Consider the following 56,307-nt stretch of genomic DNA (forward strand, 5'->3'; position numbering starts at 1 on the left):
CCATAGTGCTTTGAGAGGGTGTTTAGGGAGAATCGAAGATCCACTAGCTATCAAACCGTTGCCGGTGTGTGCTCAACTGTTCATGTGAAGTCTATCTTAGGGGTTGGCCCTAAGGTAAAGGAATCCATCAAAAACCCCTTCAGGTGGAAGATCTGGTTGAGAAGCGTTCACGATGGGCTTCGTGTTAGAGTTAAAGATATGATTACTGCATAGGGTTATGTGAGTATGAGTGTCTTGTAACTAGCTTTGTTTTTGGATAGTAGATTTCCTGGTTTTGGCTGCCCCGGAGTGGTTTTTCTCTTCACAGAGTTTTCACTTCGCAACAAATATCTTGTCTTATTTAAATTTCACATTTAAGATATTTGGTTGCACACAAACACACACACACTTGGTTGAATTAGAAGTCAATATTTAAATTAACAACCATCTCAGGAGTATATCACACATTGGTGTTCGCAATGAGCCATTATTTTGTTCCTACCTTACGTTTACAGTAACAGCTACCAATAACATAATACTTTTGTTTTGAAAATGTTCCGTAGCTGATAGAGAACACACAAGCATTTCACAACTAGAATAATCTCACTACAATGTACACACACACACACACACACACATATCAAGTGACTCAGCTATACATGTATACAAGTATTCCATATCTCGGGATAACTCAAGCATACATGTATTTCTAAGCATGCAAATCAATGACATCAACACATCATTTCCAAATCATAACATACATCATTATGTAATGCATGCTTGAAAATAAATAGACTTCTAATTTAAATGTGTGTGTAATCAATTTGTGTAACAAAATATCTAAATGCGGAATTAAAAGAAAATAGATATTTTGTTAACGAAGTGAAAATTCAATTAAGAGAAAAATCACTTCAGGGAAGCCAAACCCAGAAAATCCACTATTCAGAAGACAAAGCTAGTTACAAGGCATTAATACTCACATAACCCGATGCAGTAGTCATACCTCTAACTCTGATACGTACCTATACGTGAACGCCTCCCAACCAGGTCTCCTACCTGAAGGGGTCATCAATGGACTCCTGGGCTCCTCCCTAAGCTAGACTTCAAAGGGTTGATCAAATCACACAATAACACCTTAAGAGAGCTAGAACATATCCCAATCTTTGACTAAACACCCTCTCTTAGTACAAAGGAATTCAATATCGAATTCTGTAAATAATACAAGCATAAAGACATCTATTTATAGGCTTTAGAAGACCTATTACAACATTGATTTGGAGTTCTCTGGGCGGCGTCTGGACTAAGAGAGTAGGAGTTTGAACTGCAAGCAACAATCCATTTCGATAATGCGCTTCACGCGTTTCTTCATTAAACTCCAGTCTTTCCCGTCCGGACAATGTTGCCCTAGAGTCCTGATGGTTGCATGCTGTCTTCATCAACAGTGTCTGCTGAGCTGTTCAGAATCTTCTCGAACATTGATGGGCGTCTGGACTACAACTAGAGAACCGACTTTACTGAGTTGTAAACTGCGCAGAATCTTCTTGGACTCTGAAAATTGCCTTCTAGATGCTTGTGACACTGATACTTGTCATATTAAGGCATTTCCATAGTTGAGAAAATATGCTCTGAATATTTTGCAAGACTGAATAATTATGGCGTCCCTGTTTCAGCAGTACACTAATATGGCAGTGATTTTGTCAACAGACTGTAGCCAATAAAACTAACAAACTCCCTCTTTGGCCATTTTGGGACAAAATTCACTTGACAGGTTAAAAATACAATCTTGGTCCAAAAATTAAAAATACTCCCCCTTTTTGTCTCAAAAGGACAAAAGGTAAACCTAGTTTTAAAACCACAGTAATTACAGTACTAATATCCAAAATAACAAGGATAATAGTAAAGTGTCTCAATAGTAGCTCAAATAACCATAGGAAGAAAGAAAATCCTCAAGGCACCAAGTCAAGTTAAGCTGGTCCTCTGCTATCAAGCTGAGCCACTTCGACTTCTAGCTCCAGAAGCCAAGTATGCATAGACTGAACACCTTCAGTCACTTGAGTCTCCAAAGCCTGAAATTGATCATCCATAGATTGAAATCCTCTAGTCAATTGGTCTGCAAGACGAGTGAGAAGCTTCACCACTGAACCTCTAACTAGTGCAGATCTGAAGAAATATGGTATGGAAGGCTCTGCATGAACTGGGGGAATAAGCTCATCTAAATCCTAAGACCTTTGGAATTTGGGCATATGACTTCAACATCCTGTTTTCCAAAGGATCCATCTGTCGGATACAGTGTTGGGAGATGCTGGATGACATATTCCTAAAAAAAAATTTAAACAGAAATATTTTCAAAAATACAACCACAAAGAAAGATTAGATCACAATAATTCCAAAACAATTGTGGTATTATGACGACTGTCAATTGGATGCAAAAACAAATTACAAAAATAAACATAGCAATCCAAATGACATAGATATATCAATATCAACCCAACACATAGACAGAATAGGATTTTCATTCATAATATCTCCAGAAAATATTCCAGTTATTAAAATATTCCATTAGTCTAAAAATGATAACAACTTAAAATAACAAAGGAAAACAAAGAGAAACAAGGAATGAGAGGAGATGTGCAGAGAATACCAAAATCTTGGAAGAAATTCGCGAGAAAACGCACACAACATGACATGATAAATCAACAAAAAAAGGCACTGTTGTGCTGTTGGCCGAGAAAGCAATGGGCTTGCGTCCGGACGTGTTACTCACTTGTTTGGACGGCACACTGCCAGATCATCGATCGACAGAGTCGTGCGTGTCTGGACCAAAGAACAGGTTCGTCAGGACGTTTCACACTAGAAGCTGAAATCAGAGGAAAATTTTTAGAAAAATAATTTTTCCTAAAGTTAGCTTCAGAATAAGCATGTATAACTAACTAATAAGACAGTCAAATAGCAATTCAAAAATATGTAAAGATATAATTGAGAGTTAAGTATTCAATAAGCACAAATTTTCCTACAGATAGAAATTTTAAATAGATGAGTTAACTCATGCTATGCGTGTGTGTGTGAAAGCTTTCTCAATAAGGTATGATGTTTGCTCATATAATTTAGAATAACTAAATTTTCTAAACAAGAGAGAAATATTCAATGTTAGATCAATCAAAAGTCAAACCTTATCTTACTAAGGCCTAATCACCCTCATCTGATACACTTCCCCTAAGAAGCAACATTTTTTTTTTCTTTCACTTAGTCCATTAGTAACCATCTATTTTTGCAATGAATTGGTCACTAACTATTTCTATAATGACAAGTTCAAGAATATATTTTTAAGCACATTTAGCAGTGGATCTTTTGAATCGAATTTTTTTGATTTTTAATGCTTTATTTATTTCTTGTGCTGCAACCTAGAGTGTTAGTTTATTAGCTTCATTCTGTTGACAAAAATACTTTATTGTATTGTTGCCTTTCAAAATAGGGTTACCGTATTATTCAGAATCTCCAGTTTGTTAGAGTTTATTTCTTTAAGATAGAAAGAGCCTTATTCTGACAAGTTCAATGTCACAAGCATCAAGAAGGCAATTTTAGAAGTTCCAGGAAGATTCTGCGCAGTTGACAACTTAGCAAAAGTCGGATCCCTTATTTCCGTTTGGACGTCTTAGTGATGCGTTTGGACGCCCTCCAGTGTCTAGAAGATTCTGACAAGCTCAGCGTTGCATCCGACCAGACGTCAAGGCAACACGTCTGGATGCTTTTCAGTGTTCGAGAAGAATCTAGTTTTTCATTGCAGACACAGGTCGGGAAAGACAACTTGCAACCGTTCCGACGAGGCCTTAATATGGAAACGCGTGAAGTGCGTTATGAAAAGGTAGTTGCACAGTTCACCATCCGAACCCTCTTTGACTTTGTCTGGACGCCGCCTAGAGAAATTCGAATCAGTGGCGATTTAGGTCTTCTAAGCCTATAAATAGAGGTCTATAGGCATGTATTATTTATAGAATTCAGTATTGAATTCCTTTGTACTTAGAGAGGGTGTTTAAGTAGATATTGTGAGATTAGCTAGCTCTCTGAGGTTTGTTGTGTGATTGATCAGTTTTGAAGTCTAGCTTAGGGAGGTGCCATAAACTAAAGGATTCCATTGAAGACCCCTTCAAGTAGGAGACCTGGTTGAGAAGCGTTCACGTATTGGTACGTGTCAGAATGCAAGGTACGATCGCTGCATTGGGGTATGTGATATTGCTTTGTTACTAACTTTGTTTTTTGAATAGTGGATATCCTGGGTTTGGCTTTCCCGGAGTGGTTTTTCTCTTAATTGAGTTTTTACTTCGTTAACAAAATATTTGTCTTCTTGAAATTCCGCATTTAGATATTTTGTTACAAATTGATCACACACACACGGTAAATTAGGAGTCTTTTATTTTTCAATTGGTATTAGAGCAGGTACACTCATATTTGGATTAAATTCCTGAGTGTGATCCATATTTTTATTGACTTCGTCTATCATGAATTCTTCTCAGCTATCTGAAGAGATTTCTGATAATGAGCTCTTGAGGATTTTCTTAAATTGAGTAAAATTTCTAAAAATTCCAATAAAAAGCTCAAAAAGGTTGAGCAAGAAATTGAGTCTTTGATCATTAAACTGTCTGAATCACATGCTTTGATTGACTCTTTGAAATCTAAGAATACCATGCTGTTTAACATTATTGATACACTTGAGAATAAATTAAAAGAATCTTAAGATCTCTTGAAAAAAAATCTCTAGTGATAATTTAAAAAGCATGCTTTGTATTCATACAGATATTTCTAATAAGCCTGACTTGATTATTGATGATTTGATTGCTTCTACTTCACATACTTCTGATTTTGAATTAGATTCTATTGTTATTAAGCCTGTGATAGTAGATATAGCTTGTTTAGATAATTCTGAAAATTCTTGCTTAAATAATGGTGAGAAGCTTAGCGTCCAAGGAATCAAGAACACAAGGTAAGTTTGTTCTTACTTGTCATAATTGTGGGAAGATTGGTCATGTTAGACCAAATTGTTATTTGTTAAAATCCCACTGGGCTTGGAATAAGCAAGTTGCTCCTAAAAAGGGTAATATTGTGAAACCTTCTTTTGATAAATATGTCCGCCCCATAGGAGACCAAGAAGGTAAGAACTTTGTTCTGTGTAAGAATGCTAACCCTAAAATTGCAGAGCCAAGCATTTCAGCAAACAAAGACAACCTACCTGCCATCACTATGGTGTCACAGGACACATCAGGCCACACTATCATCAGATCCAGCATCAGAAGCCTTGGATCAAAGGGCCTCTCCCTCATGCCGTCACTGTGGTAAGGATGGCCACACCAAGGCCAAATGCTTCAGAGTAAAGCCTCACAAGCCCAAGAAGAATCAGATTTATGAAGGTCTTGTCAACATGATGAAGAGTGTCCTAGTCAGACTGAATTTGGACATGGCTTAGAACCATGCCTCTTAGGTAAATAAGGTATGGGTAAGGAAGGATGAGACTATTCACCCCTTGAGGGGGAGTGGACTCACCTAGTAGAGATGACTTGAAAATTAAATAGACTTCTAATTTTAACAAGTGTGTGCAATAGTGTGCAACAAAATATCAAAATGCGAAATTAAAAGAGAAATATTTTGTTGACGAAGTGGAAACTCAGTTAAGAGAAAAACCACTCAGGGGCAGCCAAACCCAGGATATCCACTATTCAGAAGACAAGACTAGTTACAAGGCAGTAGCACTTACATAACCTTATTCAGTGGTCGTACCTTGAACTCTGACATGCAACCCAACACGAATGCCTCCCAACCAAGTCACCTACTTGAAGGGGTCTTCAATGGAATCCTTTACCTTAGGGCCAACCCCTAAGATAGACTTCAATTCAGTACAGTAACAACACTTGGCAAGGCTTGAGAGAGACTAACTCAGCACAATAATTCTAAAATATAACTCTCTAAGCACTACGGAATTCAATACCGAATTCATCCAATTCTCAAGCCCTAGTGGCCTCTCTTTATTGGCTACAGGTTCAAATGAGCGTCTGGCTTGAAATAGCTAGGTGCCGTCCAGACGGTAGACATAAGGCGTCCGGACGGACAACTGTGCGATCAGCTTTCCAAATTTCGCTGAAATTCTTTCCTGAATTGAGCCATGTCCGGACGGTGTTGCCATAGCGTCCAGACGGTCGCACTTTAGCTGCACGCAATTTCCATATCAAGGCTTAGCGCGTCCAGAGCATAAAATCTGTCGTTCGGATGGTTGATCTAATGCACGCAATTTTCATATATGAAGCTTGAGCGTCCGGACCATGAAGACTGTCGTCAAGATGTCTGAAATTTGAATGCTCGACTTGCCTTATGAATGAGCTCGTTCGGACGGTTACAGCTGACTTCCCATATTTGTGTTTTGGAAATAAATGCAATAGCTTATCGAACACTGAGTGGCGTTCGGACGTGCTGCTGAGACGTTCGGACGGATGCAAGTTGGAACAGTTCGAAGCTTCTCGATACAGAAGAAGGCCCGAACGAAAAGTTCTCGTCGTTCGGATTGATGATGCTTGGACAGTTGAGCGTCCGGACGGAATATCTCGTCGTCCGGATGATTGCAAGGGAACAGAATTTAACTGCTTTGAAATCTGCACACAGTCTTCTTTGAAGAACAAAACAGAATTGTAGACTCTGGAAAAAGCAGCTTCCCTGTATAAAATCATCATTACATAAAAGTGATTTTGTCCAGCAGAATGTAGCCAATTATACACCAACAAACTCCCGATTTGGCCATTCTGGGACAAAAATCACTTGACCGGTTAAAAATACAATCCCGATCCAAATCAAAAAACACTCCCCCTTTTTGTCACTGAAAAATAAATAAATTGACTTCTAATATAAATCAAGTGTGTGTGTGTGCACAAGGTATTAACAAAATAAGATCAATGCGGAATATAAAAGACACAAGAATTTTGTTAATGAAGTGGAAACTCAATAAGAGAAAAACCACTCCGGAGCAGCCGAACCCAGGATATCCACTATTCAGAAGACAAGACTAGTTACAAAGTAGTAGCACTCACATACCCCTGATGCAGTGGTTGTACCTTGCACTCTAACGTGTAACCCAACACGAACGCCTCCCAACCAGGTCTCCTACCTGAAGGGGTCTTTAATGGAATCCTTTACCTTAGGGCCAACCCTTAAGATAGACTTCAGATTAGCGCAGCAATAGCACACACAGCACCTGCTTAAGAGAGACTAACTCAGCACAATAACTCTATAATATAACTCTCTAAGCATTGAGGAATTCAATGCCTAATTCTTTGCGGTTCTCAAGCCTAGGGACCTCTATTTATAGGCTGCAGGTTCAAATGAGCGTCTAGCTTGATAAACCTAGGCGTTATCCAGACGGTAGACATAAGGCGTCCGGACGGACAACTGTGCGATCCGCTTTCCAAAATTCACAAAAATGCTTTCCTGATTTGAGCTGTGTCTTGACGGTGGTGCCCTGTTGTCCAGACGGTCGCACTTCAGCTGCACGTAATTTCCATATTAAGGCTTTGCGTGTTCGGAACCAAGGGAATGGTCGTCCGGATGGTTGATCTGATACACGTAATTTCCATATAAGTAACTCGCGCGTCCGGACCATAAAGGCTGACATCCAGACGTCTGAATTTTGAATGCGCAACTTACATTATGGATGAGCGTGCCCGGACGGGAATCTACATCGTCTGGACGGTTGCAGCGATCTTCCCATATCTGTGTTTTGGAAAGAAATCCTACAGTTGGTCGAACACTGAATGTCGTCCGAACGTGCTGCTGAAACGTCTGGACGGATGCAAGTAAGAACAGTTCGAAGCTTCTTGACATAGAGGAAGGTCCGGACGGAAAGTTCTCATCGTCCAGACAGATGATGCTTTGGACAGTTGGGCGTCCGGACGGTATATCATGTCGTCCGGACGGCTGCAAGGGATCCGATTTTTCTGACTTGTAGATCGTGCAGAATCTTCTAGAAGACCACTGAATAGCAGAATCCCTGTTTAAAGTATCATTACATAGAAGTGATTTTGTCCAACAGAATGAGGCTAATTACAAACTAACAGTCACAAAAGGACAAAGGGTAAAACAGAGTAAGGAGAAGAACCATATAAAAATTACTCCCCCTAAATGTCTCAGAAGGACAAGGGTAAACAGAGTAATAATATCCAAGAGTTATAATGTTTTAACAAATAATCCACAAAAAGAAAGATAAATTGTCTCAAAACAACTAAAAACCAGGCACACAAAAAAAAAAAAAAAAAAATCAAGATGCCTTAGCCATAGGCACATCGTCCTCATCATTACTGCTGGACGGATGATGATGCCTGAGACACTCCTGGATGTCCAGCTGACTCTGCTCCACACGGAGGTTAATAGAGTGAATCTCTTGCTGCATAGAAGAAATTGCCAGCTGCATAGAGCTCATGCCTCCCTGAAGTGTAGCCAAAGCCTCCAATATCTGAGCATAGTCGGCATCCTGCTGTGTCGGTGGTGGAGCAGTCTGAGATGAAGAAGCAATGTCCGGTATCTCAACATGAACAGGATCCGGCTGAGGGTCTTCATCTTGATCGTCATGCCTCAGCTGGGCGTTTGACTTCATCAATGTCTGCTTGCTGATGGGATCCTGGATCTTCATCTCCGGCTCTCCATCTATAGAAATGCCTGACTGCAGAATGATCTGAGTAAGCAAGCAGCTGAAGGGGAGGCCAGTATTGTTCTCATCTTTGGCCTCCAAAATAATACCCATAATATGCTTGCACAGACAAAAAGGCAAGTGCAAATAGATGGCGTAAATGAACTGTGCCCTCTTTAGAATTAGATTGCTCTGCCTAATGTTGTGAGTTTTAAATGTACTCGCAAGTGCACGAATTGTTTGCAATATAGCGTTATGCAAGTGCGAGGTCGAATCCACAGGGAAATGGTCAAAAATTAGTGTCTTGTTTAATCAACCTCATTCTAACCTAGTTCCAAGAGTTTGAGGGTTAAACATGCACCAAAAATGCTAAGTTAAAGAGGAAGAAATGCAAAATGTAAAAAGGGACTAAGGCTAAGGAATTCACCAAACCAAATCCAACAATTCACACTCTTGGTTTCCACTTGAACACCCAAAGAACATTATGCTTAGGGTGTCATTCAAGTTTCTCAACCATAAACCTTAGAACCATTAAATGAATCCAACGAAAAGATAAATCACAAAGAGTACCCATTTGAAATCAAATCATCCATTGTATCCATTCAAAGAATAAATCACAATGAATATCATCTTTCAAACCGATAAAACAATGTATCCATCGGTTGAAACACATCAAATGTCCTATTTCTACCACCAACTACATTCATTGCAAAAGATAAAGCATTAAATGAATGGAACTTGAACAACATAATGATATAGCATTAAATGTGCAAGTAGTACTACAAGAATGTGAGTGTCATCAATGGAGAGGTTTCATCCTCAACCTTAGTTGAGAGTTCTAGCCTCCCATGACTAAGAACACAACAAAAAATTGAAGAACAAACATGAAAATAGAAGAAAAGCTTTACAAAGACAAATGTCTAAAGAAAAGAGCTACTGAAATAAACTACAAAATGCACGAAATTAAACCTAGCTACTGCTCTAAGAACTCTGGCCAACAAGGAGGCATGGCTATGGCTTTATAGAAGGAAATTAGGGTTAGAAACCCATGTAAAATGACTCCTCTAACCCCCTCTAGGGTTCCTCTCTTGCTAGAGAAACAAAGGTCACGACACCAGCGTGTTTTGCTGCGAAAATCAGAGGGAGAACTGCTTTTATCATGGAGACGCTCCTGATTAGGCGTTCTGGCCCGCTTCTGCAATAGTCAGTTCTGGGAAAAATTGATCGATCGAATTATATTCGATCGATCGACTTCGGGAAAAATTTGATCGATCGACTTTTGAGTTCGATCGATCGACTTTCCAGGACTTCCAAATTTCCACATGAAATTTTGCCATTCCTCTCTTATTGACCTATAAAACACAAAAACACAAAAACTAACAAAAACATCAGAAAATAGCATGGCTAAAGGTCTAACTAATGTGAATCAAGGGTGTTAGTATTTTGGCCTTATTCTGTGTTTGGACAAAATCACTTATGTGTAATGATGCGGTAAATAGGGATTCCACTTTCAGAGTGATGTCAGAAGATTCTGCCTGCGAGTCAGAAGAATTTCAAGTTCCTTGTCAGCCATTCGGACGATGTGTCATCCCGTCCAGACGCCCATCTGTCCACTGTTCCATCCGTCCGGACGACGTGTCATTCCGTTCGGACATCAGACAGACAATCATCATCTGTGCGGACGACATGCTTCTTCCGTCCGGACACCTACATCGTATCGAGAAGCTTTTGTACTAGCTTTCTCCGTCCGGATGCCTATCAGTTCTCGAATGGTTCACTGATTCTTTCCAAGTTTCAAGACAGGGAAGATCAATCAACCATCAGGACGATTTAGTATCCCGTCCGGACGCGTATCTCCGTAAGGCAAGAATCGCAGTTCAAAATGGACTGTCAGGACGTCTGACAGCTGTGGTCTGGATGCTAGTGCATCGTATATGGTAACTGCCGATTCGACTTCAACCGTCCGGACGTCTCCCCCTCATTGTCCAGACGCACGTGCATCAAATATGGAAATTGCGTGTTGAAGTTTAGCCGTCCGGACGCTCCTGCCCCATGGTCTGGACGCACGAAGCCTGTTATGGAAATTACTTGCAGTGGATGTGCGTCCGTCCGGACGATCGAGCCATCCCATCCGGACGATGTTCTTATACAGGAAAGATTTCTCCGTGAAAATTTCAGAAAATCCTGTCACACAGTTGTCCGTCCGGACGGCCATGGTTCACCGTCCGGACGGCCCCCAGGCATATTTTGCCTGACACCCATTCTGACCCCTAGCCTATAAATAAAGGCCCCTGGGCACTTAGAGCTGCAAGAATTCGGTGTGAATTCCATTAGAGCTCAGAGACGTGATATCTCCTCTGAAGCCGTTTTTCAAGTGTGCTATGCTGTAAACTGAAGTCTATCTTAGAGGTCGGCTCTAAGGTAAGGAGTTCCATTGAAGACCCCTTCAGGTAGGTGAACCTGGTTGGGAAGCGTTCGTGTTGGGTTACACGTCAGAGATCAAGGTACGACCACTGCATCGGTACATGTGAGTGTTACTGTCTTGTATCTAGCTTTGTCTTCTAAATAGTGGAATTCCTGGGTTTGGCTGCCCCAGAGTGGTTTTTCTCTTAACTGAGTTTCCACTTCTTCAACAAAATTCTTTGTGTCATTTACTTTCCGCTGTGCTTTAATTTTTGTTGACACATGTTGCACACACTTTACTTTTAGAAGTCATTTCAATTTTTCAATTGGTATCAGAGCTTGGTACACTATGAGAAGATTAAATTTCTTGAGTGTTTTTGACTTCTACTATGTCTATATTGAGTATGGATTAAATTGTTTCTATTTCACATGATATGTCTGTTCATAAGACCATGTTCATTAAACCTATCATGACTCTCAGTGATGAGTCCGAAGAAGATGCTCCAGAGTCTGACAAATTTCTGGCTTTTGTGGCCCCTTATATTGAAGAAGAAGACTCATATTATTCGGAGCATAGTGAGAATGAGGTAGAGCTCAAGGAAGCATACAAAACTCTCTACAAAGAGTTTGAGAAGCTGAGGGAAGGCCGAAAGCAGCAAGTTAATGATCTGAACAGTCTACATATTGAGAAGAGTTCATTGCTGCTTAAGATACAAGAGCTCGAGGAAAAGCTACTTGAGACACAACTCCAGCTAGAGAGAGTCACTGATGAGAAGTTGACTCGTATGCTGTCCATCCAGAAGAGCCGACATGACAAGACTGGTCTCGGGTATGCAGCTTCCTCTTCTGATATTCCTTCTTCCTCAAAGACTGTGTTTGTGCCTCCTACAGTCCCAGAGCTTCCTCCAGTTATTGAAGATAAACAGAAGGAAAAGGCCAATGATCATGTTCTAGGCACTCAGCAGCCTCATTCCATCAGAAGACCTCCTATTTGCCATCACTGCGGTCTCAGTGGGCATATACATCCTCAGTGCTCCCTCTTGAAAGCACAAAAGGCCAAAGCCAAGAAAGAAGTGCCTAGACAAGCTCAGTATGGCACTGTACCTACAGCTCAGCATCAGACTCCTTGGCATCAGGCATCCTATCAAGCACCATTGGGACAAGCACCAAGACTTCAGTTCCAAGCCCCTTGGTTTCATGCTCCTCAACGTCAGTGGCCTCAACAGCGGTTTGTACCAGCCAATCAGAGTGGCACTTACAAGTGCAAACCCATGCAATTGAGAAGGCAATTGAGAAGGCCCCAAAAACACGCAATTTCCATATCTGATGCACGTGCGTCTGGAAAATGAGGGGGAGACGTCCGGACGGTTGAAGTCGAATCGGCAGTTAACATATATGATGCACCAGCGTCCGGACCACAGCTATCAGACGTCTGGACGGTCCATTTTGAACTGCGATTCTTGCCTTATGGAGATACGTGTCCGGACGGGATACCACATCGTCTGGATGGTTGATTGATCTTCCCTTTCTTGAAACTTGGAAAGAATCAGTGAACCGTTCGAGAACTGATAGGCATCCGGACGTGCTGCTGAAACGTCCGGACGGAGAAAGCTGGCACAGAAGCTTCTCGATACGATGTAGGTGTCCAGACGGAAGAAGCACGTCGTCCGGACAGATGATGCTTGTCTGTCTGATGTCCAGATGGAATGACACGTCGTCCGGATGGATGGAAAAGTAGACAGATGGGCGTCCAGACGGGATGACACATCGTCCGGACGGCTGACAGGGAACTTGAAATTCTTCTGACTCGCAGGCAAAATCTTCTGACATCACTCTGAAAGTGGAATCCCTGTTTACCGCATCATTACACATAAGTGATTTTGTCCAAACACAGAATAAGGCCAAAATACTAACAAACTCCCCCTTTGGCCATTCTGGAACAAAAATCACTTGATCGGTTTGGAAATACATTCCCGGTCCAAAATAAAAAAGGGGTCCAAATATACAATATTTGGTACTCATCACCTAACAATAGGCCAGAGATTGTGCTGGACGATCTTTGCTAGCATGCGGTGCGAGGGAGACAAAGCACCGATCTTGATGGCAGTAGATCACTCCTCACCCTGGGCAATATGAAAGAATTCCCTAAGCTCATCCACGGAAGGTGGCAAAACAACTTCATTGTAAGGGCTGGTAAAAATCTGGAAAACTGGCACTTCAATGATCTGGCTGATAACCTGAGGATCAACCATAATAATATGCCCGTCAATGGTAGACTGTAAGACAATGCCATTGTCATCATTTTGCACAACCTCAAGATTGGTATAAAAAAGTCAAACCAATCTGGTGAGGACTACACAGGCGCAGTTGTGGAGGTAGCCCCAATGATATGTCTGGATGAGCTCATTAATGCTATCCAGTGGAGCAACCAAGAGATCAGTACGAATGACATTCCTTTTTGGAATGACTGCTTTGTTCAGAATTCTAGCTCTAAAAGCTGCCACATCCTCTTCGGTTCTTTGTCGGACTCTCTATTGTGGACTGTCAGCAGACATGATTCTACAAAAGTAATTACCAACAAGGTATGCCAAAAATATTCTTAAAAATATTAGACACTTAATAAAAATCCAGCATTATAATGGCAGAAAAATGGACTTTCCAAAAGTTACAAACATTAAATATTTCAATACAGTCCAAGAGATTGCCAAAATAGATAGTCCCAACACAGCATATATCACAGATATGCAGTTTTATTCTCAAAACACATTCCCCAAAAGATTTAATATTTGAATAGTGAATAAAACAATGAAAAGAATAGAAAGAACAGAAAAGTACCTAGAATGGAGAGAAATAAGCACAAAAAGACAAAGAATGCCGAGAATATGCACTAACCATGATAAAATCACTCAAACGGACAAAAAAGCAAGAGAAAAACGAGTGGGGAAAAGAGTGATGCGGCAACTAGGGTTTGAGCATCGATTTATAACTTGTGGGGTCCCCATCCGAACGGATCATTAACTCGTTCGGACGCGCGTTGCCACATAAACATGTGACAGGTCGCGCCCGTCTGGACGTATTACCTGACCATCCTGACACCTGAGCTGCATTTGTTCGGACGCAAGGAGAGGTTGTCCGGACACTTCACATTGAAAAATAGAAATTGAAGGAAAAATTGCAAAAAAAATATTTTTCCTAATGTCAGCTTCAGAACACGCATGTATAATCAGCTGATAAAACAATCAAATAGCATCTCAAAACTATGCAGATCTATAAAAGAGAGTTCAGATTTCAATCAGCACAAAATTTTCCTGTAGACAGAAAATTTAAATAGATTACTCAACTCATACAATGCATATGTGTGTGTGTGTGTGAAGACTTTCTCAAAAGGTATGGATTTCACTGACATGACAAAAAACAACCAGATTTTCTCGACAAAAGAGAAAAATTAATGAAAGATTAGTGAAAAGTCAAACCTTATCATTTACTAAGGCCTAGCAACCCTCGTTTGATAAACTCCCCCTAAGATGCAGCACCTAATTGTTTTACTTGTACCATGAAGGATAAGACAAAATTTTACTTGCACCATGAAGGACAAGATAAAAAGCTAATTCAGTACAAAAGCAGTGAATATAAGCATATAATACATAAATCAAAAGAATTACTGCTTGTTTCTTGTTGGTGCTGCAACTTAGAGAGAATGCTAGAATTTTTAGGCTCTAGGTTCAACTAGCATGTTGGTCAATTTGACCATCTTATCAAAAACATCTCTCTTATTTAGAATTTCCAGAAGCAAGAAGTCAGAGAGGAAAAAATGTACCTTAGGGGAGCCTTGGATAGTGCGCATTTTCATCGCATGAGGAAAGTAACTATCTGAAAAGTGAAATTGACTTCTTAAATAAATAGCAAGTGTGTGTACAAAGTGTCAACAAAAATAAGCACAGCGGAAAGTAAATGACACAGAGATTTTTGTTGACGAAGTGGAAACTCAATCAAGAGAAAAACCACTCCGGGATTGCCAAACCCAGGAATTCCACTATTTAGAAGACAAAACTAGATACAAGATAGTAACACTCAGATATACCCGATGTAGTGGTCGTACCTTGCTCTCTAACGTGTAACCCAACACGAACGCTTCCCAACTAGGTCTCCTACCTGAAGAGGTCTTCAATGGAATCCTTTACCTTAGGGCCAACCCCTAAGATAGACTTCAGATGTAGCGCAGCAATAATAAACTTGCAATGGCTTCAGAGGAAAAATAACGTCTCTGAGTAGTTGTGGAATTCAATACCAAATTCTTGCAGTTCTCAATGCCCAGGGGCCTCTATTTATAGGCTGGGGACTCAAATGAACGTCTGGCAAAATATAGCTGGGCGCCGTCCGGACGGTGGTCATGGCCGTCCGGACAGACAACTGTGAGACAAGATTTTCTGAAAATTTCGCTGAGAAATCTTTCCTGTTTAAGAGCTGCGTCCGGATGGGATGGCTCATCGTCCAGACGGTCGTACGTCCGCTGCAAGTAATTTCCTTATAAGGCTTCGCGCGTCCGGACCAAGGGGGATGAGCGTCCGGACGGCTGAACTACAACACGCAATTTCCATATCTGCTATGCGGGTGTCCGGACCATGAGAGGTAGTCGTCCGGACTGTTGAAGTCGAATCGACAATTTCCATATTAGTTGCACGAGTGTCCGGACCAAGGCTGACTGACATCCGGACGGTGATATTTGAATTGCGATTCTTGCCTTAAGGAGACGTGCGTCCGGACGGTTAAATCAGTCTTCCCATATTTGTACTTGGAAAGAATCTGAACCTGGTTGAGTACTGATAGGCGTCCGGACGTGCTGCTGAGTTGTCCGGACAGATGCAAGCTGGATTGAAACTTCTCGACACAATGTAGGGTCCGGATGGAAATGCACGTCGTTCGGACGGATGATGCTTGGTCTGACTGGCATCCGGACGGTATGGCACGTTGTCCGGATAGATAGAACAGTGGTCAGATAGGCGTCTGGACGGGATGGCTTGATCGTCCGGACGGCTGACAGGGAATCGAAATATTCGATCTTTCACGTAGTACAAAGTCTTCTGAGAGTGCTCTGAATAGCGGAATCCCTGTTTACTGCATCTTTACACACACAAGTGATTTTGTCCAGAATGAGACCAAAATACTAACAAACTCCCCCTTTGGCCATTCTGGGACAAAAATCACTTGACCGGTTTGAAAATACATTCCCAGTCCAAACACAAAAATGTCTCCCCTTTTTTGTCACAAAGGGACAAATTGTAAAACAGAGTAATAAAAACCAACTGTAATAACAATTACTCCCCCTAACGGTCTCAGAAGGACCCAGGAAATAGAGTAATATAAGTCAAAATGTTTAATATAAGTCAAATATCTGAAATAGAAAGACAACAAAACGAAACAAGAGGGAATCAAAATCAAACATCCTCAAGTAGGGGTACAGTCCTATCTGCATCATCCTTATCATCACTACTGCTAGGATGATGAAATTTTAGGCACTCCTGAAGGTCCAGCTGGTTTTGCTTGACATGGAGGTTGATGGAGTGTATCTCCTGCTGCATGGAGGACATAGTCACCTGCATAGCGCTCATCCCCCCTGAATGGCAGTAAGAGCCTCCATGATCTGTGAATAGTTGACCTCCGGCTCAGATGACGGGACGGTCTGCGAGGATGAAGCCATATCTTGAAAACCAACAGGCATGGTAGCAGCTATGGGCATCTCATCATTGAGCTGCGCATTGGACTTCATCAATGTCTGCTTGCTAAGGGGCTGCTGGATCTTCATCTTCAGTTCGCCAGTGACATTGAATCCCGACTGAAGGATAATCTGAGTGAGTAGGCAGCCAAACGGGGGAGACCTACATTTCCCTCATCACGGGCCTCCAACATAACACCCAGAATATGCTTGCACAGGCAGAAGGGCAAGCGAAGGTGAACTGCATAGACAAACTAGGCCCGTTTCAGGATCAGATCATTGCGCCGAGCAATAGGCCAGATGTTCTGCTGAATGATCTTGGCCAGCATGATAATGCACCAATCCTGATGGAGGTAGAACGCTCTTCGCCTTGGGGAATAGCATGGAAGAATTCCCTGAGATCATCTAGGGAAGGAGGAAGCACCATCTCATTGTATGGGCTGGCAGAAATCTCGAGCACTGGGACTCGGATGATGTGACTAATGACCTGAGGATCAACAGTGATATTATGGCCTGAACGGTGGACTGAAGCACCAATCCACGATCATCATTCTGCACCACTTCCAGGTTGGCGTAGAAAAGTTTTACCAGTCTGGTGTACACCACACAGGCACAACTGTGTAGATATCCCCAATTGTACGTCTGGATAATGGCATGGATGCTATCCAGAGGCGGCACCATGATATCAGAACGGATGATATTCCGCTCAGCAATGACTATGCGGTCCATAGTTTTGGCCTGGAGTGTAGCCCTATCTTCCACAGTCTTCTGGCGGACCCTGCGCTGTGGACTACCTGCAGACATGATTCTGTACAAGAAACCAACAAGATTTGCAGCAAAAATCCAAAAATAGTCTTGTTAGGTCATGAAATACATTAGGCAGAATAACAGCAGTAAAAATGACTTTTGCAAAAATATAGGCAGAATTTATCACAATTTTAGTCCTAAAAACATAATCCCAATATAGCAGATATGCATCACATAATTTCAACCTCATTCCAAAATTAAATCTCTAACAGCCTACTTCTGAACTTGGAGCTGTGGACATTTGGGTCAGATGTGACCGGTGATGCCGCAGTGATGAAGTGTGGGGCAAGCTTCTTTTGTTTGGATGCTTTTTGATAGTCTCTACAGAATTAAGGTTAGCATTCTTACAAATAACACTATCCTTACCTTTTATATGTCTCCTATGCGGAGTGATGAGTGCCAAATATTGTATATTTGGACTCATTAATTTGCATTTGTTAAACCTTTAGCTTTGTTATTTTCTGATTTCTTGGATAGTTTTGGTGTTTTAGTGTTTTGCAGGACTTTGAGATAAAATGCAGTATTACTGTGGGACTTGCAAAGAAACAGGAGAAGAAGTCGTTAGAGCCATTCAGAGCACGGGTGTTAGGACTGACGTGGAAGCATCTTTGGAGAATCAAGCACCTGGAAGGTGCACAAGGGCTCAAGTATAATGTCGATCGAGCGACCCAGATAGTCGATCAAGCGCAATATTGCTCGATCGACCAAGATAGTCGATCGAGCAACAATTAGGGCTGACGTGGCATGCATGAATTTCAATGCTCTGACAACTGTTGACACTCCTATTAGGGTTTTCTAGGGGTAGATGCGCCATTTTGAAAATATGGCCCTAAACCCTAGCGTTCTTTTCTCCTATTAGGATTTAGAGGGGTAGATGTACCATTTTGTAAAAGTTGGGTTTAACATAATTTCTGCTATAAATACCCCATGCTAGGCACCACTTAGAGCATCAATTTTCTTTCTTCAGAGCATTTGTTTTAGCTCTTGCCTTGTTCTTTTCTTTTGTAAGTTGATATTTCGTTCATATTTCTTTTAATTTAAAGTTATTTAATTTTCCGTTCTTCTTTCTTCTCTTCTTCATTTTAATTTATTGCTTTAATTTATTTACCGTTATTTAGTTTCCATTCTTCCTTCTTTTCTTCGTTATTTTAATTTATCGCTTTCCTTTTATTTAAAGTTATTTAATTTATGTTCTTCTTTCTTTTCTTCGTTTTTTTTTTTAATCACTACATGTTTTCATTTCAAGATTGTTAGGTGTTTTTAGTCATGAGAGGCTAAAATCCTCAACAAAGGTTGAGGATGAAACCTCATCAATGATAACACCAACACTCTTGTCATGATATTCATAGATTCGATGTTTTTATGTTATATTCAAGTTCCATTTCAATTTATTGAATTATTTCTTTAGATTGATAATTTTTATTGGATGTTTGTTGTAATTCAACCGATGGATACATCGATTGATTTCTTTGAGATTGTGATATCTATTGTGATTTCCTGATACAATTGATGATTTCTACTCTAAGGGATAATCATTGTGATTTGCTTGAGTTGGATTCATCAAATGTTTTCACGCTTTGTTATTTAAGAACTTGAATATTGAGTTCCTTGAATCTAATTTATGAATAAAATGCAAGAGTAGGATGTTTGATTTGATTTGGTGAATTTCGATACCTTAGTGTTTTTCTTCTTTGAGTTATTTACTCATTTTTTTTTTAATTTCTTTGTCCTTAAAAGAAATCCAAAATCGCGGCTTTAGGTTAAAGCAAAATTAATTTAAATAGAAATTGATTTTCTTTTCTTTACACACACTTCCCTGTGGATATGATCTCGCACTTGCATGTACTATGCTACATATGACTTGTGCGCTTGCGAGTAAAATTTGCACATCACGAAGGGACATATTTAGATGAGGAAGGTTTTTCAAATTTACCTTTCCTTGGAGCATCATGCTTAATCCCAGATCTGTGGGTTTTTAACAGAAAACAATTTGGTCTAATATGACCAACCTTCCCACAATTATGACAAGTAGGAAAAAACTTACCATGAGCTTGTGTTCCTGAATCTTTGGACTTAGGCTTCACATAATTATTTAAGCAAAAAATTTCAGAGCTATCTAAACAAGCTGTATCTACTATCACATTTGAGACCTATCACTTAAAAACGTGACCTTTCGATCCTATTCGAACGTGAAATCAAAAAATTTGTGGAAAGCAGTGTAAAAAATTTGAAAAACGACAATGTTTTCCATAAATTTTATGGCATAAAATAATTTCTCCCCCTACATGATATATCAAAATATTTTTTCACGCCGTGGAATACATCACAAGACATTTGATACTTAATGAAATTAAATTATGTAGGAGATCAAATTTTGTTTCAAATGCAATACAGTTTCAAAAGTTTGATGGATTTCAATTCACACAAGTGCAATCATAGTATTTAACAACTAAATAATGCTTGCATGACATGTGCGGGCAATTTCCAACATGAACTTAAATTTAAGAGGAGGTTGGAAATTGCTAATAAATTTATGAGCAATCTCCCCTAACTCCACCAAGCACTATAAATGGTCATCCTAGTCCATTTTAATTGTTTGACTTTTTTCACAATAAATTAACATTGACTATTTCTATAACGACATGAGGATTTGAATCTTTGGCATGCAATGTTCACCTTTTAGTGCTTTTTTTCCCCACCTTTTGGTTCTTTCTATATTGCATGTGTACTGATGAGTGTCAAATATTGCATATGTGGACCCCTTAATTTGTATTTACTAAACCTTTAATTTTGTTATTTTCTAATGTTTTTGGTTAGTTTTGGTATTTTAGTATTTTGCAGGTCATTGAGAGAAAACAATAGCTTTAAAGTGAAAGAAAGCACACTTTGAGAAGACCTAGAGGATGTGGGTATGTTCAACCAAATCAAGGAGAGGATTAAATCGGAATTTCTCTAATTGGAGTCAAAATCGGATTAGAATTTAGATTATGCACATGTCATAGTATTTTAGCCATAACTTTCAACTCAGATATTCGATTAAGGTGAATCAAGTGGCGTTAGAAAGCTAACTCAATTTTCTACAAATCATTGTGAAATATGATTTTTCTAATTCGGACGTCTGCTATGCCAAAAGTTTCTCGCAATAAAAGACCGCAAATTTGGACGGATTTGGAGTCCTTTTCCTTCTTGGATTGAGTTTTGAGTCTCCTACTCAAACTAGGAGACTAACCTCCGATTTTTTTAGGAATTCTAGGGCTTCTAGGATTTGTTTTCTCCCTATAAATAGACCTCTAAGTCTCAAGATAAAAAGGGAAGAAGCTAGAGACCAAATATATTCTTTTCTTTTTAGTTTAGTTTTTCTTTAGTTTAGGATTTATTTTTCATAGCCATGTGTAGCTAATTTTTCAACTAAGGTTGAGGATGAAGCCTCACCATTGAAGATTAACAATATTTTCATGTAAGTTTATACTATCCGATTTTATTTGGTTTAATTTTTCCTATGTTTTACTTCTTTTCAATTTGTGGAATGATTCTTGGATATCTATTGTGATTCAAGGATACATTTGATGATTTGAGATAATTTCACATAATTGATTGCTTGGGTTTTTATTTATCAAAACGTTGGATATTCATTGTGTTTCGTTCTACGGATACATTTGATGATTTGGTTAAAACCGGATATCTTTTGTGATTTGTGCAAAGAACGGATTCATTGAATGATTTAATGATTTTTTGAAGCATAGTAGAACATACATAAGATTTGTATGGTGAGAACTTTGGATGTGTGTTGATGAACATGAGAATATGTTGCTATGATTTGGTGGGTGTGGATTCCAAAATCTTAGTATCTTTTCTTTTGTTTTATTCTATTTATGTTTTTTTTGTTTTATTTATTAAAATCAAACTTTTTTTTGGAACTAGGTTAAGATTTAATTAATTTAGTCATAAATTTGTTTTCAAGAACACAATTCCCTATGGGATCGACCTCGCACTTGCAAAACCCTTTATTGCAAACGATTCGTGCACTTGCGAGTACAATTAAAATTCACATCAAGTTTTTGGCGCCGTTGCCGGGGAGTTGTTTGAATTTTTGAAAATTGTTTATTTCTAAATTGATTTTATCTTTCTACTAGTTATAATTAGGATCTTTTTTATTTGCAATTTGTTTTTGTTATTCCTGTTTTTAAGTTTTTAATGTTTTATTCCTTGTGCTAATAAAAAAAAAAGATAGAATTTTTTGTTTTTGGCCTATTTTGCAGCTTCCGCTCAACTTTCTGCCGTAGCACTATCCGGATACGCCTCTGCTCATAGGCTTCATCAATAAGTTCAGTAGCTGCAGAATTTTGCCAAATTTATTTTTGGTCGATTTTGTGAGTTTTAGTTTTAGTTTATTTTTGGTCAACTTATAAGTTTTTGTTTTTAATTTTTGGTGTGTTAGTTTCTGCTTCTGTGTTAATTTTCTTTAGTTATTTTTATTTATTTTATCTTGTAATAATTTCTTTTTTTTTTTTAAAAAAAATAAAAATATTGCTAGTGTGTGCTTACGGCACTATCCAAGTGTCTCGAGAGAATCTAAGCTTGCTGAAAAATTCAGAGTCTGAGTCGGAAAAGTCTGTTGAGATGGGAGAACCACTTAGGAATGGGGATCCACCCAGAACCCTCAGAGAATTATTTGCACCCATCACTACCGACACTCCATCCTGCATAGTGTTGCCTGCTACTAATGCTACTCATTTTGATTTGAAGCCGAGTGTAATTCAAATCCTTCCTACTTTCCATGGTTTAGAGAATGAAGATCCTTACGCTCATGTAAAGGAATTTTTGGAGAGGTGCAACACTTTCAAATTTCAAAATTTCTCAGATGAGTCGGTGCGGCTAAGGCTATTTCCTTTTTCCCTAAGCGGTAGGGCGAAAGCATGGTTACATTCCAACATGCCTAGATCCATCACCTCCTGGGAAATTTTACTAACCAACTTCTACAACAAATTCTTCCCAATCTCGAGGATTAATGAACTTCGTCAAGAAATCAGCAGTTTCAGTCAAGAGGAGGACGAGAAATTCTGTGATAGCTGGGAGAGATTTAAAGAGCTAATTATAAAGTGTCCGCCCCATGGTTTTGAGACTTGGAGGCTCATTCAATTTTTCTACAGTGGGTTAACTCAATTGGAGCGTTACATGATTGAGTCCATGAATGGTGGCGGGTTCTTGAATCTTACAGGAGAAGAAGCCTACAAGACTCTGGATGAACTGTCCGATAATTCACAACGGTGGGATTTTTCAAGTCGTCGGGGTAAAAGTTCCACTACCACCAAGAAGGAAGGACTCTATGGGGTGAAGGACAATGAGATATCAGGGGGCAACTCAAGGATTTCATGCGTACGATTGAAGCCATTGCTCTGAACAAGCCAGTAATTGCAGCAAATACTTATCAAGCTGACGTATGTTCTTTATGCGCCAGCCCGATGCACTTTACTCAGAACTACCCATCTCTGTCGACAGGTGCAGAATATCCACCAGGGCAGGTCAATGCCTTCAATGATTACAGGAAACCAACAAGTGGACCTTTTGCTGAGACTTACAACCCAGGGTGGCGCAACCATCCCAATTTCTCTTGGAAGCAAAATCAACCCCAAAATCAAGGAAGAACCTCGAATCAAGCTCATGCTTAACATTCTTCTGGATTCCTTCCACAGGCTCAGAATCAGTTCCAGTCAACCACTCAAGCGCCGCAGCCTCAACCAGCACCACAGTCATCATTGGAAGAAACACTCCAAGCATTCATTCAGACAAGCAACCAAAATATACAAGAGCTTAAGAGTTCCACCATGAGCAACAACCAAAATATACAAGAGCTTCAGAAGGTCACCATGAACAACAGTCAGATTATACAAGAGCTTAAAAACGAGGTCGTGTCTTCAAAGCAGTTCACACATCAAGCTATTGCCAAGATGGAAGGGCAAATTGGCCAACTAGCCAATCAAATGGGGGAAAGAGAAAGAGGAAAATTCCCAAGTTAACCAGTGCCCAACCCAAAAGGGCAATTTGTTATTGGGAGTACATCCGGTCCTTCTCGTGGGCAAGAGCATGAGCAAGCAATCACAACTTTGAGGTCAGGAAGGCGAGTGGACAATCAAGTGGCCATGCCTGAAGAAGTCACTGAGGCAGCAATAGAGGAGGAAAGCCAGGACAAGCTTGATAGAGATCTTGGACCAGACACTGTCTTTCCAATTGCTAAGGAGATTCCCCAGAAGTTTGTTCCCAAAGCTCCTTTTCCAGAAAGATTGGCGACTCCCAAGAAAGGCTCAAAGTTTGATGACATTTTGGAAGTATTTAAACACGTGCAGATCAACATTCCTTTCCTCGATGCCATTCAGCAAGTGCCTTCGTATGCTAAATTTCTGAAGGATTTGGTAACCATTAAGAGAAGGACAAATGTTCCCAAGAAAGCCTTCCTAACTGAGCAGGTCAGTTCTATTCTTCAGTGTAAGATCCCTGTCAAGTACAAAGACCCTGGCTGTCCTACAATTGCATGCATGATAGGTGACAGCAAAGTTGAAAGAGCTCTGTTAGATTTGGGGGCTAGTGTGAATCTCTTGCCATATTCAGTTTATGTCCAATTGGGATTGGGTGAGCTAAAACCCACTTCAGCTGGCCGACAGATCTGTGAAAGTTCCAAGGGGAATCATTGAAGATGTTCTGATCAAATTTGATAAGTTCTACTACCCTGTGGACTTCATCGTTTTAGACACAGAACCGGTTATGAATGTGGAGATTCAGATTCCAGTAATACTAAGGCGTCCCTTTTTAGATACGGCTAATGCCCTAATCAATTGTAGGACTGGAGTCATGAAGTTATCTTTCGGGAACATGATAGTGGAGCTAAATATTTTTGATATCAGTAGGCAACCATTTGACTATGAAGGGGTCAGAAGTGCATGCGCAATAGAAGAGATAGTGGAAGAGACTGTCAATGAGCCAATTGTTGAAGACCAGTTGGGAACGTGCCTTACTACATTTGGAGGCGACATGAACCTGGAAACATTACTTGAGCAAGCTGACACCTTGTTGGACTCAACTCCTGAGACAGAAACTGACATTGGGGAAACCACTGAGACATCATCCCCTGATCCATCTCCATTAGCAGTTGAGGCTGCCAAGCGGGACTTAAAGCCTCTGCCTGACACTCTGAAGTACAAATATCTTGACCCGTTTGAATCTCTACCGGTGATCATAGCCGCTGACCTAAATGAGACTCAAGAACAGAAATTGCTAGATGTGTTGAAAGAACATAAAGAAGCTATCGGTTGGTCCATTGGAGACATAAAAGGAATCAGCCCTGCAGTGGTGATGCACAAGATTCACCTAGAAGAAAATGCTAAACCTTCTTGTGAGCCACAGAGACTGTTGAATCCAGCCATGCAAGAGGTAGTTCGAGCTGAGGTGATCAAACTTTTGGATGCAGGAATCATATACCCAATATCTGACAGCAAATGGGTGAGTCCAATTCATGTGGTGCCCAAGAAGGCTGGAATTACAGTAATCAAGAACAAGGAGAATGAGTTGGTCCCAACTTGTGTTCAGTCGGGATGGCGGGTGTGCATTGACTACAGGAAGCTGAATTCTGCCACAAGGAAAGAACACTTTCCTTTGCCTTTCATAGATCAGATGGTGGAGAGATTGGCTGGTCATGCGTATTACTGTTTCCTTGATGGCTACTTTGGCTACAATCAAGTTTCAGTGGACCTAGAAGATCAAGAGAAGACGACTTTTACTTGTCCTTTCGGTACATTTGCCTATCGCCGTATGCCTTTTGGTTTGTGCAATGCACCTGCTACTTTTCAGTGGTGTATGATCTGTATTTTCTCAGATATGGTTGAACGTCACCTTGAGGTATTTATGGATGACTTCTCTGTTTTTGGATCTTCATTTGAGGAGTGCGTACACCATTTTACCTTGGTGTTGGTACGATGTAAGGAGAAGAACTTGGTTTTAAATTGGGAAAAATGCCACTTCATGGTAAAACAGGGGATTGTTTTGGGGCATGTTGTTTCCCACAAAGGTATTGAGGTTGACAAAGCCTAGGTAGATCTGATCTCTAACCTTCCGCCCCCGCGAACAGTGAAAGAGATTCGCTCCTTTCTAGGGCAAGCTGGGTTCTATAGAAGATTCATCAAGGACTTCAGTAAGATAGCGAGACCTTTGTGCAGCCTCCTTGCCAAAGATGCCCCCTTTGATTTCAATGAAGAGTGCCATGCAGCCTTTGAAAGTCTGAAGAAGACCTTGACTTCCACACCAATCATTCAGCCACCTACTTGGACTGTGCCATTCGAGATAATGTGTGATGCTTCTGATTATGCTGTGGGAGCTGTATTGGGGCAAAGAGTGGAGAAGCTTCCTCATGTCATCTACTATGCTAGCAAGACCCTGAATGGCGCACAACTTAACTACTTTACCACTGAAAAAGAGTTGTTAGCTGTCGTTTTTGCTCTGGATAAGTTTAGATCATATCTACTAGGGTCTAAAGTATTGTTCTACTCAGATCATGCTGCTTTGAAGTATCTATTGTCCAAGAAAGATGCTAAATCTTGTCTCATTCGGTGGATCCTGTTGCTGCAAGAATTTGACATTGAGATTAGGGATAAGAAGGGTTCCGAGAATGTGGTAGCAGACCATTTGTCCAGGTTGACTGTAGACTTCACTGAAGATGATGTGCCCATTGCTGAGACGTTCCCTAATGAACAACTGATGCACATCTCCCAGATTCATGCACCATGGTTCGCAGATATTGTGAACTATCTTGTCACCGGCCAGATGCCCTCTCATTGGACCAAGCACGACAGATCAAAATTCTTGGCTGAGGTAAAACATTTTTTTTGGGATGATCCTTACCTATTTAAATATTGCCAGATCAGATTATAAGGAGATGTATTCCTGAGAGTGACCAGCAAAATGTCCTTTCCTTCTGCCATGATCATGCATGTGGAGGCCACTTCAGTTCTAAGAAGACCGCTGCGAAGATTTTTCAAAGTGGATTCTATTGGCCATCCATTTTTCATGATGCCCATGCTTATTGTTCAGCCTGTGAGCGATGCCAAAAATTGGGGAGTATTGGAAGAAGGAATATGATGCCGTTGAACCTGATCTTGGTTGTGGAGCTTTTTGATGTTTGGGGCATCGACTTCATGGGACCCTTCCCGAACTCTTATGGGTACCTCTACATTCTTGTGGTTGTTGACTATGTTTCCAAGTGGGTGGAGGCTATTGCTTGCAAAACCAATGATAATAGAGTTGTGCTGCAATTTCTGAAGGATAATGTGTTTACATGTTTCGGGACACCACATGCCATTATCAGTGATGGGGGGAAGCACTTCTGCAATAAATTTTTTGAGCAACTCATGAAGAAGTATGGTATTACTCATAAAGTTGCGACTCCCTACCATCCTCAGACAAGTGGTCAAGTTGAGCTATCTAACAGAGAAATCAAGAGGATACTAGAGAAGACGGTGAGCCCGACAAGAAAGGATTGGTTTCTGCGACTCAATGATGCATTGTGGGCATACCGGACAGCATTCAAGACTCCAATTGGCATGTCTCCTTACCGACTTGTGTATGGGAAAGCTTGTCATCTACCCGTAGAATTGGAGCATCGAGCATATTGGGCAATCAAGCAGCTGAATTTTGATCTCACCAAGGCCGGCTCTCAAAGGAAGCTCCAGCTCAATGAATTAGAGGAGCTGCGAAATGATGCTTACTACTCTGCCAAGCTGTACAAAACTCAGATGAAGAAGGCCCATGACCAAAACATTTTGCGAAGATCTTTTGAAGTTGGTCAAAAAATCCTCCTTTACAATTCACGTTTGCATCTATTCCCAGGAAAGCTAAAATCTAGATGGACTGGACCATTCTTAGTTCGTACAGTTTTCCCTTATGGAGCCATTGAGATAGAAGATCCAAAGAATGGAGACACTTTCAAGGTAAATGGTCAACGGCTAAAACCGTTTCTGGAGTTGAAGATCCCTGAGATTGAAGAAATGCCCTTGGAGGACTCAATTTATCCTCACTGATCCTCATATGCTGCTGGGTCTAGCTAAAGACGGTAAACTTAGCGCTTGTGGGAGGCAACCCACCTTTCCTTTTATTTTATTGTCACTTTATTTTTGTTTGTTTGTTTGTTTGTTTTGCTTTTGTTGTGCTTTTCAGGACAAGTGTCTGCCATTCAAGTTTGGGGGGAGCGTTCTTCTACGGTACACCCGACTTACATCACCCATTCGGTATTGTATTTCTGGTCACATTGGGGACAATGTGTCATTTTAGTTTGGGGGTGGGGTAGACATTTTTGTTTGTTATTTTTATTATTTTTGTTGGTGTTTTTGTTGTAATTTTCATTGCTTTTGAAAAAAAAAATAAATAAATAAAAAATTGTGTTATGTTGTTGTTTGAGCATAATTACATCTCAACTGTGGTCTGCATATCATTGGTTTGTTTAACATATTGAACACTGCATATCTTTAGAAATCTGAATTTTTTGACTCATCTGTTGGATTAGAAAGACTTCACTTGTTTGAATTATTTATCACAAACACATTAACATTGGTTCTGTGAGGTATGAAATTTGAATTGAGGAATGTGTATCTTGAGATTAGGGGTGTGCAAAACCCGCAATCCCCGCCCCGCAGCACCCGCCCCACCCCACCCCTTAGAGGATTGGGTTTTCAGGTTTTTTTGCGGGTTAGGGTCCTAATTTGAGAAATTTATGCGGGGCGGGGCGGGTTGCGGGTTTAGCCTTTTAAAAAATGCGGGTCCCCGCCCCGCCCCGCCCCGCACCACACAAAGGAGAAAAAAAGAAAAAAGAAAAAATAAATCATGTTTCTTAGAATTTTATCTATAATTAATAGGGTAATTAATAGGGTTTTTAGTTTAGTTTACAAGGCTAATTCCATGGAAAATGTTCTTGTATGGAAATAGGAACGATTGAAAGATATGTGTCAACATGTCGAAGGACTAAATTTAAGGAGCTTTGAAATTGTAATTTTTTTCTTTAATGAAACAGAGTTGATTTCCTAAAAATTTGACTTTGCATTCATAAGATTCTGTGAAAAATTAATATGAATTTAATTTTTTTATTAAAAAAACCAGTATTTTTTCGAATTTTTATTTTTTACAAAATAAAATCAAAATTACATAAATGCCACTCAAAATACCCGCCCCGCAATCCCCGCCCCGCGCGAACCCGCCCTGCACGGTTAGTCTTTATCAAGTGCGGTTTGCGAGTTGGAAATTTTCAACCTGCACCGCCCCGCCCCATGCACACCCCTACTTGAGATTTGTAGGATGATGAAATCTTGGCTTAAATTCAAAAAAAAAAAAAAAAAAAAAAAAGAAAAGAAGAAGAAGAAGAAGAAAAGAACAAAAAAATTAATAATATCACCAATTTGACTTCTCATTGAGTGTTCGCGTCAAAAGATGAGAAATTCAATTTGGTTGATCGTATGGTTAGTTTGACTTCGTAGCCTTTTTGACTTGAGTAATTAAGCCTTTAGGATATTTCTACATCTAGTGCCCTGAAACCATCTGGTTCGGGAGTCATTGGCCCAACACTCGTTACATAGGTCAATTAAAAAGCTTAAGGGAGTCAGACATTGCACAGCCTATTAAAAAAAAAACCTCTTTTGATTTAAGCCTTGGTTGTTTCATCTGACAAGATTCCTATGAATTTTGGGGTATACAAACTTTGAGAAAATTGAAACCTCATGAATCTATGTTAATCTCACTTTACACTTATTTGAGCATGAGTGGTCTCAATTTTCCAACTATGAGTTAAATGATTTTTGATGTCCTGATGATGTGAGTATGTTGTTCAGTTTGTTAAACTTACTCATGATGTCTGAACCATGTGTTTGTGTGGATTCTTGTTTTTCAACAACATAGTGCTTTAAAATGTTTATGGGTATCATTCCTGGCAAACCCTCACGAGACTTCACTCGTCCTCTAGAGAGTCCTAGGGGTTTAAAAGGCTTGTTGCATATGCTAAATGCAATCGTCTCTCCCACGAAAGAGGATTTATGTTTCAAGCTTTCATTTTATGTTTTGTTTTGTTTTGCTAAGGGACTAGCAAAATGTAAGTTTGGGGGTATTTGATGAGTGTCAAATATTGCATATGTGGACCTCTTAATTTGCATTTACTAAACCTTTAGTTTTGTTATTTTCTAATGTTTTTGGTTAGTTTTGATATTTTAGTATTTTGCAGGTCATTGAGAGAAAACAATAGCTTTAAGGTAAAAGAAAGCACACTTTGAGAAGACCTAGAGGATGTGGGTATGTTCAACCAAATCAAGGAGAGGACTAAATCGGAATTTCTCTAATTGGAGTCAAAATCGGATTAGAATTCAGATTATGCATATGTCATAGTAATTTGGCCATAACTTTCAGCTCAAATATTTGATTAAGGTGAATTAAGCGGCGTTGGAAAGCTAACTCAATTTTCTACAAATCATTGTGAAATATGATTTTCTTAATTCGGACGTCTGCTATGCCAAAAGTGTCCCGCAATAAAACCATAGTGATTAGGGTGAGACATTAAATTAAGCCCTAGGTTCAACTAGATTATGATCAATTTGATCCTATAAAATGTATTATCCCCACCAATGATTGCCTACCACAGCGGCAAATTAACATGTTTAATAGATGCACAAAAATTGCAAGCATAAAATTATTTATACACTCAAAAATAAAAATAGAAAAAAAAAAAAAAAAAACTATGCAAAGCAATTAAAAATTAAAAGCAATGAAATGAAAGATATATATATATATATATATATATATATATATATATATATATATATATATATATATATATATATATATTCAATTTTTTATTTGTTATATTTGGAAAAAAGAAAACCAAAACAAAAATGAAAAACACACAAATGCTCCAAATGTAATGTAAAGACAAACCAAAAAAAGAAAAAAAAGAAAGCAAAATATAAGTGTTGGGGAAATATTACTTACCGTCCTTAAGAATGGCGCCCACCGTGGGGCAAGCCCAGTCAAGACGTTATGGTGATTACGTGGCTGAGTTTCAATAGTGTAGAAAAAGCGCTTTGACCCTCGTATGAGGTGTCTACTCATAAGCGCGTGAAGATCACAAATAACAGGGAACCCGGAACCTCTAAGGATCGGGGGCATCTCTGTGCTGACCGCCAAACTAATTAAGGAATATTAAATGCACGAGGTCCCCTTCATTTATTAGTATCTAAGCATTTAATGAAATTTGTACTTGGACTTGTCAAACAGGATCGCACGACTGAGACAAGTTGTACCTATCAAAGCCAAAATTTCCCCAAAGGACCATACCGGGAACTCTAGCAACGTCCAATCGCTGCTCATGAGGTAATCCACATGTGGTAGCAATAAATGCAGAGAATCTTTGAGATTAGAGTGGTAAGTTTGAGAAAAACAACATTGATATATAAGGAAAATTTGACACAGGTAAGGTAATGAATTTTCCCTACAAATTCATTTACTCTCCATCATTAAAACCCTTACTGACTTCACCATCGGAGGAGGCGTCGCCGACCAACTCCCAGCAAGCCTTATTTGTTTTGCAGATATCTATTTCCCTCCATGTGAAGACCCAATTGGAGCTTGACACGTCATCATTCGGAAACGGTCACTAACAATATGATGCCGTCTGTGGGAACGTTACACCGTTCTTGCAAAAAACACGAATCCGCAATGGTGTCAACACGTTCCAGGGTTAATCAAGATTGAGGGGTAATATTTGAGGGAAACACTTATCAGAATTTTGAAACTATGAACGATCCTCAAACTGAGATAGCCCGCTTGAACAAGGAGATAGCGCAAATGGAAAGGGATTTGGAAGCTAAGGACAACACCCTAAGAGGACGCGAGGAGGATGGAGATGCTCATAATAGTCATACAAGAGAAAGACTAGAAGGACATGATGACGGAGGGGCTGTCGAGAGGGGAGGCGGTGAAACGGGTAACTCGGAGATGGCTAATTTTTGGAAGGAGAGGAAGAAAGAACAGCAGGAGTGGAAGGAAAATTTTGTGAAGCTGGAACAGTGTTATGACCTCCTTGCCAATGCTTCACAGTCCTCAGGAAAAGGGAAGACTGTCCTTGTAGATAACTTATGTCAGAACTCATCCTCACCGTTCATCGAAGGGATTACAACCTACTATCTCCCTGACAAATTTAAAGTCCCTGATATCTCAGTTTATTCCGGACAAGGTGATCCTATTGAGCATTTAGAAAACTTTTGAGCCCATCTGAACTTGCATGGGACCCCAGATGAAGTCTCCAGCAGAGCTTTCCCACTCACGCTTGCGGGAAGTGCTCCGGAATGGTTAAGGAAACTCCCCTCAGCCTTTGTTGTTAACTTTGAGAGCCTGGGGAGAATGTTCCTATTGCAATTTATGGGTAGAATTGTTCGAAAAAAGCCCATAGTGTCCCTGATGACCATTAAACAGGGCCCACAAGAGTCACTACGAAGTTTCTTGAAGTGGTTCAACCTAGAAAGACTGGCTGCAGAAAGCCAAACTGAAAAGTTCATTCACTGTGCCATGTATCAGGGCATCAGGAAAGACGGGCCCCTAATGGCTAATCTAGCTAGAAAGACCTCCCGTGGACTCCAAGAATTCTTAGACTGGACGGAAGAATTTGTAAATCAAGAGGAACTGCTCTAGGCGTTCAAAAAGGGTCGAGGGCACGAGAACGAGCAAAGTAAATGATGGGAGAAGACAAAAGTAGAAGGAGAGCAGGGACGTGAAGAATGCAGCTGAACAAAAGGCACCTAAGAGATTTGAGGAATACGGATGGACGCCACTTAACACCACACCAAGGGAGATCTGCATTGAAATCAAAAAGGACCTGACGTATAAGAAGCCTCCGCCGATCACGGGAACGCCATGCCTGTATAATGCGCACAAGTATTGCTCCAATCATGGCTCTTATGGCCACTGGATAGATTCTTGCATAACAATGAGGGAGCTCATTGAGAAGTTCATTGCTGACGGAAAGTTGACCCGCTTCCTCGCCAACTAGAAAGGCCGGCAAAAGGCAACTCAAGATTCCCAACGAACGGAAAGGCCAACCCAAGCTGAAGCCCCTGTACGCCCAGAACGGCGTCGATACTATCAAGGAAGGAGTCGTGCTTGGCCTCAGACCATTGTCAGAGGAGCCGGAGTCGTACCCGAGCAGACCATTGCTAGAGGCTTTGCAGGAGGAGGAGAATCTCGATCCGCTAGGAAGTCATATGCGAGGGAAATGAAAGAGGCTTTGGTCTACGCAGTCTGGAGGCCCCCAATGACAAGGAAGTGCGAAAAGTTGATCACAAATTTTTCAGATGAAGATTATGAGGGTATCTATTTACCCCACACCGATGCACTCGTGGTGAAGCTAGCAATAGTCAATCACAAGATACATCGGATTCTCGTAGATAATGGTAGCTCAACAGATATTTTGTATAAATTCGCTTTTGATCTGATGAAGATTGATAAAGGGAAGTTTGTGGGTTTTGCTAGTGAACAGGTGATGCCGTTAGGGTCAATAGAGCTCCAAGTTACAGTCGGGACTTCGCCAAGACAGAAAACCATCAAGGTGAAATTTCTCATTATTGAAGGAACCTCGTTTACAAAGCCATCTTTGGGAGGACAACACTAATGGAATTAAGGGTCGTAACATCAATACCCCACCTATGCATGAAGTTCCCAACTGATGAAGGGGTGGGACTAGGTCGTGGTGAGCAGAAGGTAGCCCGGACATGCTATAACGCCTCTTTGAAAGGCTTTCTAGGGGAAACAATCCTCAGAGAGAAGGCAAAGGTGGATGGAAAATAGCAATTACAGTTGGGGGAGTCGGTCGAGGATTTGGAGGAATTTGGAAGTCAGGATCCCAAGTCAAAAGATTCGAGTTGGATTGCAGCTCCCCAGAGAGGAAAATGAGAAAATAACTGCGTTTATACGGTGCAACAATAATGTTTTTGCTTGGAGTCATGAGGATATGCCCGGGATAGATCCCTCGGTCATAGTCCACAAGTTAAACATGGACCCAAATCACTAGCCCATAAAACAGCGTAAAAGGATCTTTGCCCCCGAACGGAATCAAGCAATTGCTGAAGAGGTGCATAAGTTACTAGAAGTCGGGTTCATTAGAGAAGTTGATTACTTGGAGTGGCTCGCCAATGTAGTATTGGTGAAAAAATTGAATGGGAAATGGAGAACGTGTGTAGACTTTACTGACCTGAATAAATCTTGTTCGAAGGATGGTTTCTCGTTACCGCAGATAGATTTGCTCGTTGACTTGACATCGAGGCATGGGCTCTTAAGCTTTATGGATGCATTTTTTGGGTACAATCGAATCCATATGGATGAGCAGGACCAAGAAAAGATGTCGTTCATCACCGATCACAGACTTTACTGTTATCGTATGATGCTGTTTAGGTTGAAGAATGCAGGGGCGACTTATCAAAGGATGGTCAACAAGATGTTCCAGGAGCAGATTGGTAGGAATGTTGAAGTCTATGTAGACGATATGCTTGTTAAATGTCTGCATTCTGGTGACCATGTAGATGATTTGAAAGAGACGTTCAACAAACTGCAACGTTGTCAAATGAAATTGAACCTGGCAAAGTGTGCTTTTAGAGTCTTATCTGGTAAGTTCTTGGGGTTTATGGTGTCACAAAGGGGAATTGAGGAGAACCTGGAGAAGGTGAAAGCCATTTTGGAGATGTATCCCCCCCGGACAATGAAGCAGTTTAACAATTGACCTGGAGGATAGCAGCCTTGAATCGATTCTGAAAATAATTTATTGTCTTCTAATTTAAACCAAGTGTGTGTTTGTGTGCAAACAAATATCTTTAAATGCGGAATTTAAATGAGACAAGATATTTGTTATGAAGTGGAAACTCTATGAAGAGAAAAAACCACTCCGGGGCAGCCAAACCTAGGAAATCCACTATCCAAAAACAAAGCTAGTTACAAGACACTCGTACTCACATAACCCTATGCAGTAGTCATACCTTTAACTCTGACGTGTAACCCAACATGAACACTTCCCAACTAGATCTTCCACTTGAAGGGGTTTTTGATGGATTCCTTTACCTTAGGGCCGACCCCTAAGATAGACTTCATACGAACACTTGAGCACACACCGGCAACGGCTTGAGAGCTAGCAGATCTTCGATTCTCCCTAAACACCCTCTCAAAGCCCTATGGAATTCGATACTGAATTCATGTACAAAACACAGACCTAGAGCCCCCTTTTTTATAGTCTTCAAGAGACCTCAAAAACTGCTGAGATTCAGACTCTGTCTGTCGAGCGTCCGGATGGAAGTTAGCCACGTCCGGATGGTTTTCTGCGATATACTTCAGAAACAGCACAATCCTGGAGGCCGTCCGGACGCTACTCTCTTTCCGTCCAGAATTTGGGCCGTCTGGATGTCATCCAGACATATAAGTTGTCTGATTTTTTCTTAGCTTTCCAACGACACCAATTTTGTCTCAATCCGATACTCGAGGAGAGAGTTATGATAAAAATACTGAGACGTGTGCATAAATCTTCCTAGAAGCCTACCATGCGTCTGGACTGTTTTGGGCACGTTTTTGGCCGTTTCTCTTGTCCTTCCAGATAATTTGGTTTTATATCTTTTCGTTAGCTTTCTAATGATGCCAATTTCATCCCAATCCGATATTTGAACAGAAAGTTATGATCAAAACACTAGAGGGCGTCCGGATGGCTTGACCGAGCTTCCGGACGATCAACTGCAACCGCCTTTCCAAAATAGCGCTGAAAGCTTCCATATCAAGGCCGCGTCCGGACGGTGTTGCCCTAGCATCCGGACAGTTTCACTTCTGTTGTACGACTTGCCTTACCAAGGATAGCGTCCAAACGGGAACACCACATCGTCCGGATGGTTTGCAACTGTCTTCCCATATCTGTGTCTGAGATAGAAACCCTATTGCTTGTCGAACTCTGAATGGCGTCCAGACGGTATTGGCATGTCGTCTGGACAGATGCACTTGAACACTGGATTGTTCTCGAACTCTTAATAGCATCCAGACGATTTGCCATTATGTCCGGACGGATGCAATCTTGAACAGTTCGAAGTTTCTAGACATTGATGGGCGTGTGGACGGAAAGTTCTCGTCGTCTGGACGGATGTTGCTAACTGATGAGTGTCCAAACGGGAACACCACATCGTTCAGATGATTGCTTGGGATCGGACTTCTCTGAGTTGGAATCTACACAGAATCTTCCTTGAACACTGAAATAGCCTTCATAAAGCTTGTGACACTTGCAACTTGTCATAAAACAGCTATTTCCACATCAGAGAAATAAAATCTGAATATATGAAGACTCTGAAATATACGGCATCCCTGTGAAAGCAGCAACATTACATTATAGTGATTTTGTCAACAGAATGTAGCCAATTAAAATACTAACAGATTCATTTCCAGATCCACTGATAAATGCCTCCCCTTTTTGAAATTTTAAAGAAGGCCTTTGCCTGGAATGAAGAATGAGAAGAAGCTTTTAGCTAGTTGAAGGAATACCTCATGAGTCCCCCACTCCTAAGCGGGCCAGTGGAGGGCGAGATTCTATACCTCTATTTGGCAGTGTCCACATCCGCTGTTAGCTTGGCACTGATCCAAGAAGATTCTAGGGTGTAGAGATCGATGTATTTCACAAGTAAGGCACTACATGGGTGGAAGCACAGTATCACCGAATCGAGAAGCTGGCATTCACATTGGTTGTATCCGCCTGGAGGTTAAGGCCCTACTTCCAAGCCCACGCTATACGGGTGCTCACAGAGTACCCTTTGAAGAAAGTGTTAAAGAAGCAAGACCTTTCTAGAAGGCTTGTAAATTGGGAGGTGGAGCTCGGACAATTTGACATCGAGTTCCATCCCAGGACTGCAATCAAAAGGCAGGCCCTAGTTGATTTCATATTAGAAATGTGCAGTATACCAGAGAACGAGGAACTTCCTAAGGATTCCACTTGGGTGGCCTATGTGGATGGTTCTTCAATAGGCGGACACTGTGGGGCCGAGATCGTCCTTGTTGGCCTGAACAGAGAAAAGTTTAACTATGCGGTCAGATTGGACTTTCACACCACGAACAACGAGGTTGAATATGAAGCAATGCTTATAGGGCTGTTCATAGCTCGAGAAATGGGGATCTCGAACTTGGAGATTCGGAGAGATTCCCAGGTGGTCGTACCGCAGATTAGTGGTGGCATTACAACACAAGAAGACAGAATGACCAAATATCTTGATAAGGTACGCCAATTCCAATCCCATTTTAATAGAGTTGTGGTAACAAAATTTCCCAGGGAGGAGAATAGCCATGTGGACGCCTTATCTCGAGTGGGTTTTGGAACTAAATTGAAAATTCGTCTGGGCAGACATATTGTTCTGGTCAGAACCACATCTTTCATCTCCCTGGAGGTGGACGTAATGCAGGTAGACGAGGCTGAATCGAAATGGGCAATCGAAGCAGGGAACATTGCCTCAAGACAAGGTTAAAGCTCGGAAAGTGAGACTTCAAGCAGCTCGGTATGTTGAAGTTGGCGGGATCCTATACTGGAGAAGATTCACTCTCCCATTGCTCAAGTGCCTTTCGGCTGCCGAAGTTGACTATGTTTTATGTGAAATTCATGAGGGAATTTGTGGAAGTCATTTGGGGGCACGAATGTTGGTGCACAAGGTGACAAGAGCTGGTACGACTGGCTGACGATGAACAAAGATTCAATCAACATGGTCAGAAGTTGTGACAAATGTTAGAGATTCGCTCGAATAATGGGGAACCCCCCGGAGAATCTAAGCCCAATCACGTCATTGTGGCTTTTTACAAAATGGGGAGTAGATATTGTAGGGCCAATGTCTGCAAGAAAAGGAAATAGAAGATTCCTCGTTGTTGCAGTTGATTATTTCACAAAGTGGGCGGAAGCTGAAGCTCTCGCGGCCATCATCACGGAGAACATAACGAAATTTTTATGGAAGTCCATTATATGTAGATTTGGGATACCGTATGCATTTGAGATAGATAATTGAAAGCAGTTTAATTGTGTGCCTTTCAAGAAATGGTGTGCTGAACTTCATATCCGCAATAACTATTCTACTCTAGTATTTCCTCAGTCAAATGGTTAAGTGGAAGCAACTAGCAAAACTTTGGTGGGGACACTGAAAAAGGAGCTTGGTAGAAAGATAGGAGCATGGGAGGAGTATGTCCAAGAAGTACTCTGGTCTTACCGAACGACAGTGTGGATGCCCACTGGTGAAACCCCTTTTTCTATAACATACGGGATGGAGACAGTGATCCCGGTTGAAGTGGGTTCCCAAAGCTTTAGGGTTACCCATTACAACCCGGGGTTGAATTACGAAGTGATAGATTTGCATTTGGACCTCCTAAAGGAATGAAGGGACGAGGAGCAAGTAGCGTGGGCAGCTTATCAGCGGCGAGTGGCGAAGTATTTTAACAAAACTGTTAGCCCTAGAAAATTCCAGGTTGGGGATTAGGTGCTGAGGAAGGTAAATCTGATGACCATAGATCCCGCTGAAGGGAAACTTGCAGCCAAGTGGGAAGGGCCCTACTGGATTGTCAAGTGTCACGAGAAAGGCGCTTATCATTTGGCAACAGAGGAAGGAAAACTAATACCAAGGGCATGGGATGCTGAACACTTAAAGAAATATTACGTATAGAATTTGTAATATTTTGTGTCTCCTGATGAGAATGCAAAATGTCATATTTTTCTCCCTTAATGTTTAGTCTTTTATCCTTATTTGGTGCCTAAATATACTCATTATTCTTTTATTTTGATTTAGGATACAAATGGAGACGTTAAATGCAAAACAAAGCTAATTGGGTGATTTTCGATAGTTTCGACATCACTTTGTAATTTGGGCATAACTCTCTTATCCGAGCTCCGATTGAGATGATTCAAGATGCTATAAAACACTAAGAAAATATTATACAACTTTCATGTTTTCATTTTTGAGAGATACTGAATGGATCAAGGTATAAATCAGGCTTGAAGTTGAAGTTCTAATACGCGGTCTATGTGTGGAAGTTTTTAGATCTTGTGCACGAAAGTCCAGCTGAAAATACCACCGTCCTAGTTATATTAAGACTTTATTTTGTTTTTAATATTTTCCTTAATTAGTCAGATTTGGATATTGTTATTTTAGGATAAGATTTAGAATATCTTTAGGGGATAAGCTTTAGAACATTTTTAGGAGATTTTGTAGGCTTCTAATATGGAGGATGAACGTGTATAAAGGGGGAGAATCATCAGACTAGAAATCATTCTCTTCCCTCTTCTCTAACTTCTCTTTTTAGTTTTAATCATGGCCCTGCGCAGCTAAACTTTCATAATTGGTTGAAGGAAATAGAAGCCTCGGAATCAATAAAACTGTGAGATCTAATTTGTTTTTATTGTTCAATTTATGCTTTGAGTATCAGAAGTTCTTCTGTGCCTATTTTCATGATTGTCTCGTTTAATTACTAGGAGGCCTACTAGTTTATTATTCGTTGCAATCTACTACTAGGTTAGATATCAAATCCGTAATTGTTTGATCCCTTTAATTTGTGAAGCAACTAAGATTTAATGATTTGCTGCGTCAGAAATTATTAAATTTTAGGAAGAACCTCCGACGAAATTAAATGCAACCGCTTGTGCTTGTGTTGTTTCGCTTCATCGATCTCTCTAATTCTTAAGGCTGCTACTAGATTAAACCTTTAGCGCTTTTCTTGGGTTGTTTAGTAGTTAGGGTTAATTAGATCGTTTGTTTTCTAATTAACCACGACTAAGGAGAGATAGGAAAATAGTTCCAACGGTGAATATTCAAAGTATGAATTGATATATACTTGCATCAATGATCAGTTGTAAAATTCCGATGGTGGATGTTGACTTAGACTAATGTTTGTTCTTTTGATTTATACTTTAATTTGAATTGTTCCTTAGTTGTTCTTCTTAAAATTATTTTCGTTATGCTCAAACCCCCCCATCCTTGTTCACGTAGCATAAACCTAGGCTAAATACTCTATGTGGGATCGACCCTTACTTGCACTACTACATATATTTTCAAAAGTAAAGGTTTTATTTTTGGTTGCCTGCGACAGTACACCAAATTTTGGCGCCGTTGCTGGGGAGATTTTTAGTTGATTTTTGTGCTTCTTGTGATCCTTATTTCATTCTTGAAATTTTTGAGTAAAAAAAAAAAAAGAAAAAAAAAAAAAGAAAAAAAGAAAAAAGAAAAATCGTTATTTTTATTTATTTTTGTTACTCTAGACTATTCCTCTTTTTTTTTTTTTTTTTCATGGTTTAATAGAGTTTCCTTGATTGTTTATGATTGTAACTCGATCTTCTAATCAAGGTGATTTCAGTACAATCCAGAAATAGAAAGAACTTTGCGCAGGTTAAGGAGGGAAGCTCGGAGAAATTTTGGAGAGAACGATTTGGCTCTTGACATCCTATTTGCTAGCTATTCTAATTTAGAAGAGGAGGAAATCATGGCTGGAAATCGTACTTTGAAAGAGCTTGCCGCCCCTGATTTGAATCAACAACCTTTATGCATAATGTTCCCTACTTTAGAGGCTACTACTATTATTTTTCTGGAATTCCAAGAGCTTCTAGGCCTCTCCTAATCTCTATAAATAGGCCTCTAAAAATTGAAGAAAGACACACTGCTACCTAGAGCAAATTCAGAGAAAAACTTCTTGAAGGCTTGAAGAGTTTAAGAGAAGTAATCATGGCAGGAGGCCATTGCAACAACGTCATGAGCGGCTAAAAACCTTTGTAGGGTATTGATGTAGCCCTATCCAAGCACAATGGTTTGATTGTATTTTAATTTAGAGAATTTTAGTTTATGCATGCTGGTTGTATAATTATGAGAATTGCTACAATTTGATATTGTTCTTCATCTTTTAATGCAATTGTTCTTCAATTCATAATCAATATTGGTAGAATTCTTCTCTTGTCTTAGAAAGCTTTTTACCTTTATTGAACTCAAATCATTCTTATTTTCTGTGATTATGAGAATGATGATTATACAATGGGTTTAATTGACATATGATCAAGAGGATTAGATAGGCCATGCCTAGGTAGGACGAATCGTACTACACCCTAGTTTAGTGTAATTTAGGTAGACGATTCGTACCAACCGAAGATGGGTTATACTTTTCCATTGATTGTATGTATCTTATTAAAGACGTAGCTAATCCATGCCTAGGGAAGACGGGTCGTACCGCATCTTAGTGGTTAAGTGGACGGTCTGTGCCAACCAAAGATGGATTATACTTATTCTTTAATATGGTAATTTCTTGTTTATTTATAACATGCATAGAATGAATTTATCTAATTAAATATGATTAACCATTGATGTGCGGATAGCGGTGAAGTCAATACTCTACTCTTTCTCTCTCTTATATTTCAATTCTCTTTTACGTTTATTTTATGCACTTTAGTTAATTACAAAATCAACAATCTTTTCTTTAGTTATTTTTAATCTTCATAAACTTGATAATAATACTCCTGCAGTCCTTGAGATTCGACACCCTCTCTATAGCCTTATCCTACAAGGATTCGTCCTATTGGAGTGGTTAATTATTATTGATATATTTTGGTAAACAAAAGACCACATCAATTTTTGGCGCCATTGCCGGGGACTGCTTAACGGTTACATTATTAAGTTTTAAAGATTAAATCTAGCTTCGTTATTTTCTATTTCTTTTTATTTTTATTTTTACTCTTGATTTTTGTTTCTAATTTTGCTTTTATATTTTCTTTTCCTTTTCTTTTTCAGTTTTCCTCCCTGACCGCCATCAGCATCTGCAACGGCTAAATTCCAGCATTCCTACGGGCCATTTGTGAGCTTTTATTCTGTTTCTACCTTTATTTTCTTTTGTTTTATGCTGGGTCGTCGTTCTCTATTATTGCCTTTAATTTCTTGTGACCCCGACATTGAACGCACTCTTAGACAACTTAGATCCGAAAGGAACTCTAATTTGCTAGGAGATCGCACCACTGAGACTACGGGTGACAATAACCCTATGGCTTTGAGAGATCATTATCTCCCTACCACATACACTTCTCCCACATGTCTCACGCTACCAGATGTTACGGCAGCCCACTATGAGATTAAGCTTAGCACTATACAGAGTTTACCATCTTTTCTAGGACTTAGTACTGAAAATCCTTACGACTTTCTCGGTGAATTCCTAGCAATTTGTTCTACCATTAAATTGAGCAGGTTCACCGAGGACGCTCTAAGGATGCGTCTTTTTCCCTTCTCCCTCAAGGAAAGAGCCAAACATTGGTTTCATTCCTTAGCACCAAACTCCATTACTTCTTAGGCTCAAATGCAACAAGAATTTCTGAAGTATTTTCCCATAGGAAAGACCAATGATATTGGGAGAGCTATCACTAGTATCTCCCAATATGAGGGAGAACAACTGTATGAGACCGGGAAAGACTCAAGGACCTACTTAGATCATGCCCACACCACGCTGTCCCGAAGTGGCAGCTAGTGCAAAGCTTCTATGAAGGCTTGACTGAGCCTAATAGACAAATGGTAGATGCATCTTGTGGGGGAACATCTATGATGAAAAGTGTGGACAAAGCATGGACATTATTTGAAAACTTGAGTAATAATTCCATTTAGCATGCATCCACTAGACGTAGAGCGCCTGTACCTAAAGCACCAAAGACCGAAGGTCTTTTTGAAATAGGACATTCTTCAGATGTAGCTACCCAAGTAGTTGATGCTATCACTAGGAAATTAGATCAAATGATGGTTGCTGGTTTTGCTCCTAATTCTACTCACATGCACACACAGCACGCACCATGCTCATTCTGTTCTAGTCCTATGCATCACACAAATGATTGTCCTACTGCAGGAAAGTTTTCTGATGATTCAACAGAGCAGGTCAATGCAGCTTTTTCACATCCGGGTAATGATCCATACTCCAATACTTATAACCTATGTTAGTATTTTGGCCTCATTCTGTGTTTTGACAAAATCACTTATGTGTAAAGATGCTGTAAACATGGATTCCACTTGTCAGCGCATTTTCAGAAGACTCTGCACTGCGAAAAAGATAGAAGATTTCAGATTCCCTGTCAGCCGTCTGGACGACATGTTATCCTGTCCGGACGTCCATCTGTCCACTGTTCCATTCGTCCGGACGCTAGACAAACCAGCATCATCCGTCCGGACCCTCCACTGTATCGAGAAGCTTCTATTCCAGCATGCATCCGTCCGGACCTCTCCGCAACCCGTCCGGACGTCCATCAGTGATCGATCAGCTTCAGATTCTTCCCAAGTTCAGAATAAGGGAAGATTGATACACCGTCCGGACGATGTGGTTTCCCGTTTGGACGCGCTCATAAATAAGGCAAGAATCGTAATTCAAATACCACTGTCAGGACGTCAGTCAGCATTGGTCCGGACGCGCGCTCATCTGTTAAGGAAATTCCCGATTCGACTTCAACCATCCGGACGCCTGCCCTTCATGGTCCGGATGCATGCATAACTGATATGGAAATTGCGTGTTAAAGTTCAGCTGTCCGGACCCACATCCCCCATGGTCCGGACGTGCGAAGCCTTATATGGAAATTACTTGCAGCGGACGTGTGACCGTCCGGACGTCAGTGTCTCACTGTCCGGACACGACTCTTAAACAGGAAAGATTTTCAGCGAAATTTTTGGAAAATCCTATCGCACAGTTGTCCGTCCAGACGGCTCAAGTTCACCGTCCGGACGGCGTCCGTACATATCACAGCAGTCGCCCATTCTGCACCTCAGCCTATAAATAGAGGCCCCTGGGCATTGATAACTGCAAGAATTCGGTATTGAATTCCACAAGAGCTCAGAGAAGTTCAAGATCCCTCTGAAGCCATTACAAGTGTGTTGCGCTACATCTGAAGTCTATCTTAGGGGTTGGCCCTAAGGTAAAGGATTCCATTGAAGACCTATTTAGGTAGGAGACCTGGTTGGGAAGCGTTCATGTTGGGTTACACGACAGAGAGCAAGGTACGACCACTGCATCGGTACATGTGAGTGTTACTATCTTGTATCTAGCTTCGTCTTCTGAATAGTGAAATTCCTGGGTTTGGCTGCCCCGGAGTGGTTTTTCTCTTGATTAAGTTTCCACTTTGTCAACAAAAATATGTGTCTTTTATTATCAGCTGTCTTAATTTTTGTTGACACTTGTGCACACACTTTATTTTTAGAAGTCAATTTCAATTTTCAACCCAGAGTGGAGAAATCATCCCAATTTCTCACGGAAGGCTCAAGCTTCAAGTAACTCAGTCCCAGGGGTGCACAATCAAGATTGAAAAATGGAATTGACTTCTAAAATGAACAGCAAGTGTGTGCACAAAGTGTTAACAAAAGTAAACAATGCTGAAAATAAACAACACAAGAATTTTTGTTAACGAAGTGGAAACTCAAGATTAGAAAAACCACTCCGGGGCAGCCAAACCCAGGATATCCACTATTCAGAAGACAAGACAAGATACAAGATAGTAACACTCACATACCCCTGATGCAGTGGTCGTACCTTGCTCTCTAATGTGTAACCCAACACGAACGCCTCCCAACCAGGTCTCCTACCTGAAGGGGTCTTCAATGCAATCCTTTATCTTAGGCCCGACCCCTAAGATAGACTTCAGTTATAGCGCAACAACAGCACACTTGCAATGGCTTGAGAGAGAACAAATCAGCTCCAATAACTTCACAAAATAACTCTCTAAGCTTTGATGGAATTCAATACTGAATTCTTGCAGTTCTCAATGCCCAGGGGCCTCTATTTATAGGCTGAAGGTTCAAATGGGCGACTGCTATGATAAGTACGGACGCCGTCTGGACGGTGGACCTGAGCCGTCTGTCTGGACAACTATGCGGCAGAATTTTTGAGATTTTCGCTGAAAATCTTTCCTGTTTAAGAGCCGCATCCAGACGGCGAGGCACTGTCGTCCGGATGATCGCACGTCCGCTGCAAGTAATTTCCATATAAGGCTTTGCGCGTTCGGACCAAGGGGGATGGCCGTCCGGACGGTTAATCTTCAACACGCAATTTCCATATCAGATGAGCGCGCGTCTGGACCAAGCTAACTGTTGTCTGGACGAATGTATTTGAATTACGATTCTTGCCTTATGTATGAGAGCGTCCGGATGGGAATCCACATCGTCCGGATGGTTGCATCAATCTTCCCTTATTTGAACTTGGGAAGAAAATCTGAAGCTGATCGATCACTGGACATCGTCCGGACGGGCTGCTGAGTCGTCTGGACAGATGCAAGCTGGCACAGAAGCTTCTCGATACAGTGAAGGGTCCAGACAGAAATACATGTCTTCTGGACAGATGATGCTTGATCTGTCTGGCGTCCAGAAGGTATGGCACATCGTCTGGACGTCTGACAGGGAACTGATTCTTCTTACTTGTAACCAGTGCAGAATCTCTGAAATACTTCTAAATAGTGGACTCCCTGTGAAGAGCATCTTTACATACAACTGATTTTGTCCTAAACAGATTGAAGCCAATCACAAACTAACAAACTCCCCCTTTGGCCATTCTGGGACAAAAATCACTTGACCAGTTAAAAATACAATCCCGGTCCAAATCAAATATTACTCCCCCTTTTTTCTCACAAAGGGACAAAGGGTAAAACAAAGTAATGAGAAAAAACCACACAACAATTACTCCCCCTCAATGTCTCAATAGTACAAGGGTAAACAGAGTAATAATATCCACAGACAAAAAAACATTCTAAAATCCAAAACAATAGGAAAATAGAGAAGAGTCTGCAAGTGGCCCAAAAGAGAGGAACAAAAATTTTCCAAGTATCAAGTCCTGCTGATCCACTGAAATCAAGTAACGGAGAGAAATTCGTATAAAAAGCTGGATTTGTACTACTTCGGCTTCTAGCTCAAGAAGCCGGGAACCATGGACTGAAAACCTTCAATCTCTTGATTTTACAAAGCCTGGACCTGGTTATCCGCAGATTGACATCCTCTAAGCAACTGGTCTGCAAGATAAATGAGGAGATTCACCGCTGAACCTCTAGCTGATACAAATCTGAGGGAATGCTACAGAAGTCTCTGCATGAGCTGGGGGGGGGGAAAAGCTCATCTTAAATCCTGAGACCCTTGGAAATTTTGAACACATGACCTCAACCATTTCCAAAGGATGCATCTGTCAAACACTGTGCTGGGAGCTGCTGGACGACATATTCCTGAAAAGATTTTAACAAAAATATTTCCAAAAATAACACCACAAAGAAATATTAGATCATGTTAGTCCTAAAAAGAAAGTGGTATTATGACAGCTGTTAATTGAATGCCCAAGTATTACAAAAAATAAAGATCGCAATCCAACTGATCAATATCAACCCAACACACAGACATAATAGGATTTTCATGCACACTTATCTGAAGAGAATATCCCACCAAATATTCCAATATTCTAAAAGCACAACAACTTAAAAGAATAATGGAAGACACAATGAAGATCATGGGATGAGAAGAGATGTGCAAAGAATGCCAAAATCTCGGGAGAAATCCACGAGAAAAACACACAACATGCCATGACAAATCAATAAAAATGCAAAGATGTGTGTATGGCAGAGAAAGAGACGCAGGTCTTAAACCTGTAGAGATCCTGTCCGGATGTGTCACTTAACCATGCGGATGGCAACTGCTAGGTCAGCATATGGCAAGACTGCGCTCGCCCGAACGTAAGAATAGGTCTGTCCGGATGCTTCACACTGAAAAACTGAAACTTGAGGAAAAAATTGCAGAAAAATATCTTTCCCTAAAGTTAGCTTCAGAACACGCATGTATAATCAACTGATAAGACAGTCAAACATCATTGCAAAATATGCAAAGATATAAATGAGAGTTAAGTAATTAATAAGCACAAATTTCCCTACAGATAGAAATTTTAAATAGATTACTCAACTCATGCAATGCGTGTGTGTGAAGACTTTCTTAATAAGGAATGAAATTCACTGATATGACAAAAAAAACTAGATTTTCCAAACAAGAGAGAAAATCAATGAAAGATCAGCCAAAAGTCAAACCTTATTTATTACTAGGGCCTAGCCACCCTCATCCGATACACTCCCCCTAGGATGCAGCACCCAATTGTTTTACTTGTCCCATGAAGGACAAGGTAAAATTTTACTTGCACCAGACAAGGTATATTGCAAATTCAGCACATAAGCAGTGAATGTACATATATAGCCCATAATTCATAAGATTAACTGCTTGATTCTTTTGATGCTGCAACCTAGAGAAAATGCCAGAATCTTTAGAATCTAGGTTCAACTAGCATCTGGTCAATTTAGCCATCTTATCAAAAACCTCTTCTCTTATCTAGACTTTCTAGAAGCAAAAAGTCAGAGAAGGAAAAGATGTACCTTAAGGGAGTCTTAGATAGTGCACATTTTCATCGCATGAAGAAAGTAACTATCTATCATTAAGATGCAACAGGAAAACATAGCAGATATCATGCATAAACTCTCAATCATATATAAGCATATTTAATCAATGCACAATGAACTGAGATATCCGGTAAAAACATATACAATATCTGAAAAGCTATCAAAAGAAAGAAATAAAGTTCCACATCTTCTCCCCAATTTTTTTTTTTTTTTTTTTTGTTGAAAAAAGAGACAGAGAACAAAAACAACAAGGACATGCTTATGGAAAAGGAAATGGCATCTATTCCCTAGCATGTAAGGTAATGCCAAACCTGTCCTCATGGAGAGAGGTTTAGAAATACCAAGACAGAAAAAGTAACCGCCCGACGTGCTTTAACTGTCATCCCCAAAAAATATCTGCAGATGTTTCTCAAGATAACAAGAGAAAATATGGGGATAGAATAAAAAGGTTCCTCAAATAGAATATAAGGCATGAATAAGATATGACATGATAAACAATGCAATGCAAACATACCTGACATGCACTTGGATTTAGGAACCAAAATCCTAGGCATGGGAAGACTTCACCTTTACTAGGTGAGTCCACTCCCCCTCAAGGGGTGAATGGTCTCATCGTTCTTGACCCATACCTTCTTAACCCGTGGAGATGATTTGCGGGTCATGCCCATGTTGGCCATACTCCTTAGCATACCCTGTATTAGGCTCAGCAATCCTTCATAGCCATGGCTGCTACTGGGCTTCTGCAGCTTTCTCTTGTAGCGCCTTGATTTGTTCTTCTTTGGTTTGCCACTCTGATTGGTAGGAACAAACCTTTGCTGATGCTGTGGAGCCTGAAGAGCCGTAGGAGGTTGAGTGCCTGATGTAGCTCTTGTTGGCAGCTCCTTCTGAACCTTTGACTTTTGAGCCTGGAGTTGTGGACAATTGGGTCGGATGTGACCGATGATGCAGCAGTGATGACAAGTGGGCAAGCTTCTTTTGTTTGAATGCTTCTTGACATTCTCTGCAGAATTACGATTAGCATTCTTACAAATAACATTGCTCTTACATTTTATATGTCTCCTATGAGAAGGGACATATTTAGATGAGGAAGAATCTTCAACTTTACCTTTTCTCAGAGTATCCTGCTTAATCCAAGGCCTGTGGGATCTCAACAAATAACAATTTGGCCTGATATGACCAATCTTCCCACAATTATGACAAGTAGGGACAAACTTACCATGAGCTTGTGTACCTGTATCTTTGTATTTTGGCTTCACACAGTTATTCAAGCAAGAATTTTCAGAACAAGCTGCATCTACTATCACAGGCTTAATATCAACAGAATCTAATTCAAAATCAGAAGCATGTGAAGTAGAAGTACTCATATCATCAACAATTAAAGAAGGCTTGTTAGAAATATCTGAATGAATACAAAACATGCTCTTTAAATTATCACTAGAGAATTTTTTCAAGAGATCTTCAGATTCTTTTAATTTATTCTCAAGTTTATCAATAATGTCAAATAGCATGGTATTCTCAGATTTCAAAGAGTCAATCAAAGCATGTGATTCAGACAACTAAACAATCAAAGATTCTTTTTCTTGCTTCACCTTTTTGAGCTCTTTTGGAGAAATAAGTTTATCAAATTTTGCAAAAACTTTAGAAAGCTCAATATCATAATTTTCTTCAGATAACTGAGAGAAATCCATGATAAACGGTGTAATCAAAAAATAGAAGTCACAAAGATATGAGGATCACACTCAGGAAATAAATCCTTTCAATGGAGTGTGCCTGCTCTGATACCAATTGAAAAATGGAATTGACTTCTAAAATGAACAGCAAGTGTGTGCACAAAGTGTTAACAAAAGTAAACAATGCAGAAAATAAACAACACTAAAATTTTTGTTAACGAAGTGGAAACTCAAGATGAGAAAAACCACTCTGGGGCAGCCCAACCTAGGATATCCACTATTCAGAAGACAAGACTAGATACAAGATAGTAACACTCACATACCCCTGATGCAGTGGTTGTACCTTGCTCTCTAACGTGTAACCCAACATGAATGCCTCCCAACCAGGTCTCCTACCTGAAGGGGTCTTTAACAGAATCCTTTATCTTAGGGCCGACCCCTAAGATAAACTTCAGTTATAGCGCAGAAACAGCACACTTGCAATGGCTTGAGAGAGAACAAATCAGCTCCAATAACTTCACAAAATAACTCTATAAGCTCTAATGGAATTCAATACCGAATTCTTACAGTTCTCAATGCCCAGGGGCCTTTATTTATAGGCTGAGGGTTTAAATGGGTGACTGCTGTGATAAGTACAGACGCCGTCTAGACGGTGGACCTGAGCCGTCCGGACGGACAACGGTGCGGCAGAATTTTTGAGATTTTCGCTGAGAAACTTTCATGTTTAAGAGCCGCGTCTGGACGGTGAGGCACTATCGTCCGGACGATCGCACGTCCGCTGCAAGTAATTTCCTTATAAGGCTTCGCGCGTCCGGATCAAGGGGGATGGCCGTCCGGACGGTTAATCTTCAACACGCAATTTCCATATTAGATGAGCGCGCGTTCGAACCAAGCTAACTGTCATCCGGACGGATGTATTTGAATTGCGATTATTGCCTTATGTATGAGCGCGTCCGGACGGGAATCCACGTCGTCCGGACGGTTGCATCAATCTTCCCTTATTTGACCTTAGGAAGAAAATCTGAAGCTGATCAATCACTGGATGTCGTCCGGACGGGTTGTTGAGTCGTTCGGACGGATGCAAGCTGGCACAGAAGCTTTTCGATACAGTGAAGGGTCCGGACAGAAATACACGTCATCCGAACGGATGATGCTTGATCTGTCTGGCGTCTGGATGGTATGGCACGTCGTCCGGAAGGATGGAACAGTGGACAGATGAGCGTCCAGACGGGATGACACGTCGTCCGGACGGCTGACAGGGAACCGATTCTTCTGACTTGTAACCAGTGTAGAATCTCTGAAATACTTCTGAATAGTGGACTCCCTATGAAGAGCATCTTTACATACAAGTGATTTTGTCCTAAACAGAATGAAGCCAATCACAAAATAACAAAGCTCAATCTAACAGGCAGCCCTACCAATCACCCTCCACAGCATCAATCTCAGGCTACACCATATTCTCAGTCAGATTATGACATTCAGGCTCAGATGTTGAAACTTCTGAGCGACATCAATCAGAAAGTGGACTCTCAGAATCAAATAGTGAACTCTCACTCTCAATCAATCGCCAAGTTAGAGGCCCAAATGGGATAGATGGCTAATACCCTCAACAAGAGAGAAGAGGGGACACTTTCAAGTCAGCCGGTGGCCAAACTAAAGGGACACTACATGGTAGAAGGCAATACTTTACATCACCAACAAGTTCAAGCCATCACCACATTGCGTAGTGGAAGAAGGGTCGACAATCATGTGCAAGAAAAGGTGGATGAGCAAACTGAGATCCCACAGAATCTGCAGAAGGAAAAGGGTAAGCAAGTAAACATTGAGGCTTCTTCTTCATCAGCTCCCACTCTTGAGATACCATATGAGCCTCAGGTCCCATTCCCGGAACGTCTCAAGGCACGTTCTCACTTTGGGAAACAAGGAGAGAAAATACAAGATAAGATGGAGGTCTTCAAACAAGTAAAAATCAACCTCCCACTCCTTGATGCCAACAAGCAAGTACCTGCCTATGCAAAATTCCTCAAGGACTTGTGTACTCAGAAAAGGAAAAGCAGAAATCATATTCCCAAGAAATTCCTTCTTACTGAGCATGTGAGCTCCCTGATTCAGCACAACACTCCTTCGAAGTTCAAGGATCCTGGATCCCCTACAATTTCATGAATCATCGGACAGAGTGAGATTGATAAAGCACTCCTAAATCTAGGAGCAGGTGTGAATTTACTTCCCTATTCAGTGTATCAGCAACTTGGCCTAGGGGAACTGAAGCCCACCACAGTGATTCTACAGTTGGCTGATCGGTCTATTAAGAAACCAAGAGGGGTAATAGAAGATGTCATCATCAAAGTAGATAAGTTTTTCTTCCTAGTGGACTTCATCATACTTGACACTGAGCCCATCCCAATCCTGAGAAGCTAATCCCGGTCATCCTTGGGCACCCTTTCTTAGCCACGGCCAATGCATGCATCAACTGTCGTACAGGAGTCATGGAGATCTCCTTTGGTAATATGAAGGTCAGGCTAAATATCTTCAATGCATTCCAGCATGCACCTGATCAGAATGAGTGTTTCTTTGTGGACAACATTGAAGAATATGTAGAAGATTCACTCCCCAGTATTTTGGCAAGGGATCATTTGGAAGACTGCCTAACTCACTTTGGCTCTGAAGACTTCAACACCAATCAATACATTGATGAGGTAAATGCCTTGCTAGAGACAGCTGCCAGTACATATTTTCATCCATGGAGACTACCCATGGAGCCCCTACCTCCAACTTCAAGCACTCCTCCCATTCCTTCCCTTGAGTCTCCACCGAAGCTTGAATTGAAGCCACTGCCAGACAAGCTCAAGTATGCCTTCCTCGGCTCTAATGATACCTTGCCGGTCATCATTGCTTTAGATCTACAAAAGGACCAAGAAGACAGTTTATTAGCAGTATTGAAGAAGCATAAAGAGGCTATTGGATGGACTGTAGCCGATTTGAAGGGCATTGACCCCTCCATCTGTATGCACCGGATTCATTTCAAGGAAGATGCTCGACTGTCTCGTGAGGCACAGCGCCAACTGAATCCCAATATGAAAGAGGTAGTGATGAAGGAGGTGGTCAAATTACTCGATGCAAGTGGGTGAGCCCCACCCAAGTGGTTCCAAAGAAGTTTGGCATCACATCCGTAGAGAACTCAGCTGGCGAATTGATTCCCAAGCACACAACCACGGGATGGCGCGCTGTATTGACTACCGCAAGCTCAACTCCCATACTCGGAAGGATCACTTTCCACTCCCATTCATTTATCAGATCCTAGAGCGTCTTGCTGGCCAAAGCTACTACTGTTTCCCAGATGGGTACTCCGGGTATAATCAAGTGGCAGTTGATCCCCAAGACCAAGGGAAGATGACCTTTACTTGCCCCTTTGGCACCTTCGCTTATAGGCGCATGCCCTTTGGATTATGCAATGCATCTGCCACTTTTTAGCGATGCATGATGTCAATCTTCTCAGACATGGTACAAAAATTTTTGGAGGTATTTATGGACGATTTCTCTGTTTTTAGTTCCTCCTTTGATACATGTCTCCACAATCTATCACTTGTGCTTCAACGTTGCAAAGAAAAAGATCTGATCTTTAGCTGGGAGAAGAGCCACTTCATGGTGCAAGAGGGAATAGTTTTGGGCCATATAGTATCTAAAAGAGGAATTGAGGTGGATCATGCCAAAGTTAAGCTGATTGAAAATCTACCACCACCTACTTCAGTGAAGCAGATTCATTCCTTCCTCAGGCATGCCGGCTTCTATAGCCGCTTCATCAAGGATTTTAGTAAGATTTCAAGACCCTTGTGTAATTTACTTGCCAAGGATACTACTTTCCAGTTTGATGATGCATGTCTAGAGGCATTCCATAAGCTTCATTCTATGCTATCTTCTGCTCCCATCATGAAGCCTCCCGACTGGTCTTTGCTGTTTGAAATCATGTGTGATGCATCTGATTATGCTGTGGGTGCGGTCCTAGGACAACATGAAGGCAAGTTTGCTCATGTCATCTACTATCCTAGCAAGACTCTGATGGATGCTCAAGTCAATTACACAACAACAGAAAAAGAGCTGCTAGCCGTTGTCTTCGCCTTGGATAAATTCCGCTCATATCTTCTAGGATCCAAGGTAATCATCTACTCAGATCATGCGACTCTGCGCCATTTACTGGACAAGAAAGAAACTAAGCCCCGGTTGATTTGATGGATGCTTTTTCTACAAGAATTCAACCTTGAAATACGGGACAAGAAGGGAACTATGAATGTTGTTGCCGACCACCAGTCACGGATTATGTTTGAGAAACCTCAGCCTATTCCAGTTAATGATTCCTTCCCGGATGAGCAACTATTTGAGATTACTTTGAGGGAGCCGCCTTGGTATGCTGATATTGTTAACTATTTAGCCACAGGTCAGATCCCTTCTCATTGTTCCAAACAAGACAAGGACCGCTTCTTCGAGCAAGTCCGATCTTATTTTTGGGAACATCCGGAGTTATTCAAGTATTGTGCTGATCAGATAATCCACCGCTGTGTTCCCTAGAGTGAATTCCACAGTATTCTTACATTTTGCCATTCACTAGCATGTGGAGGACACTTTAGTGCCAAGAAAACTGGAGCCAAGGTTCTATAGAGCGGCTTGACATGGCCTACCTTGTTCAAAGATACCTATGGGTTTTGTCGAGCTTGTGAGAGCTGCCAACGCCTTGGAGCTATGTCTCGGAGGGACATGATGCCACTAAACCCTATCCTTATTGTTGAAATCTTTGACGTTTGGGGTATCGACTTCATGGGACTCTTCCCGCCATCTTTTTGGGTTTGAGTATATTCTTGTAGGAGTGTATTATGTCTCTAAATGGGTCGAGGTTGTGGCCAGCAAGACTATTGATCACAAGGCTGTGGTCAAATTCATCCAAGCCAACATTTTCAGCCAATTCGGTACCCCACGGGCCAACATTAGTGATGGAGGTAAGCACTTTTGCAATCGGTTTCTAAAGACGTTGCTCCTTAAATATTCTGTCACACACAAAGTAGCCACTCCCTACCATTCTCTAACTAGTGGCGAAGTGGAAGTTTCCAATAGGGAGATCAAGCACATTCTAGAGAAGACAGTTAGGCCAGATCACAAGGATTGGTCCTTGTGCCTCCATGATGCACTATGGGCCTATCGTACAGCTTACAAGACACCAATCGGTATGTCTCCATACCGGATTGTTTATGGCAAGGCATGCCACCTTCCTGTGGAACTAGAGCACAAAGCTCTGTGGGCAATCAAGCAGTTCAATTTTGACATGAAAGAAGCTGGCTCTCATCGGAAACTTCAGTTGACAGAATTGGAGGAGCTGCGCAATGATGCATATGAGAATGCCTGCATTTACAAGGAAAAGACAAAGGCATTTCATGACCGACATATTCTGCCCAAGTCCTTTGTGCCAGAACAAAAGGTATGGCTTTTCAATTCCAAACTTCGGCTTTTTCCTGGGAAGCTTCGCTCCAGATGGGATGACCCTTTCATAGTCACGTCAGTGTCTCCACATGGCACCGTCGAATTACAGGACCTAAAGGATGGCACTTTGTTCAAAGTCAATGGCCAAAGATTGAAGCCCTACATAGAGGGCGTTGCACAGAATGAAGATGCTGCTTCCATCCACTTGACGGATGCCATCTACTTGGACTAGAGGAGTTTTTCTTACCCTTCCTCATTTTTATTTTTGATTTCTTTGTGGATCTGGTTTGTCTGGCTGAAGACGTTAAACTTAGCGCTAATGGGAGGCAACCCACTTTACTAACACTTCTCTTGTTGATTTTCTTCATGCTTATTATAAAGTTGGAGTAGTGCTTTGTTTTTTTTTAGGATAGGCATTCTTGCGTTGAATTTTGGGGGAGTACAACCAGCCCCATTTTTTTTTCCTTCCACCCGGTATTGTATCTCTATCTATACATTGGGGACAATGTATCGTTTAAGTTTGGGGGTGGGAAAAACATTTTGTTGTCCTGTTATAGATATTATGACTGCCTGATCATGCTATTTCTAAGAATTTGGTTGAACTTTAATTTTGATTTGTATTTCATTGGTGAGCTTAACATGATAATAAACACATGATCACTTGACTAGGGAATTAAGAAGTTTTGTTATTTTCTTTGGCAGCATGAGATATTTCTTGTTTCAATTTGATTCTCACAAGCACACTAGCACGTAGTCTGTGAAAAATAAAATTTGAAATCAGTTATGTCTGTTATCAATATCTTTGATGCAGCTGGGAAACTTATTGGAGAAATAACCTTGGAATTAAAAAAGAAAAGAAAAATAAAAACCAGAAAGAAAGAAAGAAAAAAAAAAAAAGAAAAAAAAAAAGACAAGAAGAATATTGATCGCTTTGAGCTTTTCACTGAGTAACCGGATCTCTTGCCTCATTAAACATTGAGTGTTTGAGTCAAAAAGTGGAAGTTTTCTTTGGTTGATAAAATGGCTAAGTTTAGCTTCGTAGCCTTTTTGACTCGAGTTAGTAAGTCTTTAGGGTGTTTTACACCTAATGCCCGAAAACCATCTGGTTTGGGAGTCATTGACCTAACACTCGTTACATGAGTCAATTAGAAAGCTTAAGGGAGCTAAACATTGCACGGCCTGTATATATAATAATAATAATAATAATAATAATAATAATAATAATAATAATAAATATATATGCCTTGGTTGTTTTTTCTATGGGGAGTCCAGCGAATTTTAAGTGTTGAACCATTCATGATTGAGATTAGTTTTTGAAACCCCATGACAATGTGTTAAGTTCACTTTACACTAATTGAATCTTGTGATATCTCATAATGCCATGTTAGTAGCTTAATTTTTAATTCCCTGAAATTGTGAAGATAGAGTTTATTTTGTTAAGCTTGCTAATGAATGAGAATCATTGTTTTTGTGACACTTCAATCTTATATATAGCATGATCTTGCATAATGTTTGTGTGTATCAAATCTGGCAAACCCTCACGAGACTTCACTTGTCCACTAGGGAGTCTTAGGGGTTTAAAAGGCTTGTTGCATACGTTAAATGCAATCGTACATCCCATGAAAGAAGGATTTATCTTGTTGTTTTTCAGTTTTATTTCTTATTTTGTATTGCTGAGGGGCTAGCAATATGTAAGTTTGAGGGTGTGATAAGTGTTGAATGTTGTACATTCAAGCCCCTTAACTTGCATATGTTAATTCCTTGGCATTGTTATTTGTTTGATTTTGTGTTGTTTTATTGTTTTCAGGTTTTAAATAAAGATGCAATTAATTCCTTTGATTTTGGGTTTAAAACACACTTTGAGAAGACTTAGATGATATGTTTAAGCTTAACCAAACATAATAGAAGACATATATGATGTGGTTAAGTTTAATCACATCAAGTGAAGGATTAAATCGGAATTTCTCCACTAACAGTCAAAATCGAATTGGATTCAAATTTGGATTCTGCATATGTCACAGTGTTTTGATCATAATTTTTGTCTCAAATATTGGATGACAATGAAATTTATGGTGTTAGAAAGCTAATAAACAATAAAACAAATATGTCAGAAATAGTTTTTCCCTAATTCGGACCTTTACTATGT

At 40.5% G+C, this 56,307-nt stretch overlaps 1 non-coding gene and 1 pseudogene across 1 annotated transcript; one reads left to right on the top strand and one right to left on the bottom strand.

Annotated features, from left to right (window-relative positions):
- Positions 1-22,571: 22,571 nt before the first annotated feature.
- Positions 22,572-22,678, bottom strand: LOC133882980 (small nucleolar RNA R71). The gene has a single exon (XR_009902793.1). It is a non-coding gene; the product is annotated as a small nucleolar RNA R71 (small nucleolar RNA).
- Positions 22,679-23,701: 1,023 nt separating this feature from the next.
- On the top strand, positions 23,702-27,625 carry LOC133881113 (uncharacterized; annotated as a pseudogene).
- Positions 27,626-56,307: the final 28,682 nt, after the last annotated feature.

The sequence above is a fragment of the Alnus glutinosa genome, chromosome 11, assembly GCF_958979055.1.
Source record: "Alnus glutinosa chromosome 11, dhAlnGlut1.1, whole genome shotgun sequence".
In the NCBI taxonomy this organism is placed as follows: Eukaryota; Viridiplantae; Streptophyta; class Magnoliopsida; order Fagales; family Betulaceae; genus Alnus; species Alnus glutinosa.